Raw genomic sequence first — 66,519 nt, 5'->3', positions numbered from 1 at the left:
GAAATAGCAAAGATGGAGGCCTTCTCTCCAACAAGCATAGTGTGTTCTGTATAATCCATAACCAATTTTGCAGCTTTGATGCCATCCTTCACATTTCTCATAGCAGCCACAGCTCCAACCTCCATTGTGGTCTACCAGTGTCCTTAAAGAACCAGTGAACCATAATCTTCTATACATGTCAAAGCAATAAATATAAGCCATGAGATATAAATGGTTAAACAGTTACCCCATCCATGACAAGAGCATCTAATGTGGTTTCTCCATTCTCATCTGGACTGCCACCAGGTCCAACTGTTTACAGAAAAGTTGAATTAATCAAATAATAGAAAAGCAAATAAACAATGTTTATAATCAAGGACAAACAAGTAATGTCAAATTCCTCTGGTATTGAATAAAAAACTTAATGATGCCATGAACAGCCATCTGGGCTCTTACAAAAGGATGCCAAAAAAATTAAAATATGATATGTTAAAAACAATAGTACACTTAATTCTACCTAAACTTTGAAAATAAAAGAAAACTCTAATATACAATAAATGTGGCGCCCTCCTGAACATTGATTTGAAAAAGAGAATGAATATCCACAATTTATGCATGACCTTTAACATATAGCAATATTAGTGCATGTGAACATTTCTTATCCATTCTCCTAAATCTGGTATCTGTTCTCCAGCATAATATTTGATTTTTAATTGTCATAACAGTTTTGCCAAAGAATTAAACTTATGTCATAATATGTCATTTGAAGAATAAATTATCTAAAATTCACTAACAAATCACCAACTTTAACAAATCATTTTACGTTATAAGTCACCAACTTATAATGCCATTCATCATTTTACATTATCATGTTCTTTGACAAATCTTAGTCTAATAATAGATTGTTTATGCTTTATGAAACCAATGATTTAAAAAGCGCTAGACGCCAAAAGACGCCAAGGTCCAAAAATGCCCGAGGCGTTAGGCACTCACCCGAATGAAACGAGGCGCTAAAATATAAAATTATATAATATAATTAATAAATATAATTATTTAAATAAAAAACATGGTATTAAATTAAAAAAAATCTTACAGAATCACAATATCACATTAACAAAAAATCTCAAAATTCAAAACAATAATTTCAAATAAATAAAAATTAGTAGTATTAAAATCAAAATAATATATTATTAATCTAATAAATAAAAAATATTGTTACTAGTATACAATTAACAGTATATAGTTAATATACTATTAACAGTATACTATCGAGTCGATATGAGAAGAGGGAGTAAGAGTAACAGTAGCGGCGAGTAATGGCAGCGGCAGCGACGATAGTGGTGAGTAGCGACAGCAGCAACGGTAGTGGTAGTAGTGAGCAGCAGCAGCGGTAGCGGTAGCAAGGGCGTAATGTAAGAGTAAGACTAAGGTTGTTGACTGAGAGAAGCAACGAGCAGTGGCAGTAGGAGTGGGAGCGGCGATAGTGGTAGCGACAGCAACGACGGCGAGCAACGATAGCAACGACAAGCAACGATAGTGGCAGCGGCAGCGGAGAGCAACGACAGCGAAGAGAGGCAACAGCAGTGGAGAGAGGCAACGGCAGCAGAGAGGAAATGTAAGCGGCAGAATCGCGAGCAGGATTAGGGTTGAGGAAGACGCAAGAGGGATACTGGGAGGTTGATATCAGTGCTTTAGTTAGTTCGATTGAACCAACTAAAGCACTGGAGAACGAACCAGACAAAAAACACTAATTTGGTCATCTGGTTTAACTCGGGCGCTTGCCCGAAGCGCTCGGTGCCTAGGCTCGAGAGAGCGCCTAAGTGGTGCCTCTTTGGAGCGAGGAACCTATACATGAAGCGAGGCACTCGGGCCTCGTCTTGCCTCACTCGAGCACCTAGGCAAGCGCCCAAACACCTATTGAAATCTCTGTAAGAAACAATGTTCAAATTATATTAAAATTTATGTTATTTTATAAAGGCACCCACCAAGCAAGGCCAGGTCCTTGCCTAGGCTGCTAAGAAGGTCAGCATAGACCAAACCAGACAGTTTGACATCCTTAAGCAATATATCTTCGTTCGTCCTTTTTTTCCATAATGTCGTACTAGAAGGTGCCAAGTTGGAGAGGTTACAACGAAATCAAAGATCATGTATATCTTTGTTTATCCCCTTTTTGTTTTGCCATATTGCCAGATTACAAGGTGCCAAGTTGGAGAGGTTACAACGAAATCAAAGATCATGTATATCTTTGTTTATCCCCTTTTGTTTTGCCATAATGCCATACTACAAGGTGCCAAGTTGGAGAGGTTACAACGAAATCAAAGATCATGTATAACCTCCCTAATTTATTGTTCACCAGAAACTAATGGACTATGTTTCATTTTAATGTGAGAAATCATATCTGATGATGGCACACAAGATCTAAAAATGAGGTGTGACACCCACATTCTAGAGTTCCAAATTAGAAGTTGACCTTATCGATTAGCCGGATTCGAATCTAATTCTACAAGAACATTTGAGTTTGTCATGCATGCATGACATAATGCTTACTGTTCATCCTAATTTTTGGTAAGGCTATATCAAAAGATGCTAGAAGTGCATGAATCTTGATCGAGCTTAAACATATGCATACAATATTTACAAAATCAACAATCGTAGTACCCCCATCTTCTCCCATTTTATTTCTATCTATCACTCCCATCCACCAGCATAACCCATGATCCGTTTCTGACTAGAACTAAATATTTTGCATTGTCTGTAGCTCTTAAGATATTACAAGGTCTTATTTGTAAAAGATCAACCCTCTAATAAGCAGACATCTTGCAGGAGTTGTTTGTGACATTAGAAAGGTGGTATGCCTACTTCAGAAAATTGAATGTTTCATTCACTATTCACTTACTGCACGTGTCTGTTCATGAGATTAGGTACTACCAACAATGGTTTGAAGGTGCAGAATGTGACAATTAAATCATGGAGCAGCGATGACTTAGCATAAGGATGTGGCAGACTACAAGCTGTGTGAATAAAATATTCAATTTTATAAAATTTTGATGCATTTTCTTCTGATCATTAATGAGTAGGAGTTGAACCTTTTGATATCCCAAATCTTCATGATCCTCAACATGCACTATGACTGCACCCATAGATTCTTACATTTCTTGCATTTGCTTTCTTTTCTTAAATTATTTTGCTGTTCATTCTTGTCATCATTCTGTGGTGTTTTTTAGATGTAACTTCATGGCCACCATCATCTTTTTGTAGCATATCAAGCATATCTGAATATTAAAATATGATCATACTTCGCATCCAGTATAGAACACATCTCCAAGGATCCACTTAAAGAGGGTTAAGTAATCACATTTTGTGGGATTAGAGCAGGTAAGAGAAAAAAAATCTATCTTCGTGATGAATCCTGAGATCCACTTTGTTTGTCAGCGTCCAAGAATAAACTAATTCTGGTCGTCAGAAACACAAGAATTAAGGATACCTAGTAAAGCATCTCTTGTGAAGAAACCCTAACATAATTCTCATTCATGTTCAATGAAAATATCAATCTGATTGACATTGGGAACCAAAATCAGATGCCATATACAAACAACTGTAGGAACTCGAGATGAATCAAACAATCAAGATTTTAAGTGAATCATTCTGATCATTCATACCTGTGCCGTCGCAGCGCAGCTCCTCGCAGGCGGAGCACCCTTCGACAACAGCATCAACGGCCGACGAACCGTGATCATTGACGGACCTCCAAGCCGCTCGCACCGCCTCTCGGAACGGCCAAGTGCTCACGACTATCGGGTAGCCCCCTGATCCATAAATCCCTCCAAGCTCCGACACCTGATCATAGCACAAATAACGAAGAAAACGAAGAAATTTGACTACCTGAGATCAAAATTCCTAAGTATCCAAATCTGAAAGAAAAATTTATATCACAAGATTGAATCTTTACAGTTGACATTGAGAGGAAGAAGAAAAGTGAGACAACTTTGGGAGCCATTGGAGAGGGAAGGAGGAAGAGGCCTCCACGGAAACCCTCCTCGTTTTGATGCTCCCAATCGCCAAGGAGTCTATTAGTTCCGCGCACCAGCGTGAGAATACGGGGGTCGTATGCTACGTAATCGCATGATCTGACGGATAAAGATGACTGATGCGGATGATCAGATCCGTTGACGGCTGATCTCTCGTCTTCTGCATTGCGGTAACTTCACCGGCTGTAGCCATCAGTACTCGGTTCCTTCCCGTGGTTTATTAGAGGAAGAAGAGAATGAAACCCTAGAAGCCTATCGGCCGCTTCCCTCTGGATTGCAGACGGCCGTGGCAAAGAGGAGAGATGGAGGAAGCAGCGGGAGGGGGTGGGAGGAGATGGTGGTGGTGGGCGGCGGCGAGCTCCACCCAGCTGGCGGCTGGGATCGCGTGGTACCGACGAGGCTACAGCGGGAGCGGGGTGACGATGCCCTTCAAGGCCTTCGCCATTGCCACCATGTTCGTCGGCTCCGGCGCCACCGCTGTGGGCGGCGCTCTTCTCGCCACCGGCATCGACGACGTGAGTCCACCTTAATGCCCCTCTTGTGCAAAATAATTACCTACTTGTGTATGACCCGGTGGGTCCCATGTAACCAACCATTCACAAAGCAGGTGTAAAAAAGGGGTAATCAGGAATGATAGGAGAAGTATAGCTTCATGTCACATGACTAATAGAAGCGGGAAGTTTGCAATAAAACCCCTGCGCTTACAGATTTTACTAAACTGATATAAATTCCACCTGAAGGCTCAACTTTGAATTGAAGGCTTGAAATATTTAATAAATTAATGTTGTCCTAAGTATATGCTAACATATACCATTTAGTAAATGTTGATATGATTTTGAAATATATAAGATTTGAATTGAGGGCTTGAGTGATTGAATAAGTTGTATTCCCTTTTAACTTAAAATCAGAGAAAAGTATTGTCTTAGATTCAAAATTAGGATATGATGAGGAATAAATAGTATCTGAGATTGTTTCTTGATATATTCCAAAAAAAAAAAGGTATTCAATTCAATTCTATTATTTTTTTTCCCAAATAATCATTTTGAAACTAATAAAATTGAACCTCTACTTAAATTAAATCAATTCAGTTCAACATGGTACAGATTCAAAATATGTTAGTTCTAAGAAATTATTTCAGTTTCATCCAACCATATTGGTATATTTAATGCAAATATATCAAAAATTTTTGACAATTTATTTGCTTGATATTCTTTTATTATGGTTAATCATTTATAATTATGAATTTGATGATTTTAAAACCTTTTTATGAAAGTAAAAAAAAATAAAAAAAAACCCTGCTCCACCATAATCCTTCTGAAGTTTCCAGATTCTTATTTCCAGCTCCAACACTGCTGAATTGTTAGCCTGTCAACAATCATATTTATTGAGAATTTTATTTTTAATTAATTAGTCATCTCTTTCTTATCAACATTTTATCTGAGCCATTTAATTAATTAGTCATTTCTTGAAATATCTCTCAAGAGTTTAAAGTGGCAAAGCACTATATATTTTTAATGTTTGGGTAGAGAATCGTTAAAGCTCTAAGAAGATGGATCTTACATATTTAGAAAAATGTTTTTTAAAAAATAAACAAAGAAAAATTGTAGAAGTCATCATCTTATTTCCTCTTCTGAAGTACAAGATTAAGAATGCATAACTATTTTCATCTCAATAGCTGTCTTAACCTAACCATAGTTAAGAGACATAGGTAGTAGGATTGCTATTGCCTATGGTTGCTTTTTTCCAATATTGCTATCGTTGGTACTTTTGGTAATTACCTAAAATGTTTCCCACCTCCTATATCTTGTAAATGTATTCTAACTTGTTTTCCCCAAAAAAAAAATGGTATTTAGATACAAAAAGAAAATTCAAGGGATTAACATGCAAATTTTGATGATTACTAATATGAAAAATTATGTCCTCATTTTTTTTTGAGGGAAATAGGTATAGGACACACAGTAATTTGCCTTTCATTTTAACTGTCCTGATTGAGATATGGTGGCAATGATGTTGTATGCATGTAAACAGGTAGATGACATGAAGGAAGTTGGTGCCAGTGTCAGGAGATGGATGATGCGGAGTCCTCCAGGAGGAACTTGATAGAAGGCATAATATATAATCTTGTCTTTTTATTTGGCCACGGCGACATGGTAAAATTTCACCACCGGTTGGCTTTGTTAGAGCCATAATTCTGTAATTTTTTTCTTTTTTTGTTTCGATGTGAGTCAACCTTCTGTAGTTGGATGAATTGCACATCAAAGAGATGGGTGCAGTGCCTCAGATGTGATAAGCTGATGGCTTTCTTGTTTTGCTTCATCTCCTAAGCAATTGAGACACTCAAGCGGTGGATTCTCTGCTTATGTAGTGAGACAAAGTGACTTGAACAGTTAAGGCTTGTTGCAAGAGCTAAACTATTGGGTTGTGCTATTACTTTGGAAAGTTCCATTTGGATAACAAGATGATGTCTTTCATGTCACAACACAGCAACAGCTTCAGCAATTTCTGGACTGTGTTTGTATTGATTGGAGTATAAATAATAAACATGTTAATTATGCATGTCTGCTTCTTTTTTCTTTCACTGAAATCCAAATATTCCTTACTCTTTGAGTCTCCTAAGACTTGTATTGTGATGCAAAGCTGTCAAAATTGCAAGTACTTATAGAAAGTACATAAAAGTGTTTATGGAAACCACATAAACATTAAAAAAAACAAAATTGCAACAGGAAAAAAACATCCAAAGCATTCTGAATTCACAACATTAATTCAGTTTACCAAAGTATTTAGCATTTAAAAGAATATGTTCTTGTCAAAAACATTTAGTTTAAAACAAACAATTATGTTTTCTTGGTTGGAAGTAAATACCTCCTAACCTCTCCTATCTACAGATTCCCACCCTGATGTTTTAGAGATATAATGCCACCAAATGTACTGGAGGATCATCCAAGAGAAAGAAAGAAGTCTACTTGTCCCATCACAATATGGTGACCATAGTTTCTGGGAATTAGATCACACTGTGCAAGAGTTTGAAGTTCTACCACTTTGTATACATTGAAAAGGAAGAGAAACATAGTGAGATAAAAGAATGTGAAGGTGAGAGAAAGGAAGGAAGGAAGGAAAGAGCAGATAATGCAGCACATATTGGTGAGTTGTGATGCTGTGTAGGTTTTTACTGGCGAGGGAAATGGTTACACCTCCTCATGCCGAACTATGTCGGCATGTATCGACTTAGGATGGATCCCCTTCACTTTGGTGTGGGGTTGTTTTTGGGCACGAATCTGACCACATTAATTTCACTGCCATGACCGAATGGCTCCGTGAGCTTCACCGTAATCCTACATTACCAAGGCTCGACGCTCACCATGGAGCTCATAACCTTAACCTTTTCCTTCTCTTTCTCTCTCTCTCTCGCTCGCTCGCTCGCTCGCTTGCTCGGCCACCTTCGTTCGACAGGCATGGAGGGACCGAGTCGTGATCCTCATGAACTCATGCTGCTCTTCCACACGCAGGAAAGAGATTTCTACTGCCGACTCGTTCGACAGTTGGACCAAAACCCGGAGCGGATGAAGCAGGTGATTGCACTGTGGTTATGGTTTGAATCCATCGACCACTATGAATTCATCCGGCGAGTGTCGTCCTACAACAGCGACGACGTCATCCTCGGCTTCGTGGGAGAGGCCGAGGCCTGCCTCGACCGCCTCATGGGCCAGCATGAGCAGACGAGGGGCGACGAGCTGCCGCTGACCAGTTCCCTCATGGCTGAGAAGATGGACCTTCGGTTCTTCGAGTCCCACCGCGATGAGGCCATCAAAGGCGTCAGGCACATCTTCAACAACGTCTGCCAGATCATATTCGACGATGTGCTCGTGGAGAGGGCGGCGGAGGCTGCCAACCACCCCGACGACCACCGCCTGCGCCCCAGCGGGCTGCACGATATCAGTCCACCGACGAGGGAGGGAAGCAGCCAAGGGGAAGGCGGTGCGTCTTCCGCGGGAGTGGCCATGAGCCTACCGACGCAGGCTCGCACTGTTCTGCAGCCGCGAGACTCCACGCTGAACCCGATGGCCAGGCCGTGGTCGCCAGAAGGCAACCGGTCACCGGGGGACCTGCGATCCATGTTCATCACCTTCTCCAGGGGGCACCCCATCTCCAGACAGGACATCGTCGGGTTCTTCAACGGGTAAGTCGAGAGCGAGCTGCGATGGCTTCATCGCCGGAACACTTTGTTGCATTGGGAATCTGACATGAACAGGTCTGCGTGGTGGCAGGCGATACGGGCCTTGTCTCGAGACGGTGATGATGGAGAGGGTGTCGCCGGGGCAGCATCCGATGTACGGCCGGCTGGTCTTCAGGAATGCTTCCGCAATAGCTAGGGTTCTGAACGGGCAGCCAACGGCCAAGTTCATCATCAACGGCAGGCATCTGTGGGCGAGGATGTACACGCCTCGCCGTGGCTAGGATTTCCAGGCGACGAAGTAAGGGTAATTAATGCTTCCGAATAATAGAAAGAAACTCGGGGAGAAGCATATACATTAGTCTCTCAATCTAAAATCAAGCGAAAACCATTTTGTTCTGTAGCCACAAGTTCAAGAGGAGGGGGTGTTGATTGTGATGATTTATATGTGACTGTCTACGTGAACAGCGCGATATGTTTGAATGCATGGCTTCAAAGAATGCCTTATAGCTTCGTCAACTTTCGAGGAAATCACACTAACATCACTACAAGTTTGAATGTGTTCGTTCCATTGTCTATGCTGCCTGCCTGCCTCACTTAGCCGCGCAGGTAGAAGCAGGTGACCAGAGAGGCAAGAAGACGATGCATGCAGGAACCAGTGGTCGTGCACTCCCCTCTCTCATCACCTAAGGCAGGCAAATGGTATGGTTCGCCAAGAAAATTCCCAAGAATGTTGATGACTAATGAGTTAGTAGACCTCTGGAAGAAGTATGAATGTATGTCTTAGGAGTATTCAGGTGTCAATTACTATCTGATACATACATATATATATATATATATATATATATATATATATATATATATATATATATATATATATATATATATAGAGAGAGAGAGAGAGAGAGAGAGAGAGAGAGAGAGAGAGAGAGAGAACAACAGCAAGAAGCATTAACTTAAGCTTGAAATAAGATTTTGGTTTGCAAATGATAAGTGGTGAGGATGAGAATTGATGTCTTGACATTGTTGTCAAATACAAAAGTTTATTAGATGAAATTTAGAATCCTCAATTTTTCATAAGAGATTATGCTAAAAGAATTTATTAGAAAGGAAATCATGAGATTAATAGAAACTTTAATGTTATAAATATTTCAATAAGGTGTTGATATAATTGGATGATGATCATTATTCATTAGAAAATAAGAAAAATAAATATATAAAATGTTCATAATCATGACTCTCATTCACATTCATTTAATAAACTCAAGTCAGCCACTAATGATCATGGTTTATCATTGAATCTAAAGATACCAAAATTTGATGTACCTGAAATTTTGGAATCATTGAATCTAAAGATAACTCAAGTCAGCCACTAATGATCATTACTTTCACCCATTATTTAACCTTTTTATGTTTTCTAATAATTTTGAATTGAGCATAATAACAATTTAAATTTTAATATTATACATTAAGGGACAACTAATAAAGATCAATTGCAATGTTATATTTCATGTTTGAGCTTTGAAAGGATACTATCATAAATTAAAATTTAGAAGAACAAATAGGAAGATGACTACCACTTGATATAATTTTATGAATCGTTGAGAAAAGATTTTCCTTCAGCATCTATTGAACTAAGGAGAGAATTGGTCTTCATAAAAATTAAATATAACATTCTTCTTTAACCTAAGAGATAAAATGAATTATTATTGATTAAAAGCAATAGATCGATAAGTTAATTAGACTGGGTTATTCGGTAACTCAATTATTGGAGGATTTCATGTGCATCTAAGATGTACTCATAATATTTGATTGTATAAGAGAATAGTAGAATCATTCATAAATCTTATGTTAGAGAAATATCAACTAAGAGATATAGAGTATTAGGGGATGCAAAATAAGAAAAAGGAGGAGGAGACCAAACATATATACTAATCACAATGATACATTAGTAGTCTCGGTCCAAATTCTTAATGTGTTATCTTGATCTCCTCTACTATAATGCCTTCCTTCTAGAAGATTTATTTGAGTCATACAGATTTACGACTGATATCCTCTATCATGTTTTATGGTTTGGTCATGCCCTTTGATACGATGAACCTATATGTTACTTTTTATATTGGATATCACATCCCTTTATAATATTATCATCAGGCGATTGACCGTTAATCAACTATGCACTAGGATGTCAATATACTACAATAAAGTTCTCATACTATTAGAGAAATAATAAAATCAAAAGTAATCCATGAGAGTCGAGACAATATTACTTGACATTTGTGTTGCTTATTAAGAAGACAACTCTATTGGTCTAATAGTTTAACTCCTAGAAGAATTTGTCTTAAGAATTTCTCGTTTCTTAAAATGGGAGAGCCATTAATTGAAGTGCTACTCGACTAACTCAACTTAATCAAACCATCAAGAAAAGAGCCACCTAACTTGATAATAAGAAAAGTAAGCTATAATATAACTTAAAAATTTTTGCCTAGTACCTAAGTGGTATGCCTAACATCGATCGAATTATGACTTAACATCATCTCAACATCAACCCTAACTACCATCAAGTTCAACCAAAGTCAAGACAATTTCCCCAAATTGACAATCAAATCTTTTAGAAGAAGTCAATCATTTCTTAATTGTTAATTTCATTGGCAAAGTTTATTATCTTAATCAGCTCACGAACATTTTTCTTTAATTAATTTGTCAAAAGGATAGGTAATTAACCAATTAATTAATATCACTATTGACTATAATTTTTTGATATTTGTGGATATATTTTTAAGATATAATTAGATCAAAATGACATTCAAAGATAATGAGGTTATGCCATTTAGACTAAAAAATTTTAGGACAACTTATCAAGAAATAATTAATAAAATATTCAAGAGATCAAATTGAACGAAATATGAAAGCTTATATAGATGATATATTAGTAAAAAAGTCAAACAACCAACACCCATCTATTCAATAGTGAGAAGACTGTCAACACTATTAAAAGAGTTCACATGGATCAAAGGCGAATCAACATCAATCCAAAGAAAGTCAAAGCCATGGAGATAAAAGCCTCCAACATCGATAGAGAGAGAGAGAGAGAGAGAGAGAGAGAAATGAGCAAACTACATAAAATATTTTTCAAACTATAGGATCGATGATAGATTTCATAAATATGATCTTAGAGGTAAGGCTCTTGCAATCCATGATGTCGATCGTCACTCCGACCTCTCCAACTTCTCCTCTGGTGCCTCCTTCCCTTGGCATCCTCTTCAACTTCTTCACCAACCTCAATGCCTCTACCCTCTGCATAACAACAAGGTCATCACTAAAGACTCAAAAGTATTGAATCTCATCATTTATTATGAAATTAATTAATACATTTGAGAAACTAATCAAATGTTAAGCTAAGTGTTATAGGAGAGACTTAAACTACGACAAGTAGGCATTAATATAAATATTTATTAATCAAATATAAAGATGAACTTTACAAGGATCCATCATCACTCACACTAGTGTAGCTCAAGTATATTAATATGCGCTTGCATCCACGGTCGTATGTTAGTGTGTTAGATGTTATGATCCTTTTATAATTGAATAAGATATATAATATAATAATTAATTGGGTTTCATTCGAATATAATAACTAATTAGGTTCTTACAAACCGTGATGGTGACTGCAACAATCTTAGATCACAGACGGTGCTTAGCAGATCAAACAAGATTTCTGAATAGATGACATCAAAAGGTACGTATTGTAATAATTAGATCTATACACTTGATTTCAATCTTGACATATAAGTTATTTTCGTATTTCAAATATAACATAATTATAGACTTTATGCATACATATACATGCAATTAAAGCTAGTCTAAACTTGCTTCTTTCATTTGGAAGCATTAGTCACCCTTACCTTCAAACCCTAGTCTGGAAAGGCGCGTACATCCTCGCCCACAGATGCTTGCCGTTGATGATGAACTTGGCTGTTGGCAGCCCGTTCAGAACCCTAGCTACCATGGAAGCATCCGTGAAGATCAACCGCCCGAACATCGGCTGGTGCCCCGGCGGCGTCCTCTCTGTTAACACCACCTCGACACAAGGCCCGTATCGCCTGCCACCAAGCAGACCTGTTCATGTCAGATTCCGGATGCAACAAAGTGTTCGTGCATAGAAGCCATCGCTGGATCTCGACTTACGCGTTGAAGTACTGCTTGATTTCCTCCCTGGAGATGTGTTGCCCCATGGAGAAGGTGATGAACAAGGATCGCTGGTCATCCGACGACCGGACGATCTCCGGCGTCCACGGCCTGGCCATCGGGTTCAGCATGTCGCGCAGCGGCGAGGGGACAGTGGAAAACTGCGGTGGGATCATGGCCATGGCCGAGGTCGAGGCTCCGCCTTCTTGGCTGCGTCTCTCCCTCATCGGTGACCTGATATCGTGCACCCCGCTGGTGTGCCGGCAGTGGTCGTTGGGGTGGTTGGCATTCTCCGCCGCCCTCTCCATGGGCTCATCGTTGAATATGATCTGGCAGACGCTGTGGAAGATGTACATGACGCCTTCGATGGCCTCATCGCGGTGGGACTCGAAGAACCGAAGGTCCATCTTCTTCGCCATGAGGGAACTGGTCAGCGGCAGCTCGTCGCCCCTCGTCTGCACATGGTGGCCCATGAGGCGGTCGAGGCAGGCCTCGGCCTCGCTCACGAAGCCGAGGATGACGTCGTCGCCTTTAAGGGACGACACTCGATGGATGAATTCATGGTGGCCGATGGATTCAAACCATAACCACAGTGCAATCACCTGTTTCATGCGCTCCGGGTTCTGGTCCAACTGTCGAACGAGTCGGCAGTAGAAATCTATTTCCTCCGAGTGGAAGAGCTTCCTGAGTATAACAGGATCACAATTCGATCCCGCCATGGCTGTCGAACGAAGGTGGCCAAGCAAGCCAGCGAGCGAGAGCGAGAGCGAGAGAGAAAGAGAAGGAAAAGGTTAAGGTTATGGGCTTCATGGTGAGCGTAGAGCCTTGGTTTTTATAGGATGTCAGTGAAGCTTAGGAGGCGATTCGAGCATGGCAGTGAAATTACTGTGCTCAGATGCGTTGCTTCCGCAGGTTGGAGGGGATGTTTCCGAGTCAACATATGCCGACAAAGCCTGTAAAATGAAGTCAACATTCAAATCTGGTTTTCCCTCGCCAATAACACGTCACCTCAAATGATTAGTCTTCTTTTTCTATTGAATATTAATAAATATCTTCATATTGAGATAAATAAATCGGATATATCATCATACGACTAAATCTGTTGGATGTGATTTTGATTGAGCCATACATGACGAAGACTCGACCTTCCAACTTAATTTGTGGGCCCAAGCCCAGCTGGGGCCTACTTTCTTGTGCCAATTCGGGTGTGGCCCACAAGCGCAAGTCGGTCAAATACCACGGGCCGGCGGACGATTCCTTCATCGGGGTAGCATCCACGGCAGGATCAGTGTGATGGACGGTCCAGATCTCGTGGACCAGTGAGCCCCACCGAGTGAGGCGGCTACCTAAAAGGATCGAAGCGGACGAGACGCCCCCCTTCTCTCTCTCTCCTCGATATCGCTTTGTAGTGAATTCTCCCCCGCCCGTCCTCCACCGCCTCCGATCGGTTCCCCCATCTGCATCAGGTAAGGGTTTCGTTTCCGATCTGATTCCAAGTAACTTTCAACTTCGATTTCCTGTCTTCACTCTAATTTATGTGGTTCGAAGTCAGTTTTGTTCCGGGATCTGTATGAGAGGTTCTGGTTCCTGTAAAGATTTGTGTTATTTGTGGTCATTTGGGAGGAAAATGGGTTCGTGGTTCGTTTTGTAAGATTATTTTCTTGATTCGCCCGGCGCTTGTGCTTTGTTAGGGAAACTGAGGAGTTTGAGAGCGAGAGGCTTCTAGAGATCGGCAATCATGTTTGCGCGTGCCCAGAGGAAGAGCGACAACACCAAGTACTACGAGATTCTTGGGGTTCCCAAGAGCGCAAGCCAGGATGAGCTGAAGAAAGCCTATAGGAAGGCCGCCATAAGGAACCACCCGGATAAGGGTGGAGATCCTGAGAAGGTGAGCCTTTTTTTATCAAAATCTCTTAAGTGATTCTTTTGTCTTCTGTTTCTGTTCACGGTAGTACTGTTGGTGTTTTCAAGAGACCATTCGTAGTTTTTTGCTTAATATGCCTTCTTGTTCTCTCGTACTTAATATCTCGTTATTAATGCATTGGATCAGTTTAAGGAATTGGCTCAAGCATACGAAGTTCTTAGTGATCCTGAAAAGAGAGAAATTTATGATAAATATGGGGAAGATGCACTTAAAGAGGGAATAGGAGGAGGCGGTGGTGGAAGTTTCCACAATCCATTTGAAATATTTGAGCAGTTCTTCGGTGGTAGCAGTTTCGGTGGTGGCAGTTTTGGTGGTGAGGAAATTTTTTTTGCAACTCCTTTTACTTTGCTATGTGATTTATGGATGATAAATTTATTAGATGTATTTGGCCTGAAGGTGGCAGTTCAAGAGGTCGTAGGCAAAAACGAGGTGAAGATGTAGTTCATTCCTTAAAGGTGTCTTTGGAAGACCTGTACAATGGGACATCGAAAAAGCTTTCACTGTCAAGAAATGCCTTATGCCAAAAGTGCAAAGGGTATGCATCGGCAATTTTGTCATATTTTGTCTGAGAACTGTCCGTGATGCTTATTAGTTTAATGGGAAATCAACTGCCAATTGTGTTTGCTTTTTTATTCAAAGCTTGATATTAGTATTAAGTGCTATTGATTTAGCCAATGTAATTGCTTCACCTTTATACTAACTATCGACCGGCCAATGTGTTCATGCTTCTTAGTTGTACATCATACTCATTCTCTGAATCTATGTGGTTCATATTTTTAATTTTGCTGGAGTAGCAATGAGTATTGTTAAGTTTTAGCAAAATCAATGCATGTTCATCATCTAAAAAGTATACGAGCTCACTTGAAGCTCACTAGCTTCATTGATGTGCCTGTTAAGTGTCTAACCTTTCCAGAAAGCCAAATGCCTAAGAGGAAAAAGTTTTGTTATTTTGGGGAGATCACCCTTCACTGAAAAGGAAATGAAGACCAAGTATTTGGATTATGTTATAACATTTTGCTGGCTTCAGAGTTGGGCTTAGGGGAAAAGAAAAAGGAAAATTCAAAGAAAGAGAATCTAACAAGAGTAACAGAGAGGTTGATGCCTACATAACAAATTACTTACCATGGAATCCTGACAAGCTTCTCCAGTTACTCTATGGATTTGTTTTACGTTGTGTGCCTTTGTTAACTAAGGCATGTGCTATCATCAGTGCTTTGTCCAAGCTTCAAGAACCTTGATGCTTCACTGCTCTGGAAACTTTGAAATTTGAACAAAATACAATAATCGGCAAAGATTACATGTCCTCAATGAAGTTCTAGGACCAAGATTATTTAGCATCACAATATCTATTTCCATGTTATTGATGATATAATCCCTCAAGCAATCATCTAACTCAATTATGATCATTGAGAACAAGACATTTGTTATTATGTGGCCTGTAAGGCATGCAATCAATCTTCTTGTTAGATTTTGAAAATTAAGGTAAATTTTGGCACTTGAAGCTATAAATGGGTAGCATCTTGCCTTTCTTAAAGAATTGAACAATATTTTTTAAAGATTTTGGTTGTAAAGGGAAGTTATATTATACTTGTTAATGCATGTACCTATATCAGCAAGTAAACCATCTTCTAGCTAAAGTTATGTTCATGAATTGAGGCTGTTTCTCCTAAAAAACACCGGACTATACATGTGTCTTTTGGTTATTCCGTGTGTCTTTTTAATTTGTCTAGTCATCCTGTCCTGAAACTTCTTTCTTTCTTTTTCATAATCTGATCTGTAATTGAGAATTTTGTGATCCATGATTTTATCCGTGGTGTAATTCAACATATGCTTCACATAATTTTGGTGTGATTCAAGTCAGAAAACAGTCTTCTTTTGTTGATCTTTTTATCTTGCAAGGAGCAAGGATATCAAAAAAATGTTCTTGAAAAGTTCAACAGTCAAACAGTTGAACACCTTGTTATTTTGCACATTAGGAGGGGAAAAAAAAAAGCTCTTTGTGTTCTTATATATTTTATAACTCATATGTTAGTGATATTTGCAAGTATTTATGGATTTTTGTGATTTGCCAACGGCATCTAGGATTCCTTGTTGCCAAGTTAATGGCTCTGCTTAGAAATGTATTGTGGCATTTGACTAGGATATTGCATGGAGATTACAACCGCCCCACTTTTGCTTTTTATAGTGTTGTGCTAAATTGAAGTGGTCAATGAGTGGGTTTTTTGAACTTGGTTGTTGTGCTTAAATGTTTAACCATGGGTTCAACGGCTCTGTTGTAGTGGAATTTTTAATGCAATTTGTTGGTCATATTGGATTGTTGCTGTTATCTTTCTTTTGACTTTAAGTATTGATCTCATCTTGACCTCTTATAAACATGGCAACAGTGACTCAGTTTGGCATTTTTAAATGGAATTACTCCTAAGAAAACTGTTTGATCTTGCACAACAAGATTTTGTTATTTAAGATATGAAAAATTCTTGAAGCTGAAATGAAGATTGATCTTCTGGTCAACTAAGATTGGGAAGGTACTGCACAATCCAGGTATCAGGATTCAAAGGACTGAAATGGATTTTGATGCTTAATTTTGAAGATACTATTGATCTTTGAAGTTTCCACATAATTGATGAAACATAGAATGTGTTGGGAAAATCTTGTATGACATATCTAAATATAAATGACAAGTAAGAGCTAAGTGGTAATAACTAGGTTAGTGACAGAAATACTTGGAGCATAGAATTGGATTCCATAGTGAAGTTAAATAAAAAGAAATATGAAAAGTGACGACCAGAAGGTAAGATAAAAGGATAGTCAATGGAAGAGAGATGCATTTTGTGAGAGATCTTGAACTACAGTTATGAGTTGGTGTCATGTCATTGATCATGAAACTTACACAAATCAGTAGCATATTACAACTGAGAGAAGAAAACAACATTCATTATGTCCATCCTTCATTGCAAATAAAAACTGAAGGGTATTAAAACTGAGGGGAGGACTGTGTATAATGTATAGAAGACCCTTTCAAGCAGAGAAGACAATTTTGGAATTGAAACCCTGAATGCAACAATGTCTTGTTATACAGATGAAACCAAAATAGGACTTAGATTTGGCATTGTACCTGCACCAACCATACATACGCAAATCATAATGGCTTAAAGCTCCCAAAAATCTGAAATCATCTAAGAGCACTGATTTACAACTCTTTCACAAAAGTACGGATGAGAAAGAAAGCATTTATAGTTGTGGTCATGGCAATTTTGCTGGTTGCAAGTTGGTCTAAGTTATCAAATTTGGATTTAGAAGTCATCCAAGAATTTTTCATTTACACATGAATAGAGGTTTATATGTCAATGTTATGTACCACAAAATTTGTGCATCAGAAATAGGGGTTTATGTCAGTTCCTTAAATCTAGGATCTTCTCCATTGAGTTATCAGCATGAAATGAATTGTGAACACTAGTTTTTTTGTCCTTTCGTTTTTTTTCATGCCTTGTGATATAGCCACTTCTCTCCTTTTTTCTTATGAATAGAAGATGGTTTCCTCAAGAAGTTCCTCCCCTCCTTTCACAGGATAGAGTGGTGAACCTCTCCTTGACTTGTGTGTCCTTCTCTACACAACCTGACCTTTCACAGGATAGGAACAGACTATGTAACCTGTTCATGACCTCGCTACTGCCTTCTCAACCTCTTTACTGACCTGGATGAATTTTCAGGATCAATTAATGACAACTTTATTCTCTTTGTAGTTTGTACTGCAAGTCTCATCTTTTACTCTTCCTAATTTTCTTCGCATCTTCTTTTCCTTCTTTTCTTCCCAGCAGATCACAGATCACTTTAGATTGAAAAAAAATCAGCTATCCCTATCACTTTGAGCGATTTTATAGAATCTCTATAGCTAATCCCGGATCAGATCAGCCAACCCACTTTGGGTTCAGGTGATCCTAAGAATTACATAATGTATCTGACTATACCCAGCTAACTTGAGTGTTGATAGCTTTAGCCCTTAACTTAAGTGTGACTGCTACTGATGCTCATCTTGAATCAATGGCGTAATTTTCCAAATATTGTACAAACATGAATAGGCATTTACTGGATCTGATTTGATCTGGCGTCGAGTTTCTCAAAAAGATTCTAACATACCAGTGGTAATATTAATCATGTTTATTTCCAATAATGTTGTGATATAATGCTTTAGAAATTAACAGTTGTTCATTCAGACAATATGGAGATGGGTGTGAATGATTAGGTAGAACTATGTCGAGTACATGTGGAGTGTAACTTCACTTTGGTCTGATCTTTCTTTTATTTGCTTCTTCTTGGTGGGAAGCAGCAATGCATATTTTATTCATATGTCTTAGCATATATATTGGGACCATTCAAGATTTTAAATTCTATGGAATCAGTTTATTCCCAAATATGATCATTATATTACCTAGAAGAATGAGATGCATTTTGTTTTGTGTTTTCCATGAATCTATTTTTGTCTTTTGTTTAGTTCATCTGTAAGCTTGTTGATTATTTCAGAAAAGGTTCAAAGAGTGGAGCTTCAGGGAGATGTTATGGATGTCAAGGTACAGGAATGAGGACTGTAACTAGACAAATTGGACTAGGCATGATCCAGCAGATGCAGCATGTTTGCCCTGAATGCAGAGGCTCAGGTGCTATAGAATTTTCTCTCTCATTCTATATATGTATGTATATATATATATATATGTATGTATATATATATATATATATATATATGTATATATATATATATACATATACCTATACATATACATAATTACATATATATATATATATGTATGTATGTATGTATGTATGTATGTATATACCCATGGACAAATATGCTCTACCATAAGCATTTGTTTTTGTTCTGAGTATATTGTAAATAATTTTTAGGTGAGGTCATCAGCGATAAGGACAAATGCCCACATTGTAAAGGGAACAAAGTTGTGCAGGAAAAGAAGGTCTTGGAGGTTCATGTTGAGAAGGGAATGCAACATGGTCAGAAGATTGTATTTGCAGGAGAAGCTGATGAAGCTGTAAGAAAAAAATCATGTGCCTCTAGTAATTTACTTTGTTTAGCTTTGAACTTCTTGTCGATTTAGGTTGTTTCCTTAAAAAATTCCATGCTTGTGTGCGTTCTCCCATCTACATGTATGTTTTTTGCCAGGCAATGTAAAATAAAAATGCATTACAGTGTCTCTGGTATTACATTCTGATTATCCTTCTTGGCACTGTTGCATTTGTGCTTGTGGGGAGTTGTGTTAAGACTAATATCTGAATATCCAAGTTGTTCCTAACATAAACATTACATTGATGCTTCTGTATTCAATGCCTGCCTTTTTCTTTGGCAGCCGGATACAGTGACAGGAGATATAATTTTTGTCCTACAACATAAGGAGCATCCAAAATTCAAAAGGAAGTATGATGACCTCTATGTGGATCGGACACTTAGTCTGACAGAGGCACTTTGCGGGTTTCAGTTTGTTCTGACCCATCTTGATGGCAGACAGTTACTTATCAAGTCAAGTCCAGGCGAAGTCATCAAGCCCGGTACACATCTTCTATTTATGTTGATTATAATTTCCTCTTGCTAATTCTTTTTCAGCTGTCTTAAGGCAGTCTATCACTTCGTTCTGTGGTCTAAAGTTTCATTTTCTCTCTCCAATTAGGTCAACATAAAGCAATTGATGACGAAGGAATGCCTCATCATGGGAGGCCATTCATGAAGGGTCGCCTTTATATCCAGTTCAATGTTGAATTTCCTGAGACAGGAGTGTTTTCTCCTGATCAATGTCGCTCTCTGGAGAAATTTCTGCCACCAAGGCCAAGCAACCACATCTCAAACATGGAATTAGACGAGTGCGAGGAGACTACCATGTATGATGTTAACATCGAAGAGGAGATGAGGCGACAGCGCCTGCAGCGGCAGCAGGAAGCCTATGATGAAGATGAAGATGCCGCTCCACGTGTACAATGTGCCCAACAATAAATTTCTCTAATAGCAATATGCCTGCCCCTGCTGCATTCTATACTTCAATAGCTTAATAGCCTTGGTGTTCTGTTCAGAGATAAATTTCACCTGTAGCAGGGATGTGTCAACAATATTAAATTGTGTTCTGTTGCATAATGCTTGAATTGACAGGTTGTTCAATTACTGATATAGTTGTCCAAGTTTGGATATAAAATAATATGTGACTAAATCCCTATTCTGTAGTATGACAGTTCTAGGAATTGAGTTTATCTTTTTTTTTCATTATTTTTATTTGCTTCGCTTCATCTCTTTTTTTTATCTCAGCATCGAGGCCTGCATAAGTATTGGACAGACAGCTTCTGAGATGTGGCTTATGTGCCCAACATGCTCCTTTCTCAGTTTCTCCCTGGTAAGATATTTCGATTCTTTCTTCAATCTCCGGCAATTTATGTCATTAATAATCTCTTCGCTATGCTCTTTGAATTGATTGGTTCATTGAACTAATCGTTTATTTATACTCAAATAATGATGAGAACAAGCATTGATACTAGTGATGGACTTGTTAACATCGTACATGACTCAAAACATGAGATACATACATTCTATGGTGATGCGTATCTATCCAATGACCCCTTTGTAAGCAGTAAATTGACTATGTTTGACATTAGTGATTGCAAAGCATCTAAACTCAACTAAACACTAATCTTAGATGTTAGTGTAAATCCTGTACGATAGTCATCAGAAAAAATAACTCGATAGAACAAGCTTCTTTCGAAAATACTTTATTGTATTACTAATGGGATAGTTTCAGATTTCGTTAATCAAGTTTTTTTTCTCGTTATTTGCTTTTTCACCAAAGGGAAAAGATTGGAGGCTTGTGATTGCGAAAGTGATAATTATTTCGATGATTCTAAAGAATCCACAAGAAATTGTCTATTAAAATTTTTGAATGGAAAGTGATAATGGTTTCGGTGATTCTGTAGAATCCACGAGGTATTTGAAGTAGTCGATAAAATTCTTGAAAGATTCTGACTCTCCCTTTGTGACCATATTAGGGTAAGAAAGAGAATTTACATTGAATCTTATTAAGATATCATTGATTGAAAATATGAGCTGTAAAATCTAATAAGATTTTATACATTCGGGTTCGGAGCTAATAGACTTGTTATGGTCAGTAAACGGGTAAAACAAATGGGTCGGGCGAAATCTGCGGACCGTTAGATTGGAGTCCAATCAAAGTCGTATAATTTGGTGGTATAACTTCTCTTCCACGTCAAACTGGATCGTACATCCCTACCTCTCTCTCTCTCTCTCTCTCTCTCTCGTCCAAGACAGAAGCACACGATACACGGGATCCATCGAAATCGATCCTTGGAAACCTAATTGGATCGGTCTCTGATCTCGTCGCTGTTGCTTTTGGTGTCTCCTCTCCGTTTCCTCTGTCCTCTGCTCGCCGCGAGAAGGGAACGAGGGGGGAAAGGAAGGTAGAGAGAGAGGATGGTGCTGACGCAGAGGCTGCACGAGGCTTTCAAGGGGACGGTGGAGCGGATCACGGGGCCCCGCACCGTCTCCGCCTTCAAGGAGAAGGGCGTCCTCAGCGTCTCCGAGTTCGTCCTCGCCGGCGACAACCTCGTTGCCAAATGCCCCACCTGGTCTTGGTTGGCCCTCTTCTCCCTCGTCTCCATATCTCTCCTTTTCGATTCGGTTTCTTACAACTAGGCTTGGTTTTGTTAGGGAGGCAGGCGAGACGAGCAAGAGGAAATCATACTTGCCCGATGACAAGCAATATCTGATAACGAGGAATGGTATGGCGGCCCTTTGTTGGCCATCTTGTTGAAGTTTTCTGATTAGTCAAATTAAAGATCCTTCCTTTTGCCCTTTTTTCAAGATCAGTGACCATATTTCGTGTTATTCAACTAGAAAGATGGAATTCTAGCACTTTATGTTCGATCAATCAATAATTAGCTTTGTTTACTTTGGTTCGCCCCTAGTGCCTTGTCTAAGGAGGGCTAGTTCGATGGAAGAGGAATACGATGCCGCAGGAGGGGAATTTCTTCTTGGTAACGATGATGATGATGATGACGGTGATGGCTGGTTGGCCACTCACGGAATGCCAAAAGGTGAGAGAGATTCATTTATTGGAATTGGGCATGGTCCTTAGTTTGTAATTTCCATCCCGGAACTTGAAAATTTGAGTTCTTAGAGACCAAGAGTTCTGAGGTGGAAGGATTGCCTTCCATGGAGTCTCTGGAGATAAGCAAAGGTGCGGCTATCAGGTCTATCCCTGCTTATTTTGGTGGTGAGGAGGAGGAAGACATACCTGATATGGAGGATTATGAAGATCCTGAAAACCTCATTGAAACAGATACGGCAAGTGCTCATGTTCATTTCTTATAAATTGTACTTGTTTTCTGAAACACCACTTTTCTTGTAAGATGGTCTAATTATTCACATAATTATGATGTTATATTTTTCATCATGAGCATGCACCTCCAATATGTAGGTTCATTTTGTTATCAGATTTTCAGTTACATATATATATATATATATATATACATATATATATTTATACATATATATATATATATACATACATATATATATATATACATACATATATATATATATATATAGAGGGTGACATAGTATGTGCTAAATTCAGTGTGATTGAATTCATTGGAGAGGAAAGAAATAAAGCAAAGCAAACAAGGAATTCAAAAGGATTACTATTCATGTTACTGGACACCTGCACTAGTAATCAGCAGATCCTGTTTAATGATTGGTATTATAAGGAAACAGACACTGAATGTATGAAAATTTGTAGGAATCTTCAATTGGAATGCAGATGTTCGGTCAACCTGGTTTATATTTTTTTTTCTTTCTTTGTGTTATTGTTCCTCGCTTTAATCTAATGTTTTGTTGATAACTTATATCCATCCATCTCATCCACTCCCACAATACTAGACAATTATTTTTTATATTGTATCAATATTGCACAATAAAAAAAAGGGTGTACCCAAAACATGAGGCTCCCACCAATGCAGAGTCTAGGGAGGACCAATGTATACAATCTTATCTTCAAATATTTAAAGGGTATTCCTTACTGTTGTACCAAGGCCTGCCCTCTAACATTGCACAATATATAGCATAATTTTATGAAGATGATCCCTCATTAATAATATTTGGAATCCTACCCCCATGGAGTATGTAGTTTGTAAGTCAAAATATCCTGCTATTTTGGTCACTTTATACCTTGGTCCTGGTCATAAGCTTCTTCAAAGTCTTCTGTATTAACTGTTTGTTGCTGGAACTTCTAAGCTAACTGTTGCATAGCATTCTTTATATCAGTTAAATGCTTTGTCGTTGTTATTGTTTTATTCCTCTCCTTTGCTCCATATCTATGGTTTTCTACAAATGTAATTTTCAGTCTTTGATAGTTTTGATTAACTGCAGGCCACCCTTAAGTCAACATATTTTGTTGCCAATGAACCTGAGGATGACAACATTCTTCGGACCCGAACATATGATGTTAGCATTACGTAAGTACTTTAGTGGAAGAAAGATTGTCCTTTTGACTCAAATAACTGACATATGTTTGCTATCTTTGGTGTTGTATGTCTTGCAAGCATTTATGCAAAAATCTTTTTGAAGGTAAGCTAACTTACTTGTATATATGAAATTAAGAATACTACATAAACATCGCATTTGGTTGCACATGGTCTACATAATTTGGCAGTCTGGACTCTTTTCTTAAGAATGTGATTTTATGTCTTACCTGCAATCTGTTTATGCCGCACATTTAACTTAGTGACTTGCTGGTTTTGAATAGAGATAAAGTAGACCTCACTCTTTGATTCTTTAGAGGAAGAGTCAAAATCAAATTTCCTTGCACTCAAAGTCTTATACTCTTATTCAACAATGTGAACAGGCTGAAAGGCAAGAGACAGGAAAATATCTGGTAGGGTAAAGTCAAAAGAGAAGGTAAAATTGATATGATGACACTGCATGACAAAAAAGGATCTTATTTTGACTTATCAGACTTTATAAGCTCTTTTGGGTTTGTTTAATTTGGTGAAAGACAAAAATTGCCTTGTTAGATGGTGAACTAGGGAGAGAGCATTTTTAACTCATCTTGGCATAGCATGGTGCAGGTCATGCTATGCCACATTTATCATAGGCATAGTCAGATGCTCATGCCCATACATGGGAATGGTATTGGATAGATACGTTCCAAATTTAAACACCCCACCCTATTTTTAGTGGTATATCTTGTTCTCAATCCCTGGTTGCATTGTTTGTTCTTGTTCATGTAAGTGTAAGTTACTTTAATTATAATTTACACCCTTAATTTGCTTGAGAAGAATACAAGTGTCTGATTAATTACATTACACTTGTCCTTTTAAAATCTATTATACAATCTTGTTGTAATTTTAATATACAGAATAAGCCAACCTTGTTTACCTTTTTCCTTTTTAGTCCAAGGGTCAGGATCAAGAAGTTCATAAGTTGGATTTTGTCTATGCATTATAAAACATGGTACTAACAAAGTAAGGGTTGTTGTTACGTTTGAAGTTAATTAGACCATAATTATGATCTTATATAACTAATACTGCAATTTCATATTATATATATATTATAATATATATATATATATATATATATATATATATATATATATTATTTTGTTGTTTGTAATTTATTTTTTTAATTTGAATATCATTCATCATTCTTGTGATAAAGTTACCGTTAGTGGATTTTGATTATTGTGGATGACATGTTTGTTTTTGCAGGTATGACAAGTATTATCAAACTCCTCGTGTATGGCTTACTGGATATGATGAGGTAGTTCCACTATAATGATGCTTCTTCATGAAAGTTTAGATTAGTTATTTAAAGTAATTGTATGGCTTAATTTATTTTAGCTTCTACTTTCATAGTACATTGTCATCTTTATGGATTTAATAATATATACACAAGCATTTAGCAGTCTACTGTCAAACAATGTGATTCATGAAAACAACAATTTGCCAATTTCAAAATGTACTTTCTGTAGTTTGAAATTTTTTGCTGATTCCTGACTGGGGAACTCAAGTATTTTGAATTCTCTTGTTAAGATTGAGAATACTTTATTTTGGAACTTTTCTGGTGGACAGATCTAAAGCTGTGTCACATGATGTAGTTAACTTTCAGAAATAGGCACAGACAACTATTCTGTGTAGATGCTACTAGTATGATGTGATACATTCTAGGAAAGTTTCATTAATTTAATAAGTTGTGCCGTCGTTGTGGTGATTGTAACCGCACATGCTATTCTCAACAAACCTTTTACTCTCTGTGGCCTTCAGATTTATTTGTTTCTTGGTCGATATATGTTAAAAATATTAAGATATTAATGATAATCTGGAGCCTTTTTTACTAGGCCCTTGACCTTATGTTTTGTTATTCTGTTGCAGTCAAGGATGCCTCTGCAGCCAGAACTGGTATTTGAAGATGTTAGCCAGGATCATGCACGGAAAACGGTGATATCACTGTTCTAAAATTTATTTCACGGCTGATTGGCTGTCTGTCACACTTGTTTTTAATTATTTGTCATGAATATCTCAGAGATCAGTTTATCCTTTAGCGTGATAAACTGACGTTATTGAGGTTGTGTTTGTGGATGAAAAAGTATTTGTGTTTATTCCTCAAACAATTCATCAGTGGCTCCAAAAAAATTGTATGTTCCTTCTGTAAAGATGGATGATGAAGATCCTACAGCCCAAAGTTTCTATATTTTTTTCATGGTATCAACTGTGTCCAATATGATAATGCCCAATCAATATTGGTAGCATCAAGTTTATCTGATTTTCACGGGTGTACCATATGATATTTGCCAGTGTAGTTATTGTATGTGTTGCATGTTTTAGTAGTGGGTATCTCATTACTGTGATGGTTTTTAATAAATGGTAGATCATTTAAAAATATATGTTTGGTTCTAGTACTATGTAACGATTTCATTGTACATAGATCATGTCTGGACTCCTTATTTGCTTGAATAAGGAAGTTCTGCATTAGCGATCATGTCCTAATGACTTTCACATGACATAGAAGCAAATGGCGACATAACATTCTCATGAATTAGTTGTCAGATTTTTTTCTCAAGGTATTTATTTCTCTGTAAGACCTAGAGTTTTCCGACATAATTTTGTCATCATTTTTCTTGGTACTTCAACTTCTTGCTTGACTTACATTTGGTTATTAATTGCATCTTTTGGAAATTGACAGGTGACAAGTGAAGATCATCCTCACTTGCCCGGGAAGCATGCATCTGTACATCCATGTCGTCATGGTGCTGTGATGAAAAAGATCATTGATGTTCTAATATCACGTGGTGTTGAACCAGAAGTCGATAAGTAATGTTCTTTGTGATAGATGCCGTTAGTAACTGAAATATAGAATCTTCATGCATCGAGGACCTTGTCATGTGATGTTTCCGAAAGTTGATAAGCCGTGCTTGTCAGCCTTTTGGTTCTATTTTGTCAAACTCCAATTTAGTACTGCAATTCCATTTATAATGTCGAAATGTGGCATTATACGGCTACCATGACCATCTCCGTTCTTTTGCAGATACCTGTTCTTGTTCTTGAAGTTCATCGCCTCGGTGGTTCCTACTATCGAGTATGACTATACAATGGACTTCGATCTTGGCAGTTCCAGTCATTGATAAGAGGTATGAACCTTGTTATCAAGTCAATATTCGGGCATATAGATAAATTGCGTCTGTAGGGCACAATGCATATAATATCATGTGATACTCTCAAACAAATTGGATGGTTGCCTTCAGGGATGAGAAGAACCAACAGAACGTGCATTGTCAGGACCTCTTATATATCAAGAAAGCAGCATATGGCGTGTATTTAGAAGTTCGAAGCAATTGGACGTTGCAGTTTGTATGCCAGCCTTCTAATAGTCAACTGTACATTCTAAGATGCACATTTGTCTGGATAATATGACATCATCTGCAGTCATGATTTCGATTTCCCTTTGTTGAAACTGAACATGTTTCTGTCTTCTATATCAGTATGTGACATACTTGTGCAGGTTGTCAAGACTAAAAACTTGGTTCTGACTACAAGCAGTGTGCATATGCTCGACAAGCTTTTATTGGAGTGTCTCAACAATTCTAGCTGTGCTATTCTATTTATTTATTAGTAGTTGGAAAGTGGGCATGATTTTGAAACTGATTATTTCAATTAATTTTGATTCCGAATCTTTTTTGTTTATTTTTATTTTAATTTTTTAAAATGTTAATTAATTAATTAATTATTTATATTGAAGTCATATCGGAACCAAATCGGCATTTTGGTTCGATTTAGAATCGTTCATGTGATTTGATTTTAATTCTAGACCGGTTCGTCGAATCGTTGTTGTGATTTGATTTTAATTTTGGACCGGTTCGGGTTCGATTCGAAGCGTTGTGGGATCAAGAAACGCTCGCCACAGATGTATTTGATCGAACACCTGGTGGTCAATGCTTTCGTGTCTTGTTGCCATCCGCACCGAACCTATAGCTGACCGACTGACGTCTATATATGTACTTAACCCTGACGCCACAATGGTGGGTTGCAAGCGATAGAAAGATGGGTCGACGATGCTTGATCGGACACTGCGTGCTTCTCCTCCTCATCCTCGCCATAGTCCCGTTCGTCGCCTCCGAGGTAAGCTTCCTCTTGACCTGAGATCTGAGATCGTGTTGTGTCTGCGTGCGTGTGTGAATGATGTGATCTGATGGAGTGGCACAGGAGGAGGATGAGTGCGTGTACACGGTGTACGTGCGGACGGGGTCGGTGTTCAAGGGGGGGACGGACGCCACCATCGGGCTGACGCTGGGGGACGCGGCGGGGCGGGAGGTGGCGGTGGCGGACCTGGTGGCGTGGGGCGGCCTCATGGGCCCCGACCACGACTACTACGAGCGAGGCGCCCTCGACGCCTTCAGCGGCCGCGGGCCCTGCGGCCTGGCCACGCCGCTCTGCCGCCTCAACCTCACCTCCGACGGCGCCGGCGCCCACCACGGCTGGTACTGCGAGTACGTGGAGGTCACCGCCACTGGGCCCCACACCCTCTGCTCCCAGACCCTCTTCTACGTCCGCCAGTGGCTCGCCACCGACGCCCCGCCCTACCGCCTCTACGCCACCGTCGACGGCTGCGCCCAGCCCGAGGCCGCCCCCATCTCGGATCACCGCCGCCTCGTCGTCGGCTCCCAAACCGACTCTTCTTCCTCCTCCTCCTCCTAAAGCCCGATCTCGAGATCTCGTTGCCTGTTTCCGTTTTGGCTTTCTCGAGTTGTCTGTGTGTGGCTCGTTTCTGCAACGAACATCTTGACCGCAGTTATCGTGTGATCCGGGAATAACGAAGAAGAACGATCGATGATGTGTTCTTCGATATGCTTTCCTCTGATTTCGCGAGTGCTTCATTTATTTTCCTTCTTATTTTATTCCAATTTTCTGGATGGTTGATCTCAGCAATGGCGTAATGTCCCAATGCATCAATCTGTGTTTCAAGTGGTAGGAAGGGAAGACCCTAATTTTGGCTTTGCATTCCGCGTCGAGGGAGAAGACAACCCCCGCATCCCATATGTTTGGCCGTGGAGGACCAAAATATAACGAGCGCACATGAAGTTCGATCATGATTCTATCAAGTTTGATGCTACCTTATGCAGAATTGGATCATTTAATTCGATCTTATTTGCTACGAATGTCACATTAACTATGTGCCAATAGTATAATAGTTCGTGCTAACGACTAGCCTTTTACATGCACTAAAATTAAAGATTAGATAAAAAGAACAACTCGGATTAGATAATAATGACTAGCCACTTATTATGTGCTATCATCTATTGACAATATTCAATTTTAGTAGTGTTATACTAATTTTGAAAGTGAGTTTAATATTTCATTTCAGACGGCATAATAGTCTTTTTATACATTGTGATGGTTTTCATATATATAAATATATATATATATATATAGTCTCCTTTTCCTTTGCAAAAGAACAAAGAAGAAAGATAGCAAATTGCTATGCATATAAGCAGGGTCATAAAATAAGGCATTCTGCCGACCAACCACTGGCATTAGAACATCACAAGAAGTAGCAGAAACAAGTTTCTTAAACGGATACATCCAGAAAAGTTAAAAGTCTAAACCATTCGAAAACAAGAACAAAAATGAGAGATGGGTTCACGGTGATGCTGCAATCTCAGCATTTTCTATTCTCTCCAGGAATGCTAATCATTTGTATGATGGAACCTAAGTATACCGTAGAGCTTGCACCACTAAACAGAGCGCTGGTTCGCAGAGACTCCCGAATCATGACCCTCATTAGCAGCCATTTCCTGCGTAGGAGGTGGATTGATGACGCTCGGCTGCGTTTCGACATTATCAGAGAGGTGGCCTCTCATTTCGCGATGCTCCTGGCAGATGGCACACCAGTGCATGCAGCAATGCACCATGCAAGGGTCACATGGAGAGTTCTGCAATCGAATAACAAGATTGATGATCAACAACACAAACAAATGCAGGAGATTGTTTTCTAGCCCATCCATCATAAAAAAGAACAGAAGGTGAGACTTTAGTTAATCAAAAGTAGATCAAATAATCCAGCCATCATATATCTGAGAATGCAGCAAATGTGGTAAGATACAAGCAAGAAAATGCCATCAGACTAGCACAATTCTGTAGCCATCTTAAACCATTACTTCCCTTCCTGCATAGATCATGTTAAAATTATCTTTAAGTTTTTAGAAATAATCAAATGACACATAAAAATATCGCTATTAAAATGAGGTGTTTTCTTAATGAAATTTGGTGAGGTCTCATTTCTACATGTGGTGACTTGCAACAGTTACAGCAATTATACAACTTCATATGTCTTCTTACGTAAAGGATCATCGGACCTACAGAAAAGAATCAAGCTTCCCAACATAACTCAGCATAATAAAATTAATCTTTAGGCTTACACTAATGTTGAACAAAGAATATCTGGGGAATGAAAAATGCAGATAAGAAACATCTTTGACCAATCTGCATAAATTATAATTGATTAAGCACCCTTATTCATATTCAGCTGAATAAAAGTGATTCAGATATATACTACATCTGAATTTGCAAAAACTGAATCATCTCGGACTTGTGATTGCATAACTATCAAGTACACTTGAAAAGTGAGCGTGTATGATTGTTGATGTTGCAGGCAAAGATTTAGAATTATCATCACACATATATCTAGGGCCAATAATGAAATAATTATGTGTCAGAAGTATATATACATAATAAATCATTTATAGCATGTTGGAAATCAAATCAGTGCACTGGAAAGGAAAAATTCCATGAACTGGCAGACGGCATTAACGTAACAAGCTAATACTTATAAATGAAAAACATTGCCAAGCCACTAGGAAGTGAAAGTTGGACGTAAGTTGCAAGATGAGACAACAAAAGACCATTTAAGAAGAATTATTAGTCATGAAAGGTTGGTTAAAAAATAACCATGTGGCATAAATCATGTGACATGACAACCAAACTTGCATGATGTAGATCTTGAGTGGCATCTAACATTCACAAAAACAAATCCCATGTCGAGAGAAAGGATGATTGGAACAGATGTATAAAGATATTAAGCATAAAGATTGTGATGGTGGTATATGCAAATTGCTTCACCGAGGCAAAATAAGCAGCAGCAGAAATGTTCTATTGTACTCTCAGTGGTCTCAGTTAAAAAATGTAAAAATGCTTTTGTTATGAGAATTTAACAACAGAAAATACATGGAAAAAAAATCCAGAAAAAAGGAACAAAAGTGTTCACCTTGAGATGGTACTTCTTCTGCAGTGATTGACGAAAAATACCAGTGTAAATACCACACATCCACCAAGAGAACATTAAACATTCTCCAATCAAGAATGAGGTTCTTGGGTCAACACCATGGAATGCTGCTGTAGCAACTGCCAATGCAATTCCGCCTTCGACAAAAACAGCATGACATGCACAAGGAGTAGTCCATGGTATATCTTCTTTAAGTCTCTCTACATTGTGCCCAAACAAGACACAAGGACAGAACAGCCCGGTCCAACCTACCGTCAAAAAGTACCAGAATTGTAGTTTGATATGGTACCATACAGGTCCAAGTCATATGAGTATATGCAGTACAGACCATTATTTAATACTTGTTGTAACTATTAAAATACCCTAACCTTCGTTAGTGACTTAAAAAATAAAAAGATTTGACAATGTGATGATAAACTATCAATAAGGATTGAAATCTAAATTCAAATGCATAGCTCAAAGCGATCAGAGACGTTCATCTATCAATTAGCTAGATACGGTTAGCAGACTTCGAAAGGAAAAAAATCGAAGGTGATGTAAATTCAAAGAACAGAGATATAGTTGAAACAAAAAGTTAATGGTATGTTTATAAAGCTCTGCTTTTGTGTTTCACCCAAATTCAATATAGGCTGATATATAAAGCAACAACAAATGACTGATATCCAATAGTCATTTCACTCATTTGTGATCCAAGCAACAATTTGGTAATAGTCAAGCAAAGTATAAGATTGTTAATCAGATGTCTTAATGTCAAAATTAACCCCTCATTTCAAATTATGATATGTAATCTACACAATGTTTGGCAGCATATTGCATGACCATGACCTTCATCAACCAAATGACAACAAAACCAAAATTTCCTATAAATGTGGGATCAAAGATGATCTAACTTGTGTTTTTCATTTTCCGATGGGAAAGAAGGCTTCAGGTTTATGTTTGCAAGCCAACAATTCATGCACAGTTATAGGAGACCCAATACCAACCAAATAGATCTTCGATATTTTTCAATCTCATTTCTTCTTCCAAACAAATATGAGGATTTAGATAATACAGGAATGATCCACATGGGTCTCAGGCTCCAGGAATTAGGTTACCATTCTTTAGTTACTTAGTCAGTATATATGGATTGTAGCTACCTGTAATACATATTGCCTCTGCTGAGGCATGACTCGCACCACTCTACTGACATGACAACATATTTGATTACATTAGCTGAAGAACATCTACGAATTTTCCTACTATCAATGCAAGGATTGTCATGCTTTATTGGCAATCGTCGGCAGGGCATTCGGCCAAACTCCACACACTAGTAAACTAACCATACAAGACATGCATGCTAGTCTTACTGGTGTTCTTGAGAAAAATAAACCCTCATGCAAAATTATCGACTACTTCAGGCTAAAACCTACATGTTTATCTTATTAATCATATCACATTTCTCGAAGCCGAACCAAAAGATTGCATTTTGAAATGTTAACATAAAGGAAGAAACCAAGCTCACAACTCTCGGCATCCTCGGCACATCCACAAATCCCGGTTGTCCAGTGTTCATCCGCCGGTGGCTGGTAGCTCTCTGGCAGAGGTTGCCCACATTCAATACATTTCTGAATCTCCAACTAAGACAACAAATCCAGCAACACGAATCTTAGAAGACTGAATGTTGTCAACATCTCGTAACCCAGATTGGGTTCCTTGAACAATATCGGATGTCATGAAAGAACCAAAACCGAAATCTCATGAACTGGGGCAAACCTGAGGGACGCGAATGGGCTGGTTGAGCTCTCCGGGACGGATCTCCTCCATCGGCGCATCATGGATCTTGTTCAGTTTCACGTATCTCGACGTCACCGTTTCCTCCGCCATCGTTGCAGATCAAAGGGATCAAAGGGCGATCGCAAAGAAGACCTAGGAACAAGAAGAAGCGATCCAAAACCCGACGGATTTCTGCTGTCAATTTGGATAGACGGATTCCAGATCTAGAAGATCGGAAGAAACCATAAGACGAGAGAGAGAGAGAGAGGCGACGTCTTCTTCCCAAGTGTAGCCTCGAAAGCAGGGGGGAAAAGCCTCGTGGAGGAGGAAGCGTCCCTTGGAAAAAATAGAAAACGTTTCCGACGTGGCATTCCAACGGAATGCGCGCGACGGTGATCTTGAAAACGTTTTGCTTTGTGGTTTACGAAGTTGCCGAACGCGATTGCATTCTGCAGCGTCTGTCGTCCGAAGAAAACGTTTTGCGGAACAACATTTTGCTATCTGCAACACTGGTTCAAGAAACGTTTTGGGAGCAGTGCGACATACTTGTGTTTCATTAAGAGGATCGTCTTCAATCTATGTTGTCATCTCAATTGAGAAGGAATGAACGGTTAAGATATGCTCCTCACGTCTCATCTTCGTAGTGCCGTCGAAGTGAAGTATTTTATAGAGTAAAAATAACCAATTTCTTTCACTTTATATGCATACATACGTCACTTTGGTGACAAAGCTGTTCATCTTTTTGAAGGCACATCAGCTGAGGTTTAGCATTTCCATGGAGTCCTCTATTTGCTCAGCTTCACCCGATACTTCTCTCAGCAGGTTGTGCACTCCATCCACCCATTTCTGCTTGCTGACACTGTTCTCACACTCGAACTCTATCAGACCTTGTGCTGTTCTCAGGCCAAAGTAGCATCTTTGTTCATCACACTCTCTTGCACGCCCAGACCATGCTGGAATCCCATCATACACTCCATAAACAACACCTGGGTTATCAGAGTTATTGTCAGATAATGCCGGAGCAGATGATTGGAATTTGAGGTGCAGAACACTTACTCTTTTTCTTCTTTGAAAGTGCACCTCCTATGTGCTTGCTCTTGAGCTCTACCATGACCTGGGAATTGTTCCCGCTTACATTAGCACAGATGAGATCTTTGAGAACAAGCAATAGCCATGCTTCGGACCCTTTACCTGCGACTTCTTGTTGATGTAGACTGACACTCTCTTCCAGTGTAAAGTTCCTGCAAAGTGAAATGAATCTTGTCTCTCATTGTTGCACTATTGTGTAAATTTGATCTTGGATTCAGAAGATTCCCAGCTTGATACCTTGTTCGGTGCGTTTGAGCAGCTCGCCTTCTTTGCGCCAGATATCTGGGTTGCCACGGTGACCCTTCTCGTAAGGGATGACAGCAGCATTGTTCCTTGCTTCTCTTTGCGATCTCGACTTCAATGCTGCCGCTGCTCGTAGTGCTGTTGAGGTGAATTAAGCAGAGCAATTAACAGAGAGTCTTGTTAATCTCAGCAGCTTCTTGAGTAGGATTTAAGCTTCGAACCTGTTGCTGCTGCAGCAGTGAGCGTCATCAGATCACCGGCTGTTTTGACATCTACCGCTGACCGGATTGCAGAAGCCACATGCTGATGACCAGCTCCAGCTTGCTCTGCAATCTCTACACAGTGCGACGCCAAGATCTCGGTGGCAGAGGCCATGGCGGCACTCATTTGCGAAGGCTGGTTCTCCGAAGTCGAGGCCGCAGTAACGGCAGCAACTGCTGCAGCCACTCCAGCCACGGATACGGCGGCGTGGACTCGGGCTTTCTCGGCACGAGCTTTCTCCTTGCTCTTCTCTTTGGTTCGATTGGTTTCCATGTGGTGAAACCATTTCCCGATCGTTGCATGGTGGGTAAGTATGGAGTTTTTGCCACTGCGTGGCTGCAGAACGATGACAACAAATCACCACCGGTGAGGTGACAGTGAAGCAAACTACTAGCCTTAGGATTGGATGCTTAAGCTAGTGAATTCATCGAACATATAGCTACAGACGATTAGCTTACGCGCTTGTTAGTGCTCTGAGAAGATCCGGCAGCGGCAATCACCAGAGTCTCCGGTATCATCATTTCCGGCAACTGATCCACCACGAAGTTCCTCTTCTTATTCCCAGCCAGAAGAGCTTTCGATATCTCGGACGCCGACACGCTCCACGACCTCGACAAGAACTCCATCGGCTCGTGCGGCGTCTGCGGCGGAGGTATCGCCGGCATCTTCAAGCCACCCTCCAACGTCTCCTCCTCCACTTCTGCTACTAAATCTTGCGAGATATACATCTCGTCTTTCTTCTTTCTCCCCCACAAGTATCCCTTCTCCATCTCTTCAACTGCTCTATCAGTGCTCTTCTTTCCTCGGACGTCACTTCGGACAGACGTGTGTGTGTATATATACGAAGGAAGTCCGCACGGAGCACAAGAAGGGGGACCAGAGGTGGACAGTGGACAGCCTCCTGCAATCCTTTTGCTGCGACTGTTTCCTGCTTTCTTGTTACTGTTGCGATGCAGTCCCTGTGCCCATCTTTGTACTCTGGGTTAATGATGAACTCGAGTTCACGGGACTGCGACGAGAGAGAGACAGAGACCTCGGCGACAAGTGTTCCTGGTTACCCGGCGCGGCTCGTGCGCTGCCCCGCGATTCCCCACACCTTTGTTCTGGTCTGAGTTCAGCCGTTGGCGAAGATACACGAAGGAATCAGCAGCGACGGCATTTCCGAGCTTTTACGTCCCTTTGTGTTCTTCAAGCGTTTGGTGATGCAATGCAACGAGACTTTCGGTGAACGGTTGGCAGGTTAACGAAGATCTGCCGTCGGTGCCTCTCTTCTTCATCAAGAACTTGCTGTGTGCTGTATAACAATCTCCATGAGATCGGAAGTGCAAGGTTTGCCTTCTTCATATGCAAAGAACAAGAGGAGACGCCGATAACTTCTAATAGGTGAATCATGTTACTGCAATGAAGGCAACACACTGCAAGAATTTTCTATCTTTAATTGGTCTCCCTTCTGCTCGCTCTCAAGCACGTTTGAACAACAATGATTGGGTTGTGGCCAAACCACTTCGAATGACAGCATACATCATCTTGCTTTCTGCTTTTTGAGTGCAAACGGATGCGCGTGGGAGGAGGCGTGACTTGCTCTTCCTCATTGACACGTCTTGCCTTGCATGCAGCGCTGAGAACCGACCTCAATGAGTTTAACGCGCCCATTGGAGTTTTCTATGGCGGATCACACGTACAGTATTGTGTTTGAGGAATTGACTGACGACTTGACCTGTGACAAAAGTGCTTCTAGAGGATAAGCTCGGCATCTCGATCATCATCTTTCCCCCTTGCCTTTGCCTTTGCCTGTGAGGAAGAGCTCGTCTCCTGGTGACTTCTTTCATAGCACTCTTGGGAAACCATTATAACCTCTCTCTCTCTCTCTCTCTCTCTCTCGTATGGAAAAACTAACATTGAAGAAAGTGATTAGAATTAAGGAAACATATGTTTGACCAATTTGTCCAATTTTGACTCCACAACCCACAACATACAACATTGAAACTAAGGATAGCGAATACACCTTCACGAAGACCGGTTATGTACTTTTATATGTACATATTATTATTACATGAAGATAAAGAAAGACACGGAAACAAGACGCAGGAGGAGGACGGCAACCCGACTCGACGACAGCTTTACAGCTTACGGATAGTCCTGCGCCGCTACTGCCTCGTAGGAGCCGATGAAGATGTCGCCGTAGATGAGCCCGGCCAGTCCGCCGCCGAGCAGCGGCCCCACCCAGTAGACCCAGTTGCCGGAGAAGTCTCCGCTGGCCACCGCGGGGCCGAAGGACCGTGCCGGGTTCATGGAGCCGCCGCTGAAGGGCCCGGCTGCCAGGATGTTGGCCCCGACGATGAACCCGATCGCGATGGGCGCCACCGTCCCCAACGGCCCCTTCTTCGGGTCCGCCGCCGTGGCGTACACCGTGTACACGAGCGCGAAGGTGATGACCACCTCCATCACCACGCCTTCCAGCTCGCTCATGCCGGCCGCCACGCCGTGCGTCGGGACAGCCTGCGGACAGAAGGCGACCTCTGTGAATGGAGACCTCGACAGGTGATCGACGGACACATGGGGTGGTAGAGTATGCGGTGTCGCTTACCATGCCGCCGGTGACGAACTTGAGGAGGAGGCAGGCGACGATGGAGCCGAGGAGCTGGGCGATCCAGTAGAAGACGCCGGTGAGGAGGGTGATGTGCCCGCCCACGGCGAGCCCGAAAGTGACAGCCGGGTTAAGGTGGCCACCGGAGATGTTGGCCGCCATGGAGACGCCGACGAAGAGGGCCAAGCCATGCGCGAGGGCCACCGCAACCAGGCCCGCCGGATCCAGCGCTGCACCAGACGTCAACTTACCTGCATGCAAAAGCATCACGTTGCTCCGCTCCTGGAACTCCATGTTCTACAAGAACACGTATGAGATACCTACCATATGCAATGGCGGAGCCAACGCCAGCGAACACGAAGAGGAGGGTGGCGATGAACTCAGCAAGATAGGCCTTGAGAGACCCCGCGCTGAAAGAGTCGCCCAGGCTTCCCAGTGTGAGCTTCACCATGTTGTGTCACCGCTGGACTCGAGCACACGGAAGCGATGGATGCATGGGACTTTATATGCGCATGAACTGATCCCCGGCGCGGCCGATCATCAAACCCAATGACTTGGCGTAGTTGCAGGGGCGTTAGAATAATATGGACGGTGACAGCTAATAGGGAGAGGCTTAATGTTGTTAATAGCCGCTCTAATTATGATTAGTAACCGACCAACCGCCCTGCTTTATATTTATTGGGCATAATGGAGGTGAGGACAGCAACAGTCCAATTTCCTCAGACAAGTTTGATGTAGAACGGTGAAATGAGATTCACCAAAAGAATGTGATGACATTTTGTTCCTTATTTATAATTAATTTAATGTGAAGGCAGAATTCAATTTTCATAATATTTATATTAATTATCAAGAGATTTACTATTGAATTAGCTTAATACATATTAATATTGGTAACTTCCGCTGCCAAAAGTGTTCTAGAAATAGTTTTGCACGTTTAAGTGCAAAATGAACATATATATAAGTTTTGGAGGATATGTCAGACATTTTACATAATATTTAAACGGAAGAAATATATTACCAAAAAAAAATGTTTGGTGAACAAAATAACAATTATGTCTCTTTTTGAATCAAGACAAATATAATTGGAGTTGGCTATTTTTGTTCTTTATGATTCGGGTAATATGCTCTTATACTTTTGAGCTTAAATGGCTGATGTCTGTGTTCATCTCAAATTATTGGGAGTGGTTGGTGGTGCTCTTTCTGTTGATCATAGGAGTGATTAGGTGTAGATTCGTAACTCAGCTCTAAGAATTATTTGGCATTATATCAAACTAATTAATCATCTCATTGGAAATCTCATAATACTTTTATATTCTCCATCACAAAAGGGATATGCAATTATAATAGTTTGTGTCCTATTTTTGTATTGCATTGCTTAGTCCACCAAACCGGCAAAACCTCTCCATTGGTTGAGGTCCAATTATATATATATATAAATTATATATATATATATATATATATATATATATAATTTCAACCCTTTTTTTTATCAATATAAGTCGACGCCCGGCCCAAGCTGTCCGACCCACATGCGCAATTGGGCCTCTGATGACCGTCGCGGCTCCACTCGGGAGTTCGCCGTCCCCCATGCCTTTGATGGTCGGTCCTCTGTCTCGCTCGCTCGCTCGCTCGCTCGCTCGCCCCGCTCCCAGTTCTCCAGGGCCGGTCAGAAGCTGTCCTCCGCCGTGACGCCCCGCCCGTCTTCCGGTATCTCTCGCTCGATCTTGTTCTTCTATCGATGCCCTGTTCTTCCGTTCGTGTTCTTAGTTCGTACAATACGCTTCATCTTTTGTTGTCGGTGTTACATCTCTTTCTGATAAAATGTCATTGTTGTTGTGTGTCACGTCGAAGTTGCACGAGCTTGCCATCCATTTTGTTACTGTGATCGGTTTCCAGGAACATCATCAACCAACCTCGGTTGGTAGGGGCTTCTTCTTTCTTCATGTTAGGAACAAATTCTATGAAGCATATGTTTGACTGCTGGCAGACTCGTCCAAATACCATGAGATCTCTTGTAATTTCAGTGCATGCCTCATCGAATGCCCGCTTCACATCGGACACCGAACGGATTGTAACTCTTGTGCTTGTGATAATGCTTATACGAAATCGGTTGAGGTGTTTGTGGTCGTTGATTTGTGTTGGATGTGACGATAACTGTTTCACATGTTGTATTCTACGTGTTTACTGTCACTTGAATTCACGTAGTGTAGATGTTTTATATATCAACTGGTCACTCGAATTATATGTGCTCAAAGAAGAAGAGTTGGCTTAATACATTTGATGGACTGTTATGGATAAACTTCTAAACATGATGTTTGATGTAATGTTTATATTTGTTCGTGTCTTTTGGTTTGTTCTTGCACAGTATGTAGAGGGACGGTCGAAGGCTTAATAACCGTATTTTACTTGGGTTTAGTGACTGTTGTAGGCTTGTAAATAAAGGTTGTGTCATGTTGACACTTGTAAGAGATAATCGGTCTATAGTGGACTATTTTGACCCTTTGTTGTGCAACCGTTCTAAGCTTGTAAAGTCCGTTTGTAATTTGCATTCGCAATGAAATGTTTTCGGAGATGTTTGCTTGAGGATCCCGAGTGAGGCGCTTTCTCTAACCCGTTTTCTCTTTTGTAGGTCCTAAGGGACCATGGGAGGTTTCGAGGAGGCTGACCTTTGCGGACGGACATACAAGGGTGCCGCACGACTTAGGCAAAATCAATTAAGTCCGTGAGAGGACGTCAAGGATTTTGGGACATGGTGAGATTGTTATTCTTTTGAAATTGAGGATATAGGTGATACTTTCATTTTTTAGCTTATTTCCACTAAGACTGATTTTTTACTATGAACAAAGAATAGGAATGCTTTTGCAGAGTTATGGTAATTATAAAGTTGCTTCGGGGTCAAGAAATGTATCCAAACTCATTGGTCTTTTTTGCCATCTCAGTATAAAAATTTTTTAGTCCAGTCATGCGGTTTTCTTTTTGTTCTATCAGAGGACCATCTTGATGATGACTATAGCGGAATATGTGCATGGATACCCATGTGTGATTGTAGAGTTTGTGCTATCATGCATATGCATAGTTGAATGACTGAGATATGTTATAATCAAAGTGCAAACAAAGTGATTCTCTTATTTGTGTGTGTTTATGACTCAAAAATGTAGGTAGCATAGTATGTTACATCTTGTTACCACCTTGACAAGGTTTATGGCTACTCTGTTGATTAGGGTTAAGGATTGTGGATGGAACATTCATTTTTTGAACGCATCAGTTGAGTTTGTTCTAAGATAGCACTGCTGTTTTGTCTGCTTGTTCAGTGTTTTTGAAGTGTCCTTATGTATGTATTCATTTGAATTCGATATGCTGGAATGCATATATGAGCTTATTATATCTGTAACCTATATTACAAGTCCGTATCATTTTTTATGCAGGTCTGGTGATTTTATACAAAACTTTTAATGTTTAAATTAAGCAGACTGTTTTCTTTGATTTTCCCGTGGTAATGTCTACATTACTATGGCGGTTTGTTCGAAGTGGTTCATTTGCAATGCTTAATTATATTGTTAGTGTTGCTTACATAGCAATTACTGCTTTATATTGCAAAACATTTTGCTTTCATCTCTCTATAAGTTTTAGTGTGAACAGTTTCATATTAGAAAAATGGTATTTAGCTAATGAGAACTTTATAGTTGACTTCGAAAGACATTTCAGAGAGCTATAATGGATCCTAGCATGAAGGAATTCCAGCAAGCTTTGGTTGAGGTTGAAACGGAGGCTAAGCATCTCCTCTTAGCAAGGCATCAGGTTAAGAACTTTTCTATTACTTTCAGATTAAATGATTGAATCTCTCAAAATACATCTAGTGTAATAGTTTTCTATTGTTACAGCTTGTGGAAAATGATAGGCTTCAGAATGGTAATAGGGAAGCTCTGACAGCTCTTCGTAGGAGAGCTCGGACAACAAAGAGTAGTGTTCCATCACCCTCCAAGACCATCATGCGAGAAGTAGAGGGAACCAAAGAATTGGTGAAGGAGATATGTCCGACATGTGGAGATCATGACTCGAAGGAGTATACATGGATGATGTTTCCAGGATCTGATACTTTTGCTCACATGCCATTTCATGCAGTTCACGCCACTTTAGAAAAAGGTATTCCCTACTTCACCTCATGATTTTGTGAGTTATAATGAATTAGACATTTAGCATGCTACTTTAATTGATGAAAATATATTGTTGAAGTTTGAAACACAGAATACATTATGAGAATCTTCATAAAACATTCAGATCAAGTTAGTGAAAACTGTGGGGCTTCATCTCCACTAAAAGTTGCATCTGATGACTTTTGTAAGCAGGTGATAGGCTAAGGGCATCCATTATTAGCAGAAATGACAGCAGTGACAAGAAAGTTAGATGTTAAAGCTCAATGATAGTGCACCTTTAATGTGATGCATTAATAAAAATGTGGATAAGAACTCTTTAATCTTGAAAAATGAACCTTCTAAAATGGTAGGGATGACTTTTTCTTTGTGAAATAGGTGATGACTTCAGTAGGTGGGTACAAGTGAAGTATCCTATGCAAAATATGATAACATTGCAAGAGATAAACAATCTATTGATCTATTGGAAATCAAATTATGTGCACAATTATTAATCAATAAGGAAAATAAAAAAAAAATGATAAGGTGAAAAGGAGGAAAGATTGCAAAAGTTTGCTAGGTTTTCTGTTAAAATTCTCCTACAATTTGGGGCTTATGTTCTATTTTCCGCACAGTATTTTTCAAGTGTAGACCAAACCTTAAAAAAGTGTCATGTTGCCTCCAACCTTTCTTCTTTCATGGGATCGAACATTAAATACAGAAGAGAATGCAAATTGTGCTTATGCCACTCGACTAAAATAGAAAGCTATTTAAGTGTGTATTATAAACACTACCAATAGTTGAGTTGAGTTGAGCTTGGTGAGGCCCACATTCGATTATTCTTACAATTGGCATTGTTTGTTGGTGATCAAGCACATTGGATTTTCATTTCTCATATTTTCGGTTCATGAGGCATTAATAATATTGATCTTATCATTATCACTAGCATAATGATCAGTCACTTAAAACTAACAAAATAAGTTAGTGAGACATCAGCTGATGCTAATGCCAAATTATTGAGGTATTATTATGATATGTTCAAAGAAGCACAAATATCAGTTTGATAATGTTTTCATGGTAGTCAAACAAACGAAAGATACTTAGCAATTGCCGAGGAGAGATGTACGCTAGTGTAATCAAAAGCAATGCCAAAAGGCACTACGGACTCAAAATGCCAAGGTCGCCTGATGAGTCATCTGGAGTGATGAGCCAAAAGGCACTATAGACTGAATATTATAATTTAAAAATTATATACTATGATTATTAAAAATAAACTAAAAATCAGCACTGATGAGTCATCTGGAGTGATGATTCAAGACTCTAAAGCTGCAACAACAATCTAAAGTGGTACTAATTACGACAGCAACAGAAATAATAAATAATATTTTATTACTGATTCACTACAGTAAAGGAGGCAGTTGCTGTTCACTACAGTAGGCAGCTGTCGTTCACAGGGGAAGGGGAGCTATGAGAAGGCCGAGAGAGAGGGTTGACAGAGGGCTGCGATGAGAGGGGAGGGAGGAGGCAAAAGAGAGATATACCGAGAGGGAGGGGAAGAAGATGCTGCCGCTGCGGCTGCTGCCGGAGGCAAACGTCGCCGGTACATCTAGAAATTTATAAGGGAAGAACAAGATATAACAGTGATATTATACGTATAGTTCGTCAAGAATTTCAAGTTCATGGCTCACTGTGCAATTTCCTTTTGCGCGATATCCCCCTGTTTTCTTTCTTCACAATCTCTGTTACTTCCCATCATTTACGTTGTTTCTTAAAGCTGTGTAAGTTTAAGTGTCACTGTGACTCGGGTCATCTCTTAAACTGGGCGAAGGGGCACTTAAGTTTGGAAAGTACGGTAAACAAAATTGTGTATGACATGATTGTTTTTATTATCTTTTATCAGTCCATCGCATGATTTAAGAGTTTAGATAAAGTCCTGCTTGGCCAATTTTATCTGTGTGCTATGTGGTGGATGTCATTCTGGTGCCATTATTAGGAACTTCTGGAAAAAAGAATTTTAACTGATTACTTTGTGAAGTGGACTTCTCTTGATGCTTTAACCGTCACTAGAAAGATCGCCCATTTCATGGTCTAGTCAGCGTTGTACCTCTTAATCAATCAATGTTATCAGACAAATAAGTGCTCTGTTCTTCCACGTCGACACATTTGTGTCGTGATAACTACAATCTGTTGCTGAAACTGTCATGTTTTGCTGCTTGTGTAGATCAATAACGACTGAACTATGACTCGAAGAAACTGCAGAGCTATGTGAAGGAGAAATCCTTCTTGATCTCAGAAAGAGGAGCTCTTGCTGACTGGATCAGTCCTGCTATCCTTAGCTCCATGGTTGCGCTAAAAGACACATCTAAGTAATTATTGTTAAAATATATGATTCTATTTTATTAGATAAAATATATCATTGGATTCTAATTATAATTATTTATCAATAAAAAAATTTATATTATAATATGATTCTTTGGAGGAGACACTTGATGGGAGGAACTATGTACATTTTCTGTATCAAACGATCGCAGATAAGATGTGAGACACTTGGATCAATAGAAATGAGAGAGTCATTTATTTAGTGATAAGAATTTTTATAAAGATAAGTTACAAAAATAAGACTCCAATTCTTACTTTTATTTTTTATAATGAATCATCAAATTTTTACTAAGTTAGCTGATACTTTTTAAAGAAATTTTTTTCCTAAGTTAGCTGTTACAAAAAGGTCGCAGTGAACTACTAGAGTTTTCTTCAGTGGTAGGACGATGGCTGATGAGAAGACTGAGTCAACTACAAAGAGATAAGCTTCTTGGTAAGCTTATTGGTAGACAGTAATGGTGGCGAAGCTTCTCTCTCTATAAATGTTGTCGAAGCTGCTACCTGCCCAAACCAGCCGAGCTGAGAGGTGTTAGTCTTCGTAAGCGGTGTGTGCGCGCTTGCTTGCTTCGCGAGATGGCGACCCCGAGCTTTCAACGTCTGGGAACGTCCATTGACGTACCGAACGTCCAAGCTCTTGCAGCTTCCATCGCAAACCCGGCTGACGTCCCTCCTCGATACGTCAGGCCGGAAGCCAAGGCTGATCCCGTCGTTAGCGACGGCGACAGCGAGCTTCCGGTCATCGATTTCTCCAGGCTCCTCCATCGCCGTTTCTCTCGGGAAGAGTCTGCAAAGCTCCACCATGCCTGTGCAGACTGGGGCTTCTTCCAGGTCAGTCGATCTACGGATCGAAATCGTGTGATCGATAGCTGCAACATAACAATCGTTGATGCTAATTAACAGTTGATAAATCACGGAGTTCCCGATCAAGCGATGGAGAAGATGAAGGCTGATATAGTAGAATTCTTTAAGCTTCCCTTGGAAGAGAAGAAGGCATTTGCGCAGTTGCCGAACAGCTTGGAAGGTTACGGCCAAATCTTCGTCGTGTCTGACGACCAAGAGCTGGACTGGGCGGACATTATGTACCTCATAACTCGACCACTCCAGTCGAGGAACATCGATCTCTGGCCCGCTCAACCTCTCACTTTCAGGTTTTTCTCTACTTCTTGTGCTGTCATCTACTCAGCGGTTCAGCTACGTACTTATTACGTACATGACGTCCTTTGCTGCCGCTTCATGCCGTCAGAGACTCTCTCTCTTGCTACTCCATGGAGCTGAAGTGCGTGGCAGGAACTTTGCTGGAGGTGATGGCGAAGAATCTGGGGGTCGCACCGGAGGAGTTCTCTACTATATTTCAGGACCAACCGCAGGGAGTGAGGATCAACTATTATCCCCCATGTCCAAGAGCTGACGAGGTGTTGGGCCTCTCGCCACACACGGACGGCAGCGGCTTGACGTTGCTCCTTCAGGTGAACGACGTTGAAGGACTCCAAATCAGGAAGGGGGGGGATTGGTTCCCGGTGAAGCCACTCCCCGGCGCTCTCATCGCTAACATCGGTGATATCATCGAGGTCATTAACTCGACTCAAATTAGTCAGAATCAACATATATCAATCATGTCCGATACTAATTCAATTCAAAAATAAATTATGTTTATAGATTACGAGATTCTCTCAATATTTATTAATGTAAAATTATTATTATTTTTTTTTTTCAATCTCTTCTATAAATATTTTCTAACAAAAACAAAAGACTTTTGGAATAGATATTGAGCAACGGCGTATACAAAAGTGTCGAGCATCGGGCTATAATAAATGCCAAGAAAGAGCGTCACTCGATCGCTACCTTCCATGGGCCAAGAGAAGATTCGATGGTTGGTCCTCTTGCAGAGATCGTGAAGGGGTGCAAGCCGAATTATGTGTTGATGAGTTACAAAGAGTTCATGAAAACTTACTTCTCCGCAAAACTGGAAGGGAGGAGCCTCATGGAAAGCCTCAAGCTATAGAAGTCTCTAATGTTAGAAAGTTCATAGTGTGTTGCTTGAACTTGATAATAAGTATGTTTTGGGATAATGTTATATAAGCATCAAATCTTTGTATGTTTAAAGTGTATTGACTTAGTGTTTGTTGAGTTATTCGGATTTGATAATGTATAGTTGCATAAGTAATAAATCTGAATGTACACTATTTGATGTAATGATTTTTTTTATTTTTTAATAAGTAGATTCATAAATTATTTACTTTTAGCTAAGTTGGCTTGCGGCATAAGTTGGCTTGCGGCACTTAAACTGAGTGCAATTTGAGCCCAGTTAACGGAGAAGATGATCATCTTCACACTAACGTGAGCATACCAAAATAAAAAGGTTGTTCATCTATCAACCATTGATTTATTATTGGATCAGGAAGTTACATCATTGTGATTCCCACATTGATGAGCCCAATAATTTATATGGTTAAGGTCTTATGAGCTTCGGTCAACAGTCGAAGTCGATACCCTCCTAAAATAATTTATATGGTTAAGATCTCCTACTATCATCGTAGCCTTGGTTTCGTGCAAGCTTGTCCTCTTGAGTTCTTTAGCAACATTATCGTCGATCAAAACTTGGTCTAAGCGTGAAAACACTTAACTTGAGAAACACTCCAGCAAAAATAATTAAAAAAATATAATTATTGATGACTTTAACACTTGTTGAATTTCTTGTTGACAGAGATGAAATCGTTTTAATTTATGGAGTCCTCGTGCTCTCTCTCTCTCTCTCTGCTACAGATTTCATACATCCAATATAAATAGAAGGATCCACGACAAAAAAGGTCCAAATCACGGCCCCGAACATAGATTTCAGAGAGATCCTCTCTCAAAAGCTTCCCTTGTGTGAGATGGTAGTATCTCGTAATCATAAATCATGACATGTTAATCTCACCAACAGACATGAAATAAAATATGATGTAAATGTTTGATGGTAAAAGATGTGTCACTTTCAAAATTAAGGGCCCACAATTCAAAATTACAACTTCAAAGAAAAAAAGACTCATCTTAGTAGAATATATTTAAAGCATAGATTTGTACCATTGCACCATCACTTCCATCTATCTATTTTTAAGGCCATTGATATAATGGGATTTATTATTTATTTTATATTCGTTATTTTTATTCTTCAATTTTTTTTAATAAAAATAAAATACTAAAACTTCTCTTATACATGTAATCGTCATAATTATCCATGATAAAATAGAAAAGGAAGTAGGGAAATGATGGATCTAGTTGATACAATATATAAAAATAGTATTTTATGATCATTTTCTTTTGTAGTTACTAAGGAACACTTGCATAAGTGTCACCTTCAACTATAAAAGGGAATGAGACTGTTTATATGATTTCAATCATAATCTTCAATCACAAATGATAAGAAATAAATAAACTAATTTTAACTGTTGAATTAAAATCAAACGATAAGAACTGTGACTTTGATAACAATATTGTAACGTAGAATATAAATAAATAAATAGATATCGGGCATAGTTGTTATCGAAACTTTGGTATCTTCAGAAGCAAGCCTTATAGCTCAGAAATATTGTTTCATATCAAATAGAAAATTCTCAAGCTCTTTAACATCCCTAGCACCTCCATAGCAACACAGTTCAAGTGCTCTCAAGTTTTGTGGTAACACAATACGGGTATTGCTCCCTCCAACATTAAGAGCACTTGTGTGCAATGTCACTATGAACTTGATTTCTGCAACTTCGTGCAAATATTCACAAAGTCTTTGGTATCTTCCATCAATCGATCGATCATGGACTCAACCTTTTCGATTCGAGATTCAACTTCTTTTTGTGAGCTCTCTACCACAAGAAGCTTTTGTTGGGTTTACTTGAGTTCCTCTAGACTTGTTTCAAGAACGTCAAGGTGGGTTTCCACTGTTGTGAGTCTCTCTTTATGGCTTCGTTTCTTGATTGGTACTCCGGATTGTGCATCCTCTGATCATGGAGAATAATCAACTTCTCGCTTAGTGCAATGGTTTGGCTTATTCCATCTTGCTCGATTTACTACGATGCTTTGCCATGATGAGATTATGAAACCTCTTTACTATTTGTTCAAATTGCTTGCTAACTTTGATACCACATTGTCACGAACATAGTTGAAATTACCTAAATCATGAGGCACCCTTGCGGTAAAATCATAGATTTCGTTAGAATTACTTAAGTCGTGAAACACTCTTGTGCTAATTTTTCAATTTAGCTGGTATTGCCTAAGTTATGAAGTACTCTTGGGATATGCACCTGCAAAAGGTCAGCCTATTTGTAAACTCACTAAGGTCCCGTAGGACTTGTAAAAAGAGCAAGTTGATTAGTTCAAAAATGAGCAACGGATAAATCCCAACATCTCGCAAAGAGGGCAGCTTTACAAGTAATTTAACAAACACTTTATATGCAAGAGAGAAATGTGTTGGAAAACCTCATGAGAGCATTACATGTGTAGCAAAAAAATAAATCAATAATCGTTTCCTGAATAAGGATCATCGGGTGATGATCAAGAGTGTAAAACTTAAAATCACAAAACTGCACTAAGAAGATAAAATGTTCTCACTTAGGGGAGCTCATACATCGCCTAAGAATTCAGATCTAATCCATCATATGAGAAAGCACTCACGAACTCCTCTTTAGCGATAATCCACATAGTGGATGGTAGTGGCAACATACCTCCTCGTTGCTATGGGTCCTCTCCTCATGACAGTGCACCAACATGCAACTACACTAAGCAAGAAGGGGTCGACCCTCTTGCTATCCTCTCATGCCAGGGAGAGAGCTCATAGTAAGGGAGAGAAGGGAGGAAAAGATAAGGAAGTCAGCAGCTTTAGGGGTCTAGCCTATGACTATTTTAGTCCCACTTCTATTAATAGAGAGCCCTCTTCATGAAAACCCTAATAAATCCTTTTTAATGGATATTGGATCCTCATCTAATAACCACTAATTCAATAGGTATTGGATCCCCATCCAATAACCACTATAAGCTCCAGGATCGATTGGGTCTCACCCAATGGATCCATTAAAATATGAGCTTATTCGATATTTCATATTTAATCATTTATTTGTCATGTTGTCCACTATTTGTGTGTAACCCTCTAGCCTAATACCGAGCTGGCCGTGAGTTGCACTCGTCAGAATCCCTTGTGACTCAGAACTCCTTATGATTCAGTAAATTATTATCTCCATAATAATTCATTAAACTTATCAATTATAAATATATTTGAAAAAAAAGGATGAGTGGCCCTCACAAATATCAGTTTGATAATGTTCACTAGCATAACGAAGTCCTGCTTGACCAATGTCGTCTGTCTGCTACGTGGTGGATGTCATTCTGATACCATTATTAGGAACTTCTAGAAAAAAAAAACACTTTTAACTGATTACTTTGTGAAGTGGACTTCTCTCGATGCTTTAACACAGTTCTGCAAATAAGCCTGCCTCTGTGAGCTTGCTTCAGCTCAGTGTTGGGCTGATGGCCCATATTCAGCCCATGTGGGCTTTATCAGCCCACAACCCACATCCCCTCTTAACCTAACCCTAATTAAGATTAGGGGGGTGTGGTGGCTGCGTTTTAGAGGCAGATTAAAGCTATAAAAAGGCAGCAACGAGGCAGATCTTTGGAGCGACGAGATTCCAAAGAGAAGAAGGAGAACAAGGCAGAAAAGGAAGAGAAAGAAAGGGAAGAAGACAAGGACAACGCAGAGAGACTGTTCTCAATCATCTAGCAATGTTCTCATCTCAGGTTAGATATTGCTGTGATTACTTGGGAGGTTTTAGATATTGTGGGCAGTGACATGATCCTTGTATCCCAGTTATTCTCTTGTGGTTGTTGCTAGGGTTTTGGGCAAGAGATTGAGATTTGTACATTCATTATTCTCATAGTGGATTATCTCTAGTTTGCCCCGTGGTTTTTACCCTTCACATTGAAATGGGTTTTCCACGTATATCTTGGTGTTCTGTTTGATTGTGTTTCCATTTTATTCCGCTGCGTATTTTGGTCTTCTAGTATTTGTTCCTATACAAAGGTTATTCCTGTTTATATCCCCATCAACTGGTATCAGAGCGGGATTTTGGTGATTTAATTTTTGTATTCCAGACAATGAGAGGTCCAAGTTGGATGGTAAGTCTAAAGAATGTATTTTTCTTGGTTACTCACATGATCAGTTTGGTTACAGGCTTTAGGATCAAAAAAGCAGAAGGTGTTCAGGAGCAGAGATGTGATCTCCTTTAAGGATCAAACCTTTGAGGATTTGAAGAAGAAGGCACCAGCCAAGACTTCTACAGAAGGATTAGCAGATTGTGACCCAGTTATTCCTCCAGTATATCAGGGTGATGGGGGAGATGTGCAGGAAAATAGTGTAGAGCCTGATGTTGATTTACCTGCAGGACATGTTGAGCAAGAAGAAGTAGGAGAGCAAGTTCCGGCAGAACCTCAATTGAGAAGATCTTCTAGACAACGTCAACCTTCCAGAAGATACTCTACAGATGAGTATGTGATGCTTACTGATGCAGGTGAACCAGAGAGTTACCAGGAAGCAGTTGAGAGTGAGCAAAAAGAGAAGCAGTTGCAGCTTCAGAAAATTCATACAGATGACAATGGAGCAGACATGTTGACGAAGACCTTACCAAAAGAAAGACAGGAGATATGCCGACAGTTGGTCGGTATGGCTTCACATTGAGGAGTCATGGGACAGCCTCCCTTATGGGCTGAAGGGGGAGGTTGTTGGGCTGATGGCCCATATTCAGCCCATGTGGGCTTTATCAGCCCACAGCCCACATCCCCTCTTAACCTAACCCTAATTAAGATTAGGGGGTGTGGTGGCTGCGTTTTAGAGGTAGATTAAAGCTATAAAAAGGCAGCAACGAGGCAGATCTTTGGAGCGACGAGATTCCAAAGAGAAGAAGGAGAACAAGGCAGAAAAGGAAGAGAAAGAAAGGGAAGAAGACAAGGACAACGCAGAGAGACTGTTCTCAATCATCTAGCAGTGTTCTCATCTCAGGTTAGATATTGCTGTGATTACTTGGGAGGTTTTAGATATTGTGGGCAGTGACATGATCCTTATATCCCAGTTATTCTCTTGTGGTTGTTGCTAGGGTTTTGGGCAAGAGATTGAGATTTGTACATTCATTATTCTCATAGTGGATTATCTCTATTTTGCCCCGTGGTTTTTACCCTTCACATTGAAGGGGTTTTCCACGTATATCTTGGTGTTCTGTTTGATTGTGTTTCCATTTTATTCCGCTGCGTATTTTGGTCTTCTAGTATTTGTTCCTATACAAGGGTTATTCCTGTTTATATCCCCATCACTCAGCTGAATTGTGAGGTATACTTATGGTTATACCTCTTAAATCAATCAATGTTATCAGACAGATAAGTGCTCTGTTAGTCCACATCCACCACCGACACATTTGTGTCATGATAACTACAATATGTTGCTGAAATTGCAATGTTTTACAGCTTGTGTAGATAAATAACGACTGGACTATGACTCGAAGAAACTGCAGAGCTATGTGAAGGAGAAATCCTTCTTGATCTCAGAAAGAGGAGCTCTTGCTGACCAGATCAGTCTTGCTTTCCTTAGCTCCATGGCCGCACTAAAAGACACATCTAAATAACTATGTCCTAATGGTCCTTCTTGCCTTCTCCTTCCCTTCCCCTTCTCATCTTTTCAACGAGACACAGTCGATTTGCAGTATAAACATATGAACGTTTACTTTGTTGATCTTGATAGGAAGAAGGGATAGAGATATCAAATAAAGGAAAAGTAGGACAAGTTTTAATTTTCTATATTTCTCTCAAAAACTTTTTATAAATTCAGAAACTTTATTTGTTTCATGACCCAACATTTGGGATTTATATAGTCTCGATACATTATATTAATTATATTTAAGATGAATCATTCTCAAACCCTTTCAAGAATAAATAACTAATTTAACTTATTATTCCACAGACTTTTAATCTATTTTTTTCTTAATGTAATGAATATCCCTCTTGATGTAATTATCCTCTTTATAACAATTGAACAAGTTTAATTCCAACATTCTCCCCCCTTAAACTTGTTACATCTAATATGTCAAGTTTCTTTCGAAGTTGTTGAAATATTTCAAATTTGAGAGGTTTTGTAAATATATCGACCACTTGTTTACTTGTCTTCATATGATATAGCTCTACTTCTTTATTTTTTATTTGATCTCTTATGAAATAAAATCTTGTGTCAATATGCTTCGATCTTTCATGGTAGACTGGATTCTTGGCTAAGGCAATAGCTGATTTATTATCAACATAAATCTTAGTTGACTTCTCCTGTGACAAACACTAGAAGAAGCTGCTATATATTCTGCTTCATAACTTGATAGAGTAACGATCCGTTGCTTTTTTGAAGACCAAGTGAATGTAGCTTCACCAAAATAAAATACAAATCCAGTTGTACTCTTCTTATCATCGTAGCTTCTGGCCCAATCACTATCACTATATTCGATAAGCTCCAACTTTTTAGATGATGAATAGAACATTCCATACTCAATTGTTCCTTTAATATATTGTAAAATTCTTTTAGCGACATTTAAATGAGATGTCTTTGGAACTTCCATATATCTACTTATTAAACTAACTCCAAATAGTATATCAGTTTAAGTGCATATCAAATACCTTAAACATCCAACTAGACTTTTATAATAAGTTGGATTAATGTATTTACCTTCACCTTTCTTGGTCAACTTAGTGCCATATTCAACAGATGTATCTGTAGAATGACAATCTTCCATAGAAAATTTCTTTAAAACCTCCTTTGCATAATTTTCTTGTGAGATAAAAATTCCTCCATTATCTTGTATAACTTCAATACCGAGGAAATAAGTCATTAAGCCCATGTCGATCATCTCAAACTCTTTTTTCATAGAGTGCTTAAAATCTTTAATTATTGAGCTACTATTGCGTGTAAATATTAAATCATCTACGTACAAGCATACAAATAAGATATCTCCATTAAAGTTAGATTTCGTATAGAGAGCATGTTCATGTGAATATTTAGAAAATTTATTTTGAATAAAATAAGCATCTATTCGAGAATTCCATGCTCATGGGGCTTGTTTAAGCCCATAAAGTGCTCTCTTTAACTTGTATAATTTCTTTTCTTGTTCATGAATAATAAAACCAGGGGTTGTTGAATATATACCTCTTCTTCAAGAACTCCATTAAGAAATATTGATTTGACATCCATTTGTAAAATTTTTTATTTCATTTGAGCTGCTAGAGAGATAAGTAATCTTACTATCTCTAGTTGAGCAACTGGTGCAAATACTTCTTCATAGTCAATCTCATAGTCAATCTCAATCTCAAATGCCTTGTATTTCTCCACCTCTCCTTTTGCATTTCTTTTTGTTTTGAAGATCCACTTAACACCGATAGCTTTGTGGTCTTCTAGAAGTGTAGTAAGTTCACATGTATTATTTTTGTTAATGGCATATATCTCTTCATTCATAACTTATCGTCATTTTTCATCTCTGTAAGCTTCTTCGAAGGTTAATGGATCATATCCTACAAAAAAACAAAATAAAGAAACTTCATCATTGTTAGTATCAATCCTTCGAGTCACATCATATAGCTTCTGAATTAGTCTTGTCCTTCTTATAATTGGACTTCTTGAATCATGTGACCTAGCTGATCTAGGTGATGATTCCGGCAAAGCCACTTTGGTGCTTGCTTGTATTATATCATCTTCTTCTGAAGCTGCAGCTTTCTTATGATACTCATCACTTTTCCGGTTCCAAATATGTTGTTCATCAAACTCAACATCTCTTGACATTACAACTTTATTTGTGAACGAATTGTAGAGTTTGTAACCACTGGAATTCTCTGAATAACCTAGCAAAATACATTTCTGACTTTTATCCTACAATTTTGTTATCTTTTCTTCTGGTATCTTGGCAAATGCAACACTTCCAAAAATCCTCAAATGTTCAACTCTTGGTTTTTGTAAGCTCCATGCTTCTTCTGGTGTAACATTACCAATTTGCTTTGTCCGAAACTTGTTAAGCAAATAAACTACACAAGCAACAACATCTCCCTAAAATTCTTTAGGAATTTTTCTTTCCTTTAACATGCATCGGACCAGGATAGTCCTATTTTTTCTTTCTGAGATACCATTTTGTTGAGGTGTGTATGGCATAGTGAATTGATATAAAATTCTATTATTTCTATAAAAACTTTCAAATTCATTTGATGTATATTCACCACCCCTATCTATTCTTAAACATTTAATCTTACAACAACTTTGTCTTTCAACCAAATCCTTAAACTCTTTGAATTTACTTAAAACTTCTTTCTTTTCTTTTAACATGTAAACCCAAGTTTTTCTACTATGATCATCAGTGAAGGGTAAGAAAATACCTGCTTCCTCCAAGTGATACTGGATTGATAGGGCCACAAACATTTGAGTGCACCAGATCAAATCGATGCCATGCTCTTTTTGTTTTTCTAACTTTGAAATGCTTTCTTTCTTGTTTACCCATGACACATATTTCACATAATTTTGATGGGCAATCAATTTTTGGCATTTCTGTCATCATATTATACTTCTCTAGAAGTTTCAAAGCCTCAAAATTTAAATGAGTATATCTAAGATGCCAAAGTGTAGAAATATCCTTAATACCAGCTTTAAAATAATTTGATTGATCAAAAATACTCAAATATAGAGAAAACATTCTATTCCTTGCCATTTTCATATGTGATATCAATATTTTATTCTTATCACGAATTGAGAGAGCCATATCTTTCATCTCAATATCATAACCTTTTTCAAGTAATTGTCCGAAGCTTAGAATATTATTTTTTATATCAAGAACATAATAAACATCTAAAATGCATAATTCTTTGCCATTATTAAGTTCAAGGAAAATTTTACCTTTGCCTCTTATTGGTCTTTGAGATAAATCACCAAATGTAATGTTCCCGAAATAACTTGTATCCATTTCTGAAAATAACTCTTTGATGCCACATATGTGATTTAAGGCTCATGTATCTAGATTCCATGTCATAGATTTATTCTCTTTCAAATTATCATAACTCATTAGTAAAACTTGATTTTTATTCTTTTCTTTCTCAACAAAATTTACCTTATCACCTTGATTGTTAGGATTATAATAACATTCATAAGAGTAATATTCATACTTTTGCAAACATAGCATTGTATTTAAGACCTTTTATAATTTCTGCCACGTCCAAGGCCTCGGCCATGTCCTTGGCCATAACCTCGACCCCTTTTGGTAGAATTTTCTCCACCACCTTCATTGTTTAAAGATTCTTGATTGGTATGATTTCTGCCTCCTCTTCCTCTTTGTCCTCGTCCTCTTTCTCTTTGAGAATTTGATTCTCCTTTATTTTCAAGAGTAAGCTTAGCTTGTAGTGCTTGCTCTATAGTTTTGTCTTCTCCTCTTTTTGGAATCCTTTGTTCATGAACTTGAAGGGAACCCATAAGTTCTTCTAAAGATATTTTTTTCAAATTTTTAGATTCTTCAATCGCAACAGCAATAAAATCAAATTTTGGATCTAGAGATCTCAGTATTTTTTCTATTACTCTTTGATCACTTATTTGTTCACCATTTTATCTCATTTGATGAACAATAGAAATAATTTTTGAGAAGTAATTAGAAATAGTTTCAAAAGTACCTTGTTGTAATTTTTTAAACTTGACTCGTAAAACTTGTAAACGAAGTTTCTTTACCTTATCAACACCACCAAATGCTTTTTAAAGTATTTCCCAAGCCTTCTTTGAAGTATTTGCTGGAGCGATGATCTCGAACATTATATCATCAAGCCCTTGGTAAATCGTGAACAAAGCTTTTTTTTCTTTCTTCCTTTTTTCTTTGAGTTGTTTCTTTTCTTCTACATTCATTGCTCCTTCTACTATACTTAGGTTCACCAAATCCATCTTCTACAAACTCCCATACATCTTGGGAGCCTAGAAGAACATTCATTTGGATGCACCATATGTCATAATTTTTTTTTATCAATCTGGGGATCTAGAGTTGGATGGTACTTGAGAAAGATGTCATAGCTTAACCTATGCTCTGATACCAAATGTTGATCTTGATAGGAAGAAGGGATAGAGATATCAAACAGAGGAAGAGTATGACAAGCTTTCTATATTTCTCTAAAAAAAAACTAAATTCAAAAACTTTATCTATTTCATGACCCAACATACGGGGTTTATATAGTTCCCAAAGATACATTACATTAATTGTATTCAAGATGAATTATTTTCTTTCAAGAAATCCTTTTTCTTTTTGATGTAATGAATCTTCCTATTGATACAATGAACCTCTTCGTAACATTTTAACAAGTTTAATTCCAACGTACTTATCATTGCGAGCTGCGAATTATGGGTGAGACAACCCATGTGCGGTGTATGATTTTTTTTTGTTCTTCTTATATGTCCTTCCGGTTGCAAGCGAACAGCTGAATGTTTAATTATTATTACTCCCAGCTGCCACATTTTACTGTTAAAACAGCTAATAGGATTAGATCATCGTACCCCATAGTGTGTCTAGGGAAGATGAACTTGTTAGAAACTTGCACGATGATGATTCATCTGATGTGCGATTGCTGTCCTATCCGCAAGAAAAGCATGCTTGCGGACTATTCTTAGATCATCGTGCATCAAATGTTTGATGCACGACTTAACAGCTCAGGGTCTTGGATCGTATTGGTGTCCAATCTCATTTACGTTAGACTGTAGCATGCTTCATAAAATATATTTCTTTCGTAACATCGAAAAGTAGATTGTCGTAAGCAGATAAGAAGTCAGACACTTGAATTGACAGAAACAAGAGAGTAATTTATTTAGTGATAAGAAATTTATTTAACCTAATATCTCTCTTGTCCAATGAGGTTTCAGGGGTGACAGATGATATTCTTTTATTTTTTTATAAAGATAAGTTACGCAAATAAAACTCGAATTCAGGATCTTACAACGAATCATCAATTTTTTACTAAGTTAGCTGTTACAAAAAGGTCGCAGTGAACTACTCGAGTTTTCTTCAGTGGTAGGACGATGACTGTTGAGAAGACTGAGTCAACTACAAAGAGATAAGCTTCTTGGTAGACAATAATGGTGGGCAGATTAGTGGCTGAGAAGCAAGATAACTAAGCGAAGCTTTCTCTCTCTGTAAATGTTGCCCGAACCAGCCGAGCTGAGAGGTGTTAGTCTTCGTAAGCGGTGTGTGTGTGCGCGTGCTTGCTTCGCGAGATGGCCAAACCGAGCTTTCAGCGTCTGGGAACGTCCATTGACGTACCGAACGTCCAAGCTCTTGCAGCTTCCATCGCAAACCCGGCTGACGTCCCTCCTCGATACGTCAGGCCGGAAGCCAAGGCTGATCCCGTCGTTAGCGACGGCGACAGCGAGCTTCCGGTCATCGATTTCTCCAGGCTCCTCCATCGCCGTTTCTCTCGGGAAGAGTCTGCTAAGCTCCACCATGCCTGTGCAGACTGGGGCTTCTTCCAGGTCAGTCGATCTATGGATCGAAATCGTGTGATCGATAGCTGCAACATAACAATCGTTGATGCTAATTAACAGTTGATAAATCACGGAGTTCCCGATCAAGCGATGGAGAAGATGAAGGCTGATATAGTAGAATTCTTTAAGCTTCCCTTGGAAGAGAAGAAGGCATTTGCGCAGTTGCCGAACAGCTTGGAAGGTTACGGCCAAGCCTTCGTCGTGTCTGACGACCAAAAGCTGGACTGGGCGGACATTCTGACCCTCATAACTCGACCACTGCAGTCGAGGAACATCGATCTCTGGCCCGCTCAACCTCTCACTTTCAGGTTTATCTCGACTACTTGTGCTGTCATCTACTCTGCGGTTTAGCTACGTACGTACGTATATGACGTCCTTTGCTGCTGCTTCATGCTGTCAGAGACTCTCTCTCTTGCTACGCCATGGAGCTGAAGAGCGTGGCAGGAACTTTGCTGGAGGTGATGACGAAGAATCTGGGGGTCGCACCGGAGGAGTTCTCTACTATATTTCAGGACCAAACGCAGGCAGTGAGGATCAACTATTATCCCCCATGTCCAAGAGCCGACGAGGTGTTGGGCCTCTCGCCACACACGGACGGCAGCGGCTTGACGTTGCTCCTACAGGTGAACGACGTTGAAGGACTCCATATCAGGAAGGGGGGGGATTGGTACCCCGTGAAGTCACTCCCCGGCGCTCTCATCGCCAACATCGGTGATATCATCGAGGTCATTAACTCGACTCAAATTAGTCAGAATCAACATATATCAATCATGTCCGATACTAATTCAATTCAAAAATAAATTATGTTTACAGATTACGAGATTCTCTCAATATTTACTAATGTAAAATTATTATTTTGATTTTTTTTCAGTCTGTTCTATAAATATTTTCTAACAAAAACAAAAAACTTTTAGAATAGATATTGAGCAACGGCGTGTACAAAAGCGTTGAGCATCGGGCGATAGTAAATGCCAAGAAAGAGCGCCACTCGATCGCTACTTTCCATGGGCCAAGAAAAGATTCAGTGGTTGGTCCTTTTGCAGAGATCGTGAAGGGGTGCATGCCGAAGTATATGTCGATGAGCTACGGAGAATTTATGAAAACTTATTTCTCCACAAAACTGGAAGGGAGGAGGCTCATAGAAAAACTCAAGCTATAAAAGTCTCTAATGTTAGAAAGTTCATGATGTGTTGATTGAACTTGATAATAAGTATGTTTCGGGATAATATTATATAAGTATCGAATCTTTGTATATTTGACTTAGTGTTTGTTGAGTTATTCGGATTTGTTAATGTATCGTTGCATAAGTAATAAATCTGAATGTACATTATTAGATGTAAATATTTTTTATTTTTTAAATAAATAAATTTATAAATTATTTACTTTTTTCCCAAAGAAAAAAAAAGAACCTAATAATGAAGTATAAGCATAAGAGTGCAAATAATAATAATAATTAGATTATCATCTTCACACTAACGTGAACATACCAAAATAAAAACATCGTCCATCTATCAACCATTGATTTATTATTGGGTCAGGAAGTTGCATCATTGTGATTCCCACATTGATGAGCCCAGTAACTTATATAGTTAAGATCTTATGAGCTTCGTCAATAATCGAAGTCAATACCCTCCTAAAATAATAAAAACTTGATGAGATGAGATCACATTGGTTGCTCAATCAAAAGTCATTCTATTGATGAGCACTTAGTTCATGATGGTCAGATGAGTGGATTAGGATCTTTATAGTTGCAAGGTTCCTCCCTGGGGGCTAGGTCATCTGGGTGTCTTCCGGCAATCGATGATCCTATATGATAAGCCAACTTTAGGAGTTGTCCGGCGTGGCCCCTTCGATACTTAAGTTAGCAAAGGGAAGAAGATAGCCGTGTAAGTTGTATGACTGAATTAGTGTGTAAAGAGTCGCCCCCCAGCGCGAGCTGATGGGTTTCTTTTTATATCTGATCCTTGGGCCTTCTTTTTGGTTGGACTGGGATTATATCATGTTAACCGTTTGATCATTCTGATCTCTGATCTTAATAAGATAGAATGATTATTATCAGTTATTGATGTAGGACGCACTACGGTGTCATTTCGGGGCTAGTTACATGGAGCCTTACTTAGGTGTCAGTCTCTATTTATTTTTTATTCTATGGCTGATGACTTGCCATGAGATAAAATCATCCCTACACCTCTATGGCAGATGATGTTCTATTTATTTTTCACTATGGCTATGGCTATTCACATGATCTTAACCTATCTTAATATAAGTTTAAGCTTAAATATCTGATTTGCAAGACGTGAGGAATTCAAACTCAAGAGAATCATCCTAAGAAGCATTTATTGAGACGTCAGCTGTCGCTCTACCTGTAGGATCATTGTTCACCGCTGATGGCGATGCCAAATTAGTGAGGCATTAGTATGATATGTTCAAAGAAGCACAAATATCAGTTTGATAATGTTCACTAGCACAATGAAGTCCTGCTTGGCCAATTTTGTCTGTCTGCTATGTGGTGGATGTCATTCTGGTGCCATTATTAGGAACTTCTGGAAAAAACAATTTTAACTGTGAAGTGGACTTCTCTTGATGCTTTAACCGTCGCCCATTTCGTGGTCTACTATTTATGGTTGTACCTCTTAAATCAATCAATGTTATCAGACAAATAAGTGCTCTGTTCTTCCACGTTGACACATTTGTGTCGTGATAACTACAACCTGTTGCTCAAACTGTCATGTTTTGCTGCTTGTGTAGATCAATAACGACTGGACTATGACTCGAAGAAACTGCAGAGCTATGTAAAGGAGAAGTCCTTCTTCATCTCATAATGAGTAGCTCTTGCTGTCCCGATCAGCCGATCAGTCCTGCTATCCTTAGCTCCATGGTCACACCAAAAGACATATCTAAGTAATTATTGTTAAAATATATTATTTTATTTTATTAGATAAAATATATCATGAATATGATTCGATTCTAATTATAATTATTTATTAATAAAAAAAGTATATTATAATATGATTCCTTAGAGGAGACACTTGATGGGAGGAAGGAACTATGTACATTTTCTGTATCAAACATCGCAGATAAGATGTCAAACACTTTGGATCAATAGAAATGAGAGAGTCATTTATTTAGTGATAAGAATTTTTATAAAAATAAGTTACGAAAATAAGACTCCAATTCTTACTTTTATTTTTATAATGAATCATCAAATTTTTACTAAGTTAGCTGATACTTAAAAAATATATATATATTAACTAAGTTAGCTGTTACAAAATGGTCGCAGTGAACTACTAGAGTTTTCTTCAATTGTAGGTCGATGACTGTTGAGAAGACTGAGTCAACTACAAAGAGATAAGCCTCTTGGTAGACAGTAAGCGAACCAAGACAACTAAGCGAACCTTCTCTCTCTATAACCAAGACAACTAAGCGAACCTTCTCTCTCTATAAATGTTGTCGAAGCTGCTTCCTGCCTAAACCAGCCGAGCTGAGAGGTGTCAGTCTTCGTAAGCGGTGTGTGCGCGCGCTTGCCTCGCGAGATGGCCAAACCGAGCTTTCAGCGTCTGGGAACGTCCATTGACGTACCGAACGTCCAAGCTCTTGCAGCTTCCATCGCAAACCCGGCTGACGTCCCTCCTCGATACGTCAGGCCGGAAGCCAAGGCTGATCCCGTCGTTAGCGACGGCGACAGCGACCTTCCGGTCATCGATTTCTCCAGGCTCCTCCATCACCGTTTCTCTCGGGAAGAGTCTGCTAAGCTCCACCATGCCTGTGCAGACTGGGGCTTCTTCCAGGTCAGTCGATCTACGGATCGAAATCGTGTGATCGATAACTGCAACATAACAACCGTTGATGCTAATTAACAGTTGATAAATCACGGAGTTCCCGATCAAGCGATGGAGAAGATGAAGGCTGATATAGTAGAATTCTTTAAGCTTCCCTTGGAAGAGAAGAAGGCATTTGCGCAGTTGCCGAACAGCTTGGAAGGTTACGGCCAAGCCTTCGTCATGTCTGACGACCAAAAGCTGGACTGGGCGGACATGCTGTCCCTCATAACTCGACCACTGCACTCGAGGAACATCGATCTCTGGCCCGTTCAACCTCTCACTTTCAGGTTTATCTCGACTTCTTGTGCTATCATCTACTCAGCGGTTCATCTACGTACGTACGTATATGACGTCCTTTGCTGCTGCTTCATGCCGTCAGAGACTCTCTCTCTTGCTACTCCATGGAGCTGAAGAGCGTGGCAGGAACTTTGCTGGAGGTGATGGCGAAGAATCTGGGGGTCGCACCGGAGGAGTTCTCTACTATATTTCAGGACCAAACGCAGGCAGTGAGGTTCAACTATTATCCCCCATGTCCAAGAGCTGACGAGGTGTTGGGCCTCTCGCCACACACGGACGGCACCGGCTTGACGTTACTCCTACAGGTGAACGACGTTGAAGGACTCCATATCAGGAAGGGGGGGAATTGGTTCCCGGTGAAGCCACTCCCCGGCGCTCTCATCGCTAACATCGGTGATATCATCGAGGTCATTAACTCGACTCATCGCTAACATATATCAATCATATGCGACACTAATTCAATTCAAAAATAAATTATGTTTATAGATTACGAGATTCTCTCAATATTTACTAATGTAAAATTATTATTTTGATTTTTTTTTTCAATCTCTTCTTACATATAAATATTTTCTAACAAAAATAAAAGATTTTTGGAATAGATATTGAGCAATGGCGTGTACAAAAGCGTCGAGCATCAGGCGATCATAAACGTCAAAGAAGAGCGCCTCTCGATTGCTACCTTCCATGGACCAAGAAAATATTCGGCAGTGGTTGGTCCTCTTGCAGAGATCGTGAAGGGGTGCAAGCCAAAATATGTGTCGATGAGCTATGGAGAGTTCATAAAAGTTTACTTGTCCACAAAACTGGAAGGGAGGAGGCTCATAGAAAGCCTCAAGCTATAGATGCTTCTAATGAGAGAAAGTTGATGGTGTGTTCCTTGAACTTGATAATAAGTGTGTTTCGGTATCTACTTTATCAAAGCATCAAATAAACATCTTGTATGAATCTTTGTAGGTTTAAAGTGAGTTGGCTTAGTGTTTGTTGTGTTATTCCGATTGGTTAATGTATTGTTGCATAAGTAATAAATCGGAATGTACATTATTTGATGTAATGATTTTTTTTTTTTCTAGATAAGTAGATTCATAAATTATTTACTTTTTTCCCAAAAAAAAATGTTAATAATGAAGTATAAGCATAAGTTGGCTTGCGGCACTTAAACTGAGTGCAATTTGAGTCTACAAAGCAATAATAATAATAATTAGATGATCATCTTCACACAAACGTGAACATACCAAAATAAAAAGGTCGTTCATCTATCAACCATTGATTTATTATTGGGTTACGAAGTTGTATCATTGTGATTCCCACATTGATGAGCCTAGTAACTTACATGGTTAAGATCTTATGAGCTTCGTCAACAGTCCAAATCGATACTCTCCTAAAATGATAAAAACCAAGGAGGAACTTGTTCTAAATATAGTTTTGCTAAAGACAAGACAGTCTACTACGATCGTAATATCCTTGGTTTCATATTAGGTTGTTCTCTTAATTTCTTTAGTAACATCATCTTCCATCAAAACTTGATCTGAGCTTAAATAAAGTTCAACTTGAAAAACACTCTAGCAGAAATAATTATTGATGACTTTGACACTCGTTGAATTTCTTGTTGATAGAGATGACATTGTTATTAATTTATAGAGTCCTCCTACGGTACTCTCTCTCTCTCTCTCTCTCTCTCTTGTGCTCAATCAAGAGAAGTGTGTAATCGATCCATGTTGATGAATGACCAAACCCCCGTTGATGAATGACCAAACCCCCCGTACGATAAGAGATGATCTTTGTCATCGAAGGCAAGAGAAGAGAGAGATTTGTTTCATCCAATATAATAGAAGGATCCATGACAAATATGGATTTTCGAGAGGTCCTCTCTCAAAAGCTTCCCTTGTGTGAGGTGATGGTTTCTCGTAATCATGAATCATAACATGTTAATCTTATCAGCAAACATGAAATAAAATGTGAAGTAAATATTTGAAGGTAAAAATATATTACATTTTAATAGATATTATATTGACAATCAATCATTATTCGACACTTAATCACCATGTAGGGGATATCTAATCACCATATGGAGGTTGGTCTGATGGGAAAGGCCCATATCACCATTCGCTTGTTTGCACCCATTTGATAACAATCCAAGAGAGATCGATTGAGCCTGTCTCCCTCTTGTTGCCCATATGGACAAAATATAAAAGGAGATGTTAGGACAATTAGAGGCTACCCTTTCAATGGACTATGTATAAAAGCTAACCCTTAGCACAACGTCGGAGTCTCTCTTCCTGAAGAAGAAAAAAAAAAAAAAGGGCTCATATTCATTAAATTCTCGACCATTGATTTGAGCATTATAGTGACTAGATCAAAAATTCTCTTTACATTAATCTTCATATAGGTAATGCTCCGAAAGATAGACCCTCTACCTAGGAGTCCCATTGAACTTTTCTATGTCCTTGGTTCAAAACTAAGGGTCCATAATTCTGCACTGCTAACTTAAAAAAAAAAATTATACTATTGCATCATCATTTTCATTTATCTATTTTTGAGGCCATCCACATTATGGGATTTATTATTCATTTTATATTCGTTATTTTTAATTTTTTTTTTATTTTCTCCAATAGAAAGAAAATATTAAAAATTCTCTTATACATATAATCCTCATGATTATCCATCATAAAAGATAAAGAGAATTAGAAAAATGACGGATACGACGGGAAAGGTTTTTCTTTCGGCTAGTCGATACACTATATAAATAGTATTGCATGATCATTTTCTTTCATAGTTGATAAGGAACACTTGGATAAATGTGATCTTCATCTTTAAAAGAAACTATTTTTATGATTTCAATCATAATCTTCAATATGTAAAGGAATAATCTCATCCTCACAAATGATAAGAAATAAATAAATATCGGAATAATTTTAACTGTTGAATTAAAATCAAACGATAAGAACAGTGACTTTGATAACAATATTCTAACATGAAATATAAATAAATAAATAGATATCGCACGTCACATCTAATACACCAAATCGATCCAATAAAAAAAGGGGGCATGTCGGCCCGATACTTGTCAAAGGGCCGAGCCGAAAATACGGCCCAATTCATGAGAGGTAAAAAGATCACTAGGGTCGGATCAGGATCCGATCCTAAATTAGAGCGGGACTTATATATAAGGTCCGACCAAAAACCGATACCGGATCCATCATCGAGATCCGACATCAACCGAGCGCCAGATCGATGACGTCGTCCCCGCTGCACCAAACATCCTCTCTCTCTCTCTCTCTGACTAAATGATTTGCTTGTGCAAATTCATCGTATATCAGAGTCTAACATAGATATCCTTAATCTAGAGGGAGAATATAGTTTCGATCTAGGAACAGTTTTGACTTGAATTCATTGTTTTCTCAAGCAATGAAGATGTTACTTGGATTAAGAGATCAGGGTTGCTGAACATATACACATTTGCTCTGAAAGCTGTCGTTGAAATGTGTGGCATCGGCTCGTTCTCCTTGTGGTTTCGCTTAAGCAGCACGGTCAAACCTTGGAGCAAAACGCAAGGATTTCAACTCTGGCGGACCATCGGGGAGCGGCGACACTGAGCTTATAAACGAGCTGAACGCTTGTCTTCTTCCTGTTCAATTATGTCTTCCCCATGACCTCGATCTGGAGAAATGGGGTTTTGACTTCGATCCGAGACCCCAAACACGCACGACCATGTGTCGAGAGGAGGGATTGGCGGAGAAGCTCTTGGAACCTCGCGTGCTCGGTGGCTCCTTGCGATGAGCTCTCGCTTTGCTCATTAAACACATGAACTTGCAACAACAGCATCTGGTTCTTCTCCTTGCTCTCATAAATCCAGTCTTGAGCAGGTTTTAGATGCTACGGATGCAAGCAAAATTTAGGAAGGGGAGTTCTGGATGCTCCTCAGGCGTTGCTTTGCCACCAATTGTGTGTGCTGCTGTCTTGTAAGTGTTGTTTGGCGTAAAACCAGCGCTGGACGCATGCAAAGGCAAGTGGTCCGAGTTGACCATATCCGCCGTCCCTAACGGCCCCTTCTTCGGGTCCGCCGCCGTGGCGTACACCGTGTACGCGAGCGCTAAGGTGATGACCACCTCCATCACCATGCCTTCCTGCTCGCTCATGCCCGCCACCACGCCATGCGTCGGGAAAGCCTGCGGGCAGAATACGACCTCAGTGACCTCGACAGGTGATCGATGGACACATGGGGTGGTAGAGTATGCAACGTGGTTTACTGATAGGGAAAATAACAATGCTGTGAACTCGTCCCATCACCTGAGCTAAGGAAGCCACCTAAGTAAAGGCATGGGTGACTCATGCTAATCCTTTGCGGCCACTGACAAGAAAATAGCCCATCAGCTCCTGTCCGTCTCTACTCTCGGAAAAGGTCAACAAGGTCCACTTCTCACCTTAGTCTGCTGACATCTTCAACCACAGGTAAGGGAACACCCACACGCATTAAAACCAAGCAGTATTATTCAACACTCACAGAGGAGACCATCCCCTGCTTATTTCAAATAGGCTAAGGGTCCTAGCAAGTATATCATCACAATCATCCTCTGAATGATGCACTCATCGGTTATCGATATCAATGATCCTCAGGCTGGGTAAGGGACACCCTAACTCATCATTGGCCTCGCATCATTGATCGCTCATGTATAAAACATAAACCCTTAAACCAAATAGGGGCAAGCAGGCTCTATATAAACTCTTTTGAACTCTACTAAACCCCATCCACTTACTCTACTGATTTGAGAATTGGAGGGGGTCGATCGAGATATCCCCCCAAAGTCAATCGCTTGTGCAGGACATAGTCGTGTCTAAAGAGCACCATAGAGCAATGCTAAACGCTTTTAGAACGCACCTCGGGATGACCTCGAGCTTCATGAGATGATTGTGGATCAATCGCTAAGAGCTTGCAACACCTCGAGAATCCACCTGCCACGTCGGATGTCCGCTCGGGTCGCCTCTCCCACCCTGGCATGGGTCCGTAGGATGAATATGCTCCTTTGAAACCAAATCAGACTGTGTTGACTTTTAAATCAATAACACTTAAGGCAACAACACTTACCATACCCTCGGTGATGAACTTGAGGAGGAGGCAAGCGATGGTGGAGTCGAGAAGCTAGGCGATCCAAAAGAAGACACTTGTGAGGATGGTGATGGGGTCACCCATGGCTAGCCCGAAAGTGAAAACCAGGTTAAGGTGGCCACCAGAGATGTTGACCATCATGGAAACGCCGACAAAGAGGGACAAGCCATGCGCAAGGGCCACCGCGACCATGCTCGT

General features: G+C 39.3%; 12 protein-coding genes, 1 non-coding gene and 1 pseudogene across 15 annotated transcripts in view; 9 read left to right on the top strand and 5 right to left on the bottom strand.

Annotated features, from left to right (window-relative positions):
* The window catches only part of LOC135581780 (probable isoaspartyl peptidase/L-asparaginase 3), a 7,011-nt gene extending 2,728 nt beyond the window's left edge, over nucleotides 1-4,283 (bottom strand). Inside the window, exons 1-4 of one of the 3 annotated variants that reach the window (XM_065131774.1) lie at nucleotides 3,929-4,283; nucleotides 3,639-3,816; nucleotides 227-291; nucleotides 1-131 (exon numbers count right to left, since the gene is read on the bottom strand). The exon at nucleotides 1-131 is cut by the window's left edge and continues 304 nt beyond it. In XM_065131774.1, the coding sequence (XP_064987846.1) occupies nucleotides 1-131; nucleotides 227-291; nucleotides 3,639-3,816; nucleotides 3,929-3,976 (422 nt within the window). In that variant the 5' untranslated portion in view covers nucleotides 3,977-4,283. Of the gene's footprint in view, nucleotides 143-226; nucleotides 292-3,638; nucleotides 3,817-3,928 lie in introns of those variants that run through there. The other 2 variants (XM_065131775.1, XM_065131776.1) reach the window with 2 other exon arrangements.
* A 42-nt stretch (nucleotides 4,284-4,325) lies between these two features.
* LOC103970400 (uncharacterized) lies at nucleotides 4,326-6,486 on the top strand. The gene is made up of 2 exons (XR_010492348.1): nucleotides 4,326-4,522; nucleotides 6,036-6,486. It is a non-coding gene; the product is annotated as an uncharacterized LOC103970400 (transcript).
* A 973-nt stretch (nucleotides 6,487-7,459) lies between these two features.
* Nucleotides 7,460-8,462, top strand: LOC135626299 (uncharacterized). The gene is made up of 2 exons (XM_065131506.1): nucleotides 7,460-8,184; nucleotides 8,273-8,462. Exons 1-2 carry the CDS (start codon nucleotides 7,460-7,462, stop codon nucleotides 8,460-8,462), a joined length of 915 nt encoding a protein of 304 aa, XP_064987578.1.
* Nucleotides 8,463-11,310: 2,848 nt separating this feature from the next.
* On the bottom strand, nucleotides 11,311-13,085 carry LOC135626298 (uncharacterized). The gene is made up of 3 exons (XM_065131505.1): nucleotides 12,367-13,085; nucleotides 12,092-12,281; nucleotides 11,311-11,475 (listed from the first exon to the last, which is right to left on the bottom strand). Exons 1-3 carry the CDS (start codon nucleotides 13,083-13,085, stop codon nucleotides 11,311-11,313), a joined length of 1,074 nt encoding a protein of 357 aa, XP_064987577.1.
* Nucleotides 13,086-13,686: 601 nt separating this feature from the next.
* LOC135627775 (chaperone protein dnaJ A6-like) lies at nucleotides 13,687-20,512 on the top strand. The gene is made up of 8 exons (XM_065134045.1): nucleotides 13,687-13,832; nucleotides 14,058-14,254; nucleotides 14,417-14,603; nucleotides 14,687-14,825; nucleotides 18,812-18,945; nucleotides 19,190-19,332; nucleotides 19,648-19,846; nucleotides 19,966-20,512. The coding sequence occupies exons 2-8, from the start codon at nucleotides 14,105-14,107 to the stop codon at nucleotides 20,283-20,285; spliced, it is 1,272 nt and encodes a 423-aa protein (XP_064990117.1). The 5' UTR covers nucleotides 13,687-13,832; nucleotides 14,058-14,104; the 3' UTR covers nucleotides 20,286-20,512.
* Nucleotides 20,513-21,543: 1,031 nt separating this feature from the next.
* On the top strand, nucleotides 21,544-27,306 carry LOC135627774 (autophagy-related protein 3-like). Its single transcript, XM_065134043.1, has 10 exons — nucleotides 21,544-21,925; nucleotides 22,002-22,072; nucleotides 22,259-22,387; nucleotides 22,471-22,637; nucleotides 23,721-23,806; nucleotides 25,058-25,109; nucleotides 25,721-25,786; nucleotides 26,532-26,659; nucleotides 26,874-26,976; nucleotides 27,091-27,306. Exons 1-9 carry the CDS (start codon nucleotides 21,765-21,767, stop codon nucleotides 26,968-26,970), a joined length of 957 nt encoding a protein of 318 aa, XP_064990115.1. The 5' UTR covers nucleotides 21,544-21,764; the 3' UTR covers nucleotides 26,971-26,976; nucleotides 27,091-27,306.
* Nucleotides 27,307-27,806: 500 nt separating this feature from the next.
* LOC103970397 (PLAT domain-containing protein 3) lies at nucleotides 27,807-28,767 on the top strand. The gene is made up of 2 exons (XM_009384162.3): nucleotides 27,807-27,964; nucleotides 28,049-28,767. The coding sequence occupies exons 1-2, from the start codon at nucleotides 27,839-27,841 to the stop codon at nucleotides 28,538-28,540; spliced, it is 618 nt and encodes a 205-aa protein (XP_009382437.3). The 5' UTR covers nucleotides 27,807-27,838; the 3' UTR covers nucleotides 28,541-28,767.
* A 575-nt stretch (nucleotides 28,768-29,342) lies between these two features.
* Nucleotides 29,343-33,248, bottom strand: LOC135627512 (cell number regulator 6-like). Its single transcript, XM_065133638.1, has 4 exons — nucleotides 32,877-33,248; nucleotides 32,626-32,740; nucleotides 31,107-31,372; nucleotides 29,343-29,775 (listed from the first exon to the last, which is right to left on the bottom strand). Exons 1-4 carry the CDS (start codon nucleotides 32,985-32,987, stop codon nucleotides 29,578-29,580), a joined length of 690 nt encoding a protein of 229 aa, XP_064989710.1. The 5' UTR covers nucleotides 32,988-33,248; the 3' UTR covers nucleotides 29,343-29,577.
* A 347-nt stretch (nucleotides 33,249-33,595) lies between these two features.
* LOC103970881 (VAN3-binding protein) lies at nucleotides 33,596-35,214 on the bottom strand. Its single transcript, XM_009384802.3, has 6 exons — nucleotides 34,928-35,214; nucleotides 34,430-34,805; nucleotides 34,203-34,346; nucleotides 34,068-34,117; nucleotides 33,933-33,990; nucleotides 33,596-33,862 (listed from the first exon to the last, which is right to left on the bottom strand). Exons 1-6 carry the CDS (start codon nucleotides 35,195-35,197, stop codon nucleotides 33,630-33,632), a joined length of 1,131 nt encoding a protein of 376 aa, XP_009383077.3. The 5' UTR covers nucleotides 35,198-35,214; the 3' UTR covers nucleotides 33,596-33,629.
* Nucleotides 35,215-36,401: 1,187 nt separating this feature from the next.
* On the bottom strand, nucleotides 36,402-37,542 carry LOC135627499 (probable aquaporin TIP2-1). The gene is made up of 3 exons (XM_065133625.1): nucleotides 37,381-37,542; nucleotides 37,057-37,307; nucleotides 36,402-36,968 (listed from the first exon to the last, which is right to left on the bottom strand). Exons 1-3 carry the CDS (start codon nucleotides 37,505-37,507, stop codon nucleotides 36,597-36,599), a joined length of 750 nt encoding a protein of 249 aa, XP_064989697.1. The 5' UTR covers nucleotides 37,508-37,542; the 3' UTR covers nucleotides 36,402-36,596.
* A 1,052-nt stretch (nucleotides 37,543-38,594) lies between these two features.
* Nucleotides 38,595-43,781, top strand: LOC135627637 (uncharacterized; annotated as a pseudogene).
* A 288-nt stretch (nucleotides 43,782-44,069) lies between these two features.
* LOC103970393 (2-oxoglutarate-dependent dioxygenase 11-like) lies at nucleotides 44,070-45,728 on the top strand. Its single transcript, XM_009384156.3, has 4 exons — nucleotides 44,070-44,393; nucleotides 44,466-44,713; nucleotides 44,809-45,133; nucleotides 45,328-45,728. The coding sequence occupies exons 1-4, from the start codon at nucleotides 44,139-44,141 to the stop codon at nucleotides 45,565-45,567; spliced, it is 1,068 nt and encodes a 355-aa protein (XP_009382431.2). The 5' UTR covers nucleotides 44,070-44,138; the 3' UTR covers nucleotides 45,568-45,728.
* A 10,977-nt stretch (nucleotides 45,729-56,705) lies between these two features.
* On the top strand, nucleotides 56,706-58,391 carry LOC103970391 (2-oxoglutarate-dependent dioxygenase 11). The gene is made up of 4 exons (XM_009384154.3): nucleotides 56,706-57,087; nucleotides 57,160-57,407; nucleotides 57,500-57,824; nucleotides 58,019-58,391. The coding sequence occupies exons 1-4, from the start codon at nucleotides 56,833-56,835 to the stop codon at nucleotides 58,256-58,258; spliced, it is 1,068 nt and encodes a 355-aa protein (XP_009382429.2). The 5' UTR covers nucleotides 56,706-56,832; the 3' UTR covers nucleotides 58,259-58,391.
* Nucleotides 58,392-60,585: 2,194 nt separating this feature from the next.
* Nucleotides 60,586-62,131, top strand: LOC103970880 (2-oxoglutarate-dependent dioxygenase 11-like). The gene is made up of 4 exons (XM_065134041.1): nucleotides 60,586-60,887; nucleotides 60,960-61,207; nucleotides 61,300-61,624; nucleotides 61,817-62,131. Exons 1-4 carry the CDS (start codon nucleotides 60,633-60,635, stop codon nucleotides 62,057-62,059), a joined length of 1,071 nt encoding a protein of 356 aa, XP_064990113.1. The 5' UTR covers nucleotides 60,586-60,632; the 3' UTR covers nucleotides 62,060-62,131.
* Nucleotides 62,132-66,519: the final 4,388 nt, after the last annotated feature.

The sequence above is a fragment of the Musa acuminata genome, chromosome BXJ2-11 (genome assembly GCF_036884655.1).
Source record: "Musa acuminata AAA Group cultivar baxijiao chromosome BXJ2-11, Cavendish_Baxijiao_AAA, whole genome shotgun sequence".
NCBI classification, from domain to species: domain Eukaryota; kingdom Viridiplantae; phylum Streptophyta; class Magnoliopsida; order Zingiberales; family Musaceae; genus Musa; species Musa acuminata.
Note: the sequence above shows the minus strand (reverse complement) of the source record. Positions and strands in the feature narration are given on the sequence as shown.

What these genes read in the sequence shown, in the direction of transcription:
- LOC135626299 (XM_065131506.1), top strand. Translation starts at nt 7,460, where the DNA reads ATGGAGGGACCGAGTCGTGATCCTCATGAACTCATGCTGCTCTTCCAC. An exon ending in ATCGTCGGGTTCTTCAACGG is followed by an intron (nt 8,185 to 8,272) that starts GTAAGTCGAGAG and finishes GCGTGGTGGCAG; the next exon opens with GCGATACGGGCCTTGTCTCG.
- LOC135626298 (XM_065131505.1), bottom strand. Translation starts at nt 13,085, where the DNA reads ATGGCGGGATCGAATTGTGATCCTGTTATACTCAGGAAGCTCTTCCAC. An exon ending in ATCAAGCAGTACTTCAACGC is followed by an intron (nt 12,282 to 12,366) that starts GTAAGTCGAGAT and finishes GCTTGGTGGCAG; the next exon opens with GCGATACGGGCCTTGTGTCG. An exon ending in ACGCGCCTTTCCAGACTAGG is followed by an intron (nt 11,476 to 12,091) that starts GTTTGAAGGTAA and finishes GTTGTTATGCAG; the next exon opens with AGGGTAGAGGCATTGAGGTT.
- LOC135627775 (XM_065134045.1), top strand. Translation starts at nt 14,105, where the DNA reads ATGTTTGCGCGTGCCCAGAGGAAGAGCGACAACACCAAGTACTACGAG. An exon ending in TTATGCCAAAAGTGCAAAGG is followed by an intron (nt 14,826 to 18,811) that starts GTATGCATCGGC and finishes TGATTATTTCAG; the next exon opens with AAAAGGTTCAAAGAGTGGAG. An exon ending in AGGCGAAGTCATCAAGCCCG is followed by an intron (nt 19,847 to 19,965) that starts GTACACATCTTC and finishes CTCTCCAATTAG; the next exon opens with GTCAACATAAAGCAATTGAT.
- LOC135627774 (XM_065134043.1), top strand. Translation starts at nt 21,765, where the DNA reads ATGGTGCTGACGCAGAGGCTGCACGAGGCTTTCAAGGGGACGGTGGAG. An exon ending in AGGATCATGCACGGAAAACG is followed by an intron (nt 25,787 to 26,531) that starts GTGATATCACTG and finishes GGAAATTGACAG; the next exon opens with GTGACAAGTGAAGATCATCC. An exon ending in GTTGAACCAGAAGTCGATAA is followed by an intron (nt 26,660 to 26,873) that starts GTAATGTTCTTT and finishes GTTCTTTTGCAG; the next exon opens with ATACCTGTTCTTGTTCTTGA.
- LOC103970397 (XM_009384162.3), top strand. Translation starts at nt 27,839, where the DNA reads ATGTACTTAACCCTGACGCCACAATGGTGGGTTGCAAGCGATAGAAAG. An exon ending in TCCCGTTCGTCGCCTCCGAG is followed by an intron (nt 27,965 to 28,048) that starts GTAAGCTTCCTC and finishes GGAGTGGCACAG; the next exon opens with GAGGAGGATGAGTGCGTGTA.
- LOC135627512 (XM_065133638.1), bottom strand. Translation starts at nt 32,987, where the DNA reads ATGGCGGAGGAAACGGTGACGTCGAGATACGTGAAACTGAACAAGATC. An exon ending in AGCCCATTCGCGTCCCTCAG is followed by an intron (nt 32,741 to 32,876) that starts GTTTGCCCCAGT and finishes TTGTTGTCTTAG; the next exon opens with TTGGAGATTCAGAAATGTAT. An exon ending in TGCCGAGGATGCCGAGAGTT is followed by an intron (nt 31,373 to 32,625) that starts GTGAGCTTGGTT and finishes TTTTGACGGTAG; the next exon opens with GTTGGACCGGGCTGTTCTGT.
- LOC103970881 (XM_009384802.3), bottom strand. Translation starts at nt 35,197, where the DNA reads ATGTATATCTCGCAAGATTTAGTAGCAGAAGTGGAGGAGGAGACGTTG. An exon ending in CTCAGAGCACTAACAAGCGC is followed by an intron (nt 34,806 to 34,927) that starts GTAAGCTAATCG and finishes ATCGTTCTGCAG; the next exon opens with CCACGCAGTGGCAAAAACTC. An exon ending in ACTTTCAAAGAAGAAAAAGA is followed by an intron (nt 33,863 to 33,932) that starts GTAAGTGTTCTG and finishes CTGATAACCCAG; the next exon opens with GTGTTGTTTATGGAGTGTAT.
- LOC135627499 (XM_065133625.1), bottom strand. Translation starts at nt 37,507, where the DNA reads ATGGTGAAGCTCACACTGGGAAGCCTGGGCGACTCTTTCAGCGCGGGG. An exon ending in TGGCTCCGCCATTGCATATG is followed by an intron (nt 37,308 to 37,380) that starts GTAGGTATCTCA and finishes TTTTGCATGCAG; the next exon opens with GTAAGTTGACGTCTGGTGCA. An exon ending in AGTTCGTCACCGGCGGCATG is followed by an intron (nt 36,969 to 37,056) that starts GTAAGCGACACC and finishes TTCTGTCCGCAG; the next exon opens with GCTGTCCCGACGCACGGCGT.
- LOC103970393 (XM_009384156.3), top strand. Translation starts at nt 44,139, where the DNA reads ATGGCGACCCCGAGCTTTCAACGTCTGGGAACGTCCATTGACGTACCG. An exon ending in GCTCAACCTCTCACTTTCAG is followed by an intron (nt 44,714 to 44,808) that starts GTTTTTCTCTAC and finishes TCATGCCGTCAG; the next exon opens with AGACTCTCTCTCTTGCTACT. An exon ending in ACATCGGTGATATCATCGAG is followed by an intron (nt 45,134 to 45,327) that starts GTCATTAACTCG and finishes CTTTTGGAATAG; the next exon opens with ATATTGAGCAACGGCGTATA.
- LOC103970391 (XM_009384154.3), top strand. Translation starts at nt 56,833, where the DNA reads ATGGCCAAACCGAGCTTTCAGCGTCTGGGAACGTCCATTGACGTACCG. An exon ending in CAGACTGGGGCTTCTTCCAG is followed by an intron (nt 57,088 to 57,159) that starts GTCAGTCGATCT and finishes GCTAATTAACAG; the next exon opens with TTGATAAATCACGGAGTTCC. An exon ending in GCTCAACCTCTCACTTTCAG is followed by an intron (nt 57,408 to 57,499) that starts GTTTATCTCGAC and finishes TCATGCTGTCAG; the next exon opens with AGACTCTCTCTCTTGCTACG.
- LOC103970880 (XM_065134041.1), top strand. Translation starts at nt 60,633, where the DNA reads ATGGCCAAACCGAGCTTTCAGCGTCTGGGAACGTCCATTGACGTACCG. An exon ending in GTTCAACCTCTCACTTTCAG is followed by an intron (nt 61,208 to 61,299) that starts GTTTATCTCGAC and finishes TCATGCCGTCAG; the next exon opens with AGACTCTCTCTCTTGCTACT. An exon ending in ACATCGGTGATATCATCGAG is followed by an intron (nt 61,625 to 61,816) that starts GTCATTAACTCG and finishes TTTTTGGAATAG; the next exon opens with ATATTGAGCAATGGCGTGTA.